Here is a 72,089-nt window from a genome sequence, read left to right on the forward strand (position 1 = left end):
TTGCGACAATTGAATTAACTCCAATACATGTTAGACATAATACATAAGAAAAACATGTCATTTAATCATATGAAATATTCAGAATAAAATCAGTTAAAAACTAGTTGTGCACAAACCTGATTTGAGTCACCCCTAGGCCTTGACTCAATGTTCCTTATGCTTCCTAATATAATTTTCAACTGAAACACACAATTTAAAGTGTTTCAGTACTCAATAAATTTGTTTCCAACCATAAAATCCAATATCTAAATTTTCTTGGTACTATTCTCTTCAATTCATTTCATTAGTCAACCTATAATGTTGACCTTTGATGCACTCTAGGTGAATTAGGTTTAATGTTACCAATATGTCACATTTTATAGCCCTTTAGTGTTGGTATATATTACCAAATTCATTTTCAAGCGTATTGCATTTTATTGCAATTTATCGGATTTCGGTATACTATTTTGACCTAAACGGACAATCTAGTTCCCTCAGTTTTTAAGTTTCGGTCCAAACTACAAACTTGTAGGTCTATGTCTTATTGCACTCAAGGCAAAATTTTAGGTCATTCTGAGTTGTGTAGACCAATATATGGTCAATTTACCAATGCTAGACAGAATGCACTAAAATGGTAGGCTTAGGTCATTTTTAGGTCATTTTCACTTCGGCCAGTTTTGATACCCGAACTTGTGCAAGCTATTTGGCTTGGTTCTCGCCATTCTAGGCATTGGTGTCTTCATAAGAGTTGTAGATCTATATCTAAACTATTCATGGTAAAAATTATAGGACAAGTGGACTTGTTTTGAGTGAGTTATGGCCATAACACTAACTGCTGCCCAAATGGTCAATTTTTAGGCTTTCAAGTCACTAATCCAGATTTGGTCATTTTTCAAGTCACCTTCTGGACAGAATTTAGGTAAGCTTCCTTCATAAAAGTTGGCACATTTTATGCCTAGTTTCACCTCCAATTGGTCTCATACCAATTGGAGTCACACACTTAAGGTTCTAAGGTAAAACATACACTGCCCTACTACACATTCTTCATCACTTACCAATTACATATTCTATACTTACCAAGCTAACTCTTTCATGCCAATTCTGGTTTGTACCATACCATTAACACACTTAACAATACATTTTGGTCATTTTGGACAGCTTGTAACCATTCTCAATATACACATTATAACTCAAAATTTTCCAAAGTCCATTTACACAATTTAACCACATGAACATACCCCATTTGCATATCCAATTCCAATCTATTATACACATATACATGCTGCCACCATAAACAACATAATTCAATAATCCAAACCATGAAATAACACATTTCAACGGCACTTTAAAAGTTGCCTAATTACACATCTCCTTCAAATTGCTTCCAAGCTTCCAAAACCAAGTGCACTATCACACACACACTTAGTATACATTATCCAAATTATTTTTGTACACATAAACACTTACACCAACATCTTAAACTACCATTAACAAGTAAAAACAAGTTAAAAATAGTGAGTTTCCATGGCTGCCCAAAATGAAGCAACAACATAAATCTCCAATAATTGTTTCAAACCATAATTTAAATTTCTCAATTTCAATCAATTCAATTCCTATTTCTTCCCATACAATATACCCATATCAAACATCATCTTTAAACTCATCTACATCATTTAAACACATCAAAATCCCATTAATTTATTCAATTTCTTCATAAATCAACTCACCCAAAGCTCAAAACAAGATCTAATGAAAGAAAATGGGGAAATTAAGCACTAACCTTTTTTGAGCTTGACTAAAACCTCACCAAACTTCCTTATTTTTGCTCCCAATATTCTGCCCAAGATGTGTACAGCACTTTTAATGAAGACACTTATAGGAATCATGACTTGATCATGAAGGAGAGGAAGCTTGCATGTGGGATGGCCATGGAGGACAATGGGAGAGCATGAATTCGGCAAGGTTTTAAAATGGGAAGAAGATGAAGTTTTAATGCAGATTTTATGGTCCTTATGTGACTTATATAGTCCACTTAGTGCTCCACTAACCTTATTGAATTAATTAAATAATTCAATTTCTCCATAATTGCACTAATGCCCTCTTTTTCCTTAAATTACATTTTATACTTAATTTCATTTTTCATTAAATTTTTACAATTTAATACTACTTATTTTTAATGGGTATTTAGGCCAAAAGTCCACTCTAGGTGTCAAATGACTAAAATGCCCCTCTTCGGGTTAAATTCAAACTTTTTCGGTACTACCGATTTACTCCTTGTACCGCCGATTCCTTAAATTTTCATTTTTGTTTATATTGACTTACTAAATTTTCTTTGATATTTCCAATGTCAATTACACCTTAGTAGACCTTTAATTATGTCCCAAAAATATTTTCCCAGGTTCCCCATGGTCCAGGGCTAGTCAACAGTCATCGCCGTAACTTTCCAGCGCGGTCACCCATCGCTACGGGTTCGGCTCGTTTAACTTAGTCACATTTCATTGCTATTATTTTTCCTTTATTTTTCTTGTATTTTTCTCTATTGTATTTCATCATTTCATGTTTCCTTACTAACCTTTGATTATAATTCCAGGCATCCTAACTGTCTGGATAGACACTAGTCACCGGAACAGTAGAATGCACTACCGAATATAGGGGTATTAAAATTCTGCCCCCTTAAAATAAATTTCATCCGCGAAATTTTACCCAATAGCCGTCTTACAATATTCACACGTTTATTTTCTCCTTTCTATATGATCGTATAATCTTCTTTCCTTCGAATTTGTATAAAACTTTTAACAATCTAATATAACATTTACTTTGTTTATATAACACTAATCTTTTCTTACTACCACTCTGCCTAATATTTCGATTCATATTCCCTTCTTGAATGACCATTATGGCCATATTAGAATTACTTATCTAATCATGGGTCCTTTGACCATTATAGTCAACAATCTTACTCACATTCGTAACATTTCTTTGTTATATCTGAACCAACTGTTCAAATTTTTACTTCCACAACTCTTTTTATCTATTAATATTCTATAGCTTACTTTCTTTTGTACTAAACTATAACCTTTCGATATTTTAACTTTTGAGTTTTAAATTCCTAAGTAGGATTTCCAAACTCATTTCTAACAATAAAATTTTGTCCTGGCATAACTATACCAATACAAATGTCGTTGGCAACTATTCTCATCTTGGTGTACTATCGAGTAGTACGTAGCTCTACACAATAATCTCAAGTCAGTACTATAATCTGCAGCTTATAGTATAAACATCAAGAATATTGCATAGTTACTACGATACATTCCAATAAATCAAACTTTCCTATCTTTTTTCCTTTTCAAATTCACTAATATCCGAAACTTATTCTGATTACAATATCCACTAACAATTACTAACTATAACATCTTTGCCTTCATTTAGAGCAATTCTATTACTGTAACTTACTTTTACGTCCTCTTGTCTTACATTAAGTAGGTTTGCCATTTAACTTTATAATTTATGGTGTGTTAGAAAATACTTTTTGCTGATAAACTCTTTCATAACTAATTTCACTTATTATCACATTCCTTATCTTAAAGGACTAATCACTACTGCATCAAAATTTATTCCCATGTAAAGGAATAACAATGGAACATATAGTTCTAACACTAACATAAAACTAAGTAGTGCTAGGATCAAACAAAAATAATTAATTATTTCTTTCAAAAATTAAGAACTTACTAGTAGCAACATCCAAAGTTTCTGTTCTTTCCCCTTGGCGCATAGTGGACGCTCTAACTGATGCGCTATTATGTTCAGGTTGATTCACTATGTTGTGGTTGTGAAGAGTAACAACTCTATTTCTATCTCGACCTTTATTGACTATCTGTAAACTTTGGAGAGTAGATCGAGGTGCTCTAGAACAATCTTTAACAAAGTGTCCAAGTTTTCCATAATTATAGCAGGCTCCAGAGGCCTTACGACAAATACCTCCATGTAGCTTACCACAAACATGGTAGAAACGGGCAGAATAGGAACTTCTTGTTGTTCGATGATTAGATCTTGGTGTTCTCTGCCCTGATGATCCACCTCTATCATATCCTGAGCTTAGGGTTCCTCATATTCTTTTCTCTTCCCCAAATTACTGTTCGAGCTCTGACCCATAGGTTTCTCGCTCTTATCTATTTCACACTGCCCTTTGTGAGTGTTAGGTTTGTGCTTGAGTTTGAGCTGACAGAGTATCAGTCATTTGTTGAAAGAAAGTGGCCATTTGCTTAGCCATTTGTGCAGTAATTTATACCGATAAAACTAGTACAGTCGGGCCTTCGACACTTTGTGGAGCTGGGGCCTCAACTTATACTTCTGCCATCACACACTGTTCTATTGTCTCATTCTTCTCTTCCATATCTTTTCACAGGATTTTCTATTCCTGTACAACCAACACAAGGAGATTTCTCTCCATTAATTCTGATTTATGATGTAAATGTACTATATGTATCAAACATTTGAGCAGTTATATTTACCGACAAAAAGATTTCAAATTCACAGTTCAAAATTTACTTTAAAACCATTGCTCTAATACTAGAAAACATGTCACACCCTACTCCCCCGTAAGATGTAACATGATCCCGTAGTACACCTAATGATTTACCATACTTCGCCTACCGATAACCCATTAGATATACTACAAGGGATTTTAAAATAATTTTCGTGAAACTTAAATCATCGATTAAAATCTGGTGTTATAATTTTTTTTTCAAAATTTCAGTTGAGTGCCGGCTGTATTTTGAGAAAACAGTTTTTCAATCCTACAACGGAAAATACTCCCAATATGTTTTCTCAAATACAACTCAAATAAACTTCATTTCATTTTATTATTCAAATCTCAATAATCAAATCAATTCATTTTCAAACCAACCTCAGCATAAAAGAAACATTTCATTGATTACAAGACTTAAAAATTAATATTACAAAACTATTTAGTTAAATGAAATCTCAAATTTACATTTACAATAATTTACATTTAATTACATACCAAAATATTTTACAAGAGTTTTTATAAAACTACTCAAATAATTTACCTACATATTATTATATACATACATCAAAACCTGTATACATGGGTATACCTGGAGCTGATCTGATCAAGAAACTTACTCAATTGCTCTATGCTCTTTTCACCTGCGACAGCATACAAAGCTATCGCTAAGCAGTGAACTCAGTGGTGCACAACTATAATTTAAAACATAGTACAATATATCTTAACAAAAATTACAGCAAATAATATTGAAATCTGGATACTCATCAAATTCCAAAACTCAAAATATTCATTGCCAATAATATAAATCATTTGTATAAAATGACTTTGATCACGAAATTCAATTTATCAAATCATAACTAACCATTTAAGGTAATTTCAACAATTTATTGAAAATAAAGATTGATTCCAATAAAATCAAATTTACATAAATCTCATTTGAAATCGAAACTCTTTACTATTCAATAACCATTCTTTATCTCAAAAACCATTCTTTATCTCAAAAACTATTTTTTATCTCAAAAACCATTCTTTATCTCAAAAGCCATTCTTTATCTCAAAAACTATTCTTTATCTCAAAAACCATTCTTTATCTCACTAACTATGCAAGACTAATCTGAAATGGCCATCTTCGGGGTGATTCTAACTACCCATGATCGGGGAGGTCGAATCAGATTCTAACTCCCTATGGTCGGGGAGGTCGAATCATCATGCACAATACACAACACAATAATCTATCTTCCAAAGGGCCATAACATAAAACTTAGATCTAACCTCTAATAAGAGGAGAATCTAAGCCTGTGCACGTACCATGGTAATCAAAACACAACTAACTCCATTGTCTTCTCAACAAATGAGGGAGATGGGTAATAACCTAATCAAGCATCTATAGTGAGATATAAAATAATATCACAATTCTTTTAGTGAGCATAAATCACAAAGCAATTCGATTCAATGTCAATTACAATATCCAATAATTTTTATGTTCATCACAATTCAAATCATAAATTTGCATTTTTCCAAGCAAATTGCCCATCACAATTCAAAACATGTTCTATCACAATTTTCTAAAACATAATTTATTTAATCCACAACAATGCTTAATACTTGTGGAAATACCATTTCACAAAGCTAAATTCATACATACTATAACAATTTCAATAATCATGAAATTAAATCCAATACTTGTTAGACATAATACATAAGAAAAATATGTCATTTAATCATATGAAATATTCAGAACAAAATCAGTTAAAAACTAGTTGTGCACAAACCTGATTTGAGTCACCCCTAGGCCTTGACTCAATGTTCCTTATTCTTCCCAATATCCTTTTCAACTGAAAGACACAATTTAAAGTGTTTCAGTAATCAATGAATTTGTTTCCAACCATAAAATCCAATATCTAAATTTTCCTGGTACTATTCTCTTCAATTCATTTCATTAGTCAACCTATAATGTTGACCTTTGATACACTCTAGGTGAATTAGGTTTAATGTTACCAATATGTCACATTTTATAGCCCTTTAGTGTTGGCATATGTTACCAAATTCATTTTCAAGTGTATTGCATTTTATTGCAATTTACTGGATTTCGGTATACTATTTTGACCTAGCTAGACGACCTAGTTCCCTCGGTTTTCTGGTTTTGGTCCAAACTACAAACTTGTAGGTCTATGTCTTAATGCACATGGGGCAAAATTTCAGGTCATTCTGAGTTGCGTAGACCAAGATATGGTCAATTTACCAATGCTGGATACAATGTACTAAAATGGTAGGCTTAGGTCATTTTTAGGTCATTTTCACTTCGGCCAGTTTTGATACCCGAAATTGTGCAAGCTATTTGGATTGGTTTTGGCCATTTCTGGGCTTTGGTCTCTTCATAAGAGTTGTAGATCTATGTCTAAGCTATACATGGTAAAAGGTTCAGGACAGGTGGACCTGTTTTGAGTGAGTTATGGCTATAACACTAATTGCTGCCCAAATGGTCAATTTTCAGGCTTTCAAGTCACTAATCCAGATTTGGTCATTTTTCAAGTCACTTTTTGGACAGAATTTAGGTAAGCTTCCTTCATGAAATTTGGCACATTTTGTGCCTAGTTTCACCTCAAATTGGTCTCACACAAATTGGAGTCACACACTTAAGGTTCTAAGCTGTAACACCCCGAACCTCCGAGTTATGAATAGTACCATTTTTGGTCCGTGACTAATACTATTTAAAGACACCTTAAGGACCAAAAATAAATAGAAAATTAATTGAGATAGACACAATAAAAATTCTAGTGAACAAAAAAGCTAAGGACTCATCGGGTATCATAAAAAGAAGGATTATGACCCGATGAGGGGCATTTTGGTCAATTCACCTCAAGAGTTGACTTTTGACCAAAATGTCAATTAAATTAAGTGAAATTAATGAATTGAATTATGGGTTAAAAATTGAAGAAAAATTCAAGTAAAAATATGTAAGGGAAAATTTAAGAAATGAAAACTTAAACTTTCATTTCCATTATGACAAAATTAAAATGAAAGACTTATGGGCTTTTGATAGTTAAATTTAATTATTTAATTAAAAGGAAAAATTAAGTTAAAAAAAAAGGGGAATAAAAATTTAAGTTTAATTATCCTTATGGCACAATTAAAATTTATAATTTTAATAAGCTAATTTTGGGGATAAATATATATATATATATATATATATATATATATATATATATATATATATATATATATATATATAAATAAGAAGACAAATGTCTTCTTCATTTCTTTTTTTCATAAGAGGCCACCACCCTCTCCTCTCTCTTTCTCTCTCTCTTTTTCTCTTCTTCTTCCACTTCTTCCCCTCATTGATTTCCCCTCCCAAGTTTTAATTCCCTTAAATTCCCTTCATAAATTCCATAGCCCACTAAAAGAAAACATCAAAGAGATCTTTGATTGAGAGATTAAAAGCAAGGAGAACAAGAATTGGAAGAAAAGTGAAGTTGGAAAGAAATCAATAAGAGGTAATTTTCTTTTCATTTTAGATTAGTTGTATAAGCTTTGAATGAAGTTAATTTATGATGAAATTTCATAAGAAAATGAAAGAAAACATATATGGAACCTAAACTAGGGTTTTGGCCAAATGGGAGAAAAATTAGGGTTTTGAACATTAGGGTTTAGAGACAAAAAATGTGAAGAAGTGCTAAATGATGTCTTTGACATAGTTTAAGGAAAGAAATGGCCATTTGTGACCTAATTAAGTGTGTGAGAAGTGTTTAAATCAAAGCCAAATTCGGATTGGGTATGAAGCATGACCAAAAGTCAACTTTGAGGGACCAAAAATGAAATTTTACATGTCCAATTTTTATGGGACCAATTGAGACTGAAAATAGGCACTAAATGACACAATTTTAATTTAGGAAGCATGCCCAAAAAGTGACCAAAACCTAGTGAACAAACTGACCAAACTTGAAAATTGCAGTATGAACAGTACATATGAACAGTAATCATGTTTGGGTCATAACTCGAGCTAGGCAGGTCAAAATGACCTGAAATTTTACCAGTAGTTAGATGAGATATAGACCTAAAACTTTCATGAAGAACACAAACCCAAATTATGCCATTAACCCAATCAAATTATTGAGCAAAATTGAGTTACTGAATCTGCAAAACTGCAGAATTGCCAAATGAACAGTAAACTTTGCAAGGCTATAACTCTCTCTAGAAAACTCTGATTTAGGCGATTTTTAAACCGATGGAAACCTAAGACATAGTAGAATATTTCATATGCAGAATGTTAGGCCAAATTATGAACTTAACTTAATCAAATTGCGAAACGAATTCGGGTCACTGAACTGCCAGAATCTGGGCACCTAAAATTAACCAAATGAACAGTAAACTTTGCAAGGCTATAACTCTCTCTAGAAAACTCCGATTTAGGCGATTCTTAAACCGATGGAAACCTAAGACATAGTAAAACATTTCATATGAAGAACATTGGACCAAATTATGGACTTAACTTTGTCAAATTGCTAAACGAAGTTGGATCAATAAATCTGCCAAAACAAAATCTGCAGCATGAACAGTGACGTAAACAGTAATGGTGTTTTGGGCATAACTTGAGCTACACAGCTCTGAATTAGGCGATTCAAAAAGGAAAATAAATTTAAGACCTAAATGAACAATTTTCATAAAGAACACCTCACCAAATTATGATCGAAACTAGGTAAAAATTGGGGTCAAAGATTGGGGCACCAAGCTGTCCCAAAACCAAAATATTCTAAAATTTTCAACGCTAACTTGGGATGCATTAGACATGCATATAATGAGTTCTTGGCAGCAATTGAGATTGGTGTTGAGGTATTCTATTTTTGTATTTTCAGTAGAAAAATAAGTTGGAACGGACAAGGAGAAGTAGGTAACAATAAAGGAGAGCATTGAAGGTTGGTGCACAATTAACATTTTCTTCGTTTTTAAATTTGTAAATTGCTTGGAATGTGTTAAATTGAATGAGTTTGCTTTGAACAAGTTTACTTTGACAGAAATATGGTTTTTCTCTTGCAGTTAAGAAATTTAGGTGTTGCTATATTTATTTGGATATTATGATGAATTTAAATGTGTTTATTGGTTTATAAATGTGATTGTTGAATGGAAAATTTTTGGAAACTATTTTGAAGCCACAGTTAGCATGGCAGTCCCTTTCGGAACTCTCTAGTAATGCGGCTACTTGGGGTTGGTAATTGATATTGATTATGTCTCCCATTAATAATGGTTAGTGGGGTAAGACTATACGAGTACTCATTAGCTAGCTAGCCCTTCCCTCATTAATAACGGTTAGTGAGGTTGAGATTGCTTTGTCGTGGTGTACAACACGGCATTGATCGTGAAATTTTGTGTCATGGCCTGAACTGTGTGTTGGTGTTGGCAACACTAATGCTTTATGAATTGTGATTTATGAAGTATGATTTCTCATTTGCAATGTTGTTCAAATAAATGGCTCTTATAAAATTAGAACTCTTGTGAAGTTTTCATGCTTAAGAAAAATGTGATTTATTATGCCTTGATAAATTGTGTTTTATCTTAAGTTTTAAAGTTATTAGTTGTGCATCACTGAGTGATATACTCAGCGATAGCTTCTTTATCTTTGTCATGAGAAAAAGGAAAGGAGAAGGCTGCTGAGTGAGAGACTTGGAAGCAACATTTTGGTTTTGATTGTGGGTATATATATAGTAGGTATACCTCTGTAATTTCCTTTTGATGTATTTTGTACCTATATGTATGAATGTATGGACTTGAGCAGTTTGTATTTAAAAGCACTGCATTGCTATCACATTTTGAGCTTGTAACTATTTTGTATTTCACTTTGAGACTTATGAAAATGTAACTTTTGCAATATTTATTCTATTACTATTTCCAATGAATGTTTACATGGAATTTTAACTATTCTCATGAAATTTTCCTCAATGAATTGATAAGACAAAAAGCTATGATTTATTTTAAAATCCCTTGTAGCATAACTAATGGGTTATCGGTAGGTGTAGTTCGGTAATTCATTAGGTATGCCACGGGAACATGTCATGCCTTACCAGGGATAAGGTGTGACATAAGCTAAAACATACATTGCCCTACTACACATTCTTCATCACTTACCAATTACACATTCTATACTTACCAAGCTAACTCTTTCATGCCAATTCTAGTTTGTGCCATACCATTAACACACTTAAAAATACATTTTGGTCATTTTAGACAGCTTATAACCATTCTCAACATACACATTATAACTCAAAATTTTTCAAAGTCCATTTACACAATTTAACCACATGAACGTACCCCATTTACATATCCAATTCCAATCTATTATACACATGTACATGCTGCCACCATAAACAACATAATTCAATAAACCAAACCATGAAAACAACACATTTCAACTGCACTTTAAAAGTTGTCGAATTATACATCTCCTTCAAACTGCTTCCAAGCTTCCAAAACCAAGTGCACTATCACACGTACACTTAGTATACATTATCTAAATTATTTCTATACACATGAATACTTATACCAACATCTTAAACTCATCTACATCATTTAAAAACATCAAAATCCCATTAATTTCTTGGCTGCCAAAATGAAGTGCTCACCAAATATACATTAATTTATTCAATTTCTTCATAAATCAACTCACCCATTAAATACCAACTTCGTCTACTGGTAACCCATTAAATACACTACAAGGGATTTTAAAATTTTTCTTCTTTTTACAGTGGTGAGCATAATTTACAGGTGTTAAAAACTTTTTTTTGAATTGAAGTGAAACAGCTAACACATTTGAATTATTAGTAATTTCTGTAAAAATTTTTGCAGAGTGCCATCTGTATTTTGAATAAAACAGTTCTTCAAAAACCTGTAAAAAGCACTTCAAATATATTTCTCAATCTCAACTCCAATATTTGATCAACTGAATATGTTTCTCAACTCAAATCCACAGTAATTTTTCAGTATTTTCAAAGCTGAGATAAAAGAAATATAGTACCAATTTTACAAGCCAAAATAATTCACAATTTATTTTACAACTTCAATGTACAATTTTAATATACAACTACTTAAAATCAAGAATACTATATACATACAGTGAACATACATCACAATATAAATTGAAAACTATGGTATGCTCAATATACCCGATGATCTCTCAGTGTAGTACTAGCAGCCTAGTCTGCTGTCCTGTCAGTCTGTCAACTTGCAACAGCAATGAAAAGCTATCGCTGAGTAAAATTTACTCAGTGATACATAATAACAATTTGAAATGCGATACATAAATCTTTTATTGACAATTCACAAATCAAATAGTTCACAATTCCATTTCACGATTTACAAAGTTCATATAACACAAATTTGATCAAATAACTAAATAACACAGTTTTGCCAATCAATAATATAATTTGATCAAATAACTGAATAACATAGTTTTGCCCATGAATAACACAATTTAATCAAATAACTGAATAATACAGTTTTGCCCATTAATAACACAATTTGATCAAATAATTGAATAATACAGTTTTGCCAATCAATAACACAATTTGATCAAATAACTGAATAATACCATTTTGCAAATCAATAACACAATTTAAATACTGCACAATTGCATTTCACAAATTATCAAAGCTCATTATAGAAAAATTTTGAGTCAAATAATTTAATAAACACAGTATTGCCAATTCATACACAACTTAAGCCATGACATAAAATTTCCGATCAATGTCGTGTTGTACACCACGACAAAGCAATCTACAACCCCACTAATCAAAATCAATAAGGGAGGTGGCTAGCTAGCTAATGAGTACTCATCTGATCTACAACCTGAACTGGTAAACCAGAGAGGGAGGAAAATAAATTATCTCAACCCCATAAATGGAGGAGGAACATAGTAACAGTGTCATGCCAAGTGTGAATCAAAACAATTCCAAATTACAATATTTAAATATTTCATGCAAACCACAAATCATATTTACCTCAAAATTTTCATTTTCAAAGTTGGCAACACAATCATTTCCAAATAATATTCCCAAAACCAAAGCAATAAAAAAATATTCATAACTCACTTCTCCGAATAAATTTGCTAGTAAAAGCAATGAATATAAAAGTATTGTGCACGGACACAATTTAACACTATAATGTTCAATTAAAATTTTAAGTAGAAAATGAGAAATCAAAATTACTGTGCACGAACACAATTTAAAATAATAACATACAAATAATCATAATTTATTTCAATTGAAAAATTCAAAAGAAATAAGTATTGTGCACAAACACAATTTAAAACAATAACATACAAATAATCATAATTTATTTTTCAATAATCATAATTTATTTCAATTGAAAAATTCAAAAGAAATAATTATTGTGCACAAACCTCTGATAAGTGTCTCCTGGCTTTAACTCAGTGTTTCCTTCCCTTTCCCTGAGTCTTTGCTAACTGAGAAACACAATTTGAAGTGTTTCAGTACTCATTTAAACTGTCTCTAATGATAATGCTTGATAATTAATTCACTGAATTCTATTATTTGCTTAGTCAACCTAATATGTCAACCCTCGATCCATTCTAGGTAAATTAGGTTTTAATGTTACTAATATGTCACATTTGTAGCCTTTTAGGGTTGGTACATGTTACCCAATTCATTTCCATGTATATTGTGTTTTCTTACAATTTGCTGGATTCCGGGATACTAGTTTGACCTAGCCGGATGACCTAGTTCCCTCGGTTTTCGGGTTTTGGTCAAAACTACAAACTTGTAGATATATGTCTTATTGCACGCGGGGCAAAGTTTTAGGTTATTCTGAGTTATGTAGACCAAGTTATGGTCATTTTACTATTGCTGGTCAAAGTGCATCAAAATTGGACACTTTAGGTAATTTTAGGTCATTTTAGGTTCGGCCAATTTTTGGATCCAAATTTATGCAAGCTGTTTGACTTGCTTATGGTCATTTCTGGGCTTTGATGTCTTCATAAGACTTGTAGATATATGTCTCAAAAATTCATGGTAAAAAATTCAGGTCAATTGGACCAATTTTGAGTGAGTTATGGCCTAAACACTAACTGCTGCCCAAATGGTCAATTTTCAGGCCTCAATTGCACTAATCCGGATTTGGTCATTTTTCAAGTTACCTTACAAGCAGAATTTTGGTAAGCTTTCTCCATGAAAGTTGGCACATTTTGTGCCTAGTTTCACCTCCAATTGGTCTCAAACCAATTGGAGCCACACACTTAAGGTTCTAGGCCAAAATGCACATTGCCCTATAGCAACACTCTTCATTACATACCAAATACACTTTTAACACTTACCAAGTTTCACATTCATGCCATTTTTGTTTTGTACCATAACACAAACACATTTCACAACACATTATTGGTCATTTTGGCAGCTTATAATCACACTCAATATGCACCATATAGTACAGAATCTTTCAAGCTCAAATTACAACAATTCAATCAACTAACCTAGCTCATTTACATGTCCAACCTCACACCATCATACATATACTGCCATAACAAGTACCACAATTCAACATTAATATTCCATAAACCAAACATGAAATAACATTTTTATGTTTCACCATTCAAGCTGCCGATTCATACACCTCTCTCTACTAATTTCCAAGCTTCCAAATTCAAGTACACATTTACATATAATTAGTGTACATCACCTAAATTAATTCCTACACACATAAACACTTAATCAACCCTTTAATCTACCATTTACAAGCAAGAATAAACTGCCCTTAAGGAGTTTCCATGGCTGCCAAAAATATGCATCTCCCTTCAAACATCAAACTCCAAAAATCTTTACATAATTCAACTACCCATAACACCCACACAAACTTTAATAAAGCAAGCATAAAAAATACCTACTTACCACTTTGGAAACTCTTCAAAACCTTGACTAAACTTAATCTTCTTGCTGCCTATCTACTACCCAAGTGGTGTAGAGCAATTTTAGTGAAGGGAACTAGTGGAAAAATGGCTTGGATCATAGTTGCATGGAGCTTGGCCATGGATGGCCATGGATGATTCTTCTCTCTTCCATTTTCTTTGGTTTCGGCTGGAATTTTGAGAGGTTGAAGAAGGTGAATTCTGCTATCCAAAATGAAGCGTAAGTGGTCCACTTTAGTTGTGAGTGGAGCACTAAGTGATATTTAATGATTGTTTATTCATAACTTTCCTTATTCCCACATTGAGCTCCCAATTTTTGCTATTTAAACTATGTACCACCCATTTAATTTTTTATGACATTTTCCAAGTATAATATCATTTACTTTTTAATGGAAATTTAGGTCAAAAGACAACTCGGCGTGTCAAATGACCACAATGCTCCTATTCGGGTTGCATTCTCGATTTTTCGGTAACACCGGGTTTTGTCGTTTTTTGATTTCTCACTTTTTCTTTGTACTAATTAATTAATTTTTCTTTGATATTTCTAATGGTATTTATTCTTCAATAGACATTTATTTATGTCCTAAAAATATTTTCTAGGGTTCCCCGCAGTCCAGGGCTAGTCAACGGTCCACGCCGCAACTTCTCGGTGCGGTCACCCATTGCTATGGTTCTCGGCTCGTTTAACTTGGTTATATTCCATTGCTATTATTTTTTCTTTGTTTTTCTTGTATTTTCTTTTCTTGTATTTCACTATTTTATGTCTCCTCATCTATATCTAAGTGTAGTTCTAGGCATTCTAGCTGTCCGGACAGACACCAGTCACTGGAACAGTAGAACGCACTACCAAACATAGGGGTGTTACAATTCTCTCCCCCTTAAAATAAATTTCGTCTGCGAAATTTTACCCAATAGCCATCTTACAATAGTCATACGTTTATTTTCTCCTTTCTATATGATCGTATAATCTTCTTTCCCTCAAATTTGTATAAGACTTTTAACAATCTAATACAATATTTAATTTGTTTGTATAACATCAATCTTCTCTTACTATTGTGCTGTCTAATATTTCGATTCATGTTCCTTCTTGAATGACCCTTGAGGTCATGTTAGAATGATTTATCTAGTTATTGGTCCTCTGACTATTCTAGTCAATAGTCTTCCTCACATTCGTAACATTTCTTTGTTATATCTGAACCAACTGTTAGAATTTTTACTTCCATAACTCTTTTTATCTATTAATATTTTATAACTTACATCCTTTTGTACTAAACTATAACCTTTCGATATTCTAACTTTTGAGTTTTAGATCCCTAAGTAGGACTTTCAAACTTATTTCTAATAATTAAATTATGTCCTGGCATAACTATACCAAAACAGATGCCGTTGGCAACTATTCTCATCTCGGTGTACTATCAAGTAGCAAATAGCTCTACACAATAATCTCAAGTCAGTACTGTAATATGTAGCTTATAGTATAAACATCAAGAACATTGCATAGTTACTACGATACATCCCAATAGATCAAATTTTCTGATATTTTATCCTTTTCGAATTTACTGATATTCGAATCTTATTCTGATTACAATATCCATTAACAATTACTAACAATAACATCCTTGCCCTCATCTAGAGCAATTATATTACTGTAACTTACTTTTATGTCCTTTTGCCTTACATTAAGTAGGCTCGCCAATTAGCTTTATAATTTATGGTGTGTTAGAAAATACTTTTCTCCGATAAACTCTTTCAAAACTAATTTCGCTAATTATCACAATCCTTATCTTAAATGACTAATCACTAATGCATCAAAATTTATTCCCCTGTAAAGGAATAACAACAGACCATATAATTCTAACACTAACATAAAAGTATGCAGACCTCAGGTCAAACAATACATAAACGAAGAGTGCCATCCTTCTTCTTAACAAACAATACTGGCGCTCCCCATGGTGACACACTAGGGCGGATGAAGCCCTTTTCAAGTAGTTCTTGCAATTGTACCTTCAACTCCTTCAACTCTTCTAGTGCTATTCTGTACGATGTTATGGAGATTTGATCCACACCAGGCAGAACATTAATTTCAAACTGCACCTCTCTTTCTGGAGGTAATCCTGGCAATTCATCATGAAACACATCTAGAAAGTCATATACTATAGGGATGTCCCTCACTGTTGGACTCCCCTATTGGGTGTCTACCACATGTGCCAAGTATGCTTCACAAGTCGGAGTAGGCTCAGAGCCCAATGAGGATAAAATCTCCATTTTCTCCAGTTTTGCAATCCTATCTTCTGCAACATGACATAACCTTAAGTGCCAAATATATTTTGAACTTGAGTTGGTTTTCACCATGGCATTGCATTCTTTTAGATCACTTGCATTCAATTTGTGTTTGTCATTATTATCCAAATAATAAAAACCATCATTCATATAACCCGAACCAACTTATTTATTTCCAAAATAAATATTGCAAACATCATCTGTGAACTGAAATTCATAGCCATTTCTAGTCAAACTAGATATGGAAATGATGTTCTTAAAAGCATCAGGTACATATAAAATATTATCCAAACACAAAACATGTCGAAACATGTAAAAAGATTTAAATCCTATGGCTAAAGCCTCAACAGTTGAGCCATTGCCAATCCACACTCTAATATCTTGAAAACGCAAGCTGCTGCTGTTTGCTAGTTCCTGCATATCATTAGAAATGTGAGAACTGGCACTAGTATCTAAAACCCAGGCTGTAGATGAACTATGAGTATCATCAGAATCTAAATAACAAGTTATGGACATACCTTCCGAAGGTGTATCCTTCTTGTCCTTCAGAGAAGCAAGATACTCTAGGCAATTCCTTTTCCAGTGCCCATTCTTTTGGCAGTGGAAACACTTTCCTTTGCCTCCATCAGCTTTAGTCTTCCTTTTCTATTTAGCTATTTTCTTGGAAGGACCAGGAATCTGAGGTTTCTTTTTCTTATTGCCCTTCTTCTTGTTGGACTTTTCAGCAGAGGAAGATGCAACCAAAGCTACCTCTTTTCCTTTATTACTTGGCATATTCTTTTGGGCAATAATGAGCATGTTGAGTAAACCAGCTAAGGTGCATTCCTGTTTAGTCATATGGAAATTTGTCACAAAATTCCCAAAAGACTCAGGAAGGGACTGAAGGATCAAATCCGTCAGTAGTTGGAAATCCATGTTGAAGTCAAGATGTTCCAACTGCTCAATCAGCCGAATCATCTTGTGGACTTGATCCCCAACATTTTGTCCCTCATACATCCTCATACGGAATAGCTGTCTAGATATCTCATACCTAGCATTCCTGCTGTGCTCACCATACAACTCTTGTAGGTGAAGGAGGATCTCACTTGCACTCTGCATGTTTTCATGCTGCTTCTGCAACTCATTACTCATGGAAGCAAGCATGTAACACTTAGCTCTCGTATCATGTTCCTTCCACTTGTCCAAAGTTTCATGTTCCTCTTGTGTGGCATCTGGAGGTAAGGGACCAGGAACATTTGAATCTAGAATATATCCTATATGTTCAAGGTTCAGGACAAGTTTCAAATCTTAGCCAATCAGACAGATTAGGTCCCGTCAACCTATTGTGATCAAGTATGCTTGCAAGGATATTGGTTGGTGGTGGTTGTTTTATGCTCGTTTTTATCATAAAATTAACTGCAGAAAATAACCAGATTAATTAGTAAATGTATCATGTAATTAACCAAAATGATTATGGTTTTTTAATCAAATTGGTCCTCCCACTAACATAGCGAATCCTACACTTCCAAAGTAGAAAATGGAAATCCTAGTTGGATGGATTTCTAGTGGGTGATTAAATTCTTATAATTCTATTGATCATCCTCAGGTACATCCATTATTGGAATTATAATAAACTATAAGTGAGCAACTCCTTGCCCATCACATCTCATGTGAGGTTCAATCCTTTACCTAGCCCCTAATGCTCAAAATCTCAGGTACATCCATTATTGACTTATCTTGCATTAGTTAAGTTGATCCCATTGAGCCAGTAATTATGCAAATAATTTTAATGTCCTCAGGTGCATCCAATATTGGCCACTAAACCATTTACATATTTACAACATCTCATGCTTAACAATTATTCTTAAGAAAATCTCTTAAATTAATTGCATGTAATGCAACTATTTAAAATTTCTTAAAATAATTGCCCCAATGGAGGGCCTTTGTTATAATTACTTTAATTATAGCATTTCCAACTTAATCATTTGTTTGGAAGATTTTATGGTCATTGTAATTACTATTAAGGTCTCACTTTGCACATTATCCAATTAGCATGCATATATCATATAATAGCATACATTCCCATACATCTCATGCATTCATGGATAAGCAATAAATATGGTATGATCATGGACTTTCTAAGGGATTCAATTCTGAGCCACCAAGAATTGAATCAGGGCATTCCTAGGTGCATTTCATTCATTCATTTTACAAGAGTTGCTGAAGGAGTACATAATTAACACTTGATCTTGAATTCCTCCCACTGGTCCCACCAATGCTCTTGACCTCCTTGAACTTCTTGCAATCCAATATTACATAGTAATCCTTGGCATACCAAGGCGAATTTACAAGAACTTAAATAAATGAAATTACAACCCAAAAATTATTACAAACTTAATAATACATGCCCAAAATAAATTAAAATAAATTAATTAATTTACAATCCCAAAGAAACATAAAAGAAATAAATCCAATCACATTGGTCTTTTATAGTCTATGATCATCCATCATGCATATCACTATTTAACAATTAAATAAAACATACATACTTAAATTAAATTGAATATCTCATATTCAACTTAAAAATCCAGATTTGAATATGATTCAAATAAATTTAAAAATTCAGATTTGAATCCCATTCAAACAAATTTAAAAATTCAGATTTGAATCACATTCAAATTTGAATCACATTCAAACAACTTTAAAAATTCAGATTTGAATCACATTCAAACATTTAAAAAAAAAAAAACAGATTTGAATCACATTCAAACATTTTTTAAAAAATCAGATCTGAATTTTATTCAATCAATTTTAAAAATTCAGATTTAAATATGATTCAAACAACTTTAAAAATTCATATTTGAATCACATTCAAACAACTTTTAAAATTCAGATTTGAATCACATTCAAATAATTTTTAAAATTCTGATTTGAATCATAATCTAATTTTGTGATTAAAAATTCTAATTAAACATTTTAATTAGTCATATGATGAACCTTTCATCATGCAACAATTGCAGAATTTAATAACAACCATGCGCACCATGATCTTCCCAAGCCATGCGCACCATGCTGGAGTTCATCAAGCATGCCGCCACACCTCTTGATCCAACCAGCAATGGATCAATCATCTCATGATCAAATCACACAATTAAATCATATAATCAACAATCTAAATGGCAAATATAGTGGCTCTGATACCAATTGAAAGAACGGAAGCGTGAAAAACACAAGTTTATACCATTGAATTCAAACATTTTTCACCTAGGGTCACATGCATCATGCAAGATTTATTTTTATCTATTTGATTTCAATGATAAACAACATATTAAAACTCTTTTAATATGTTTTTGGATCTGTATTTGCCATTTAATATTTTAAAATTAATCAGATTAATTTTAGAACCCTAGATTAAATCAAGAACGATTACACTAACCTCTTGATGCACTGCAGCGTGTCTACGCCTTTGAGATTCGTCTTCAGGACACCAGATGTTGTCCCTCTAGCTTGTCCACACCAAGAACACCTATGGCAGCCCTTGAATAGCTTCTAAAGCTTTTTCTATTAATTAGAAATTCAAGTTATGCATTTTAAGAGATTAGAGATGTAAACAGGACACTAGAAACAATTTCTAGTGTTCTTAATTCAAGAGATTGATGGCCAATCTCTTTGAATTGATGAGAGATGAAGAAGAATAGATGAAAAGCCTCAAAGTGGCGTGACAAAGGAGAGGAGTGGCTGCTGGTTGCTTTTCTTTTTCATAACAACACTTAAATAGCTAGGTTAACACATTAAACCCTTGCCACATGTCACCCTTTGATTAGCTCTAGGTTTAAGTGACCCAATCACATTGTGCCAAGTGTCAAACCTATATTTAATCTTGATTTTAATCATCTTACATGATTAAAAAACATTTGGCAAGCTTATGTGTAATCTCATGTGTCACCATCTCGTGGTGCCATGTGTCACACTGTGAAATGACCAAAATGCCCATGTGTCTTAATTTTGAGTTCTTAACCCAAAATAATTATTTTTCTTCTTCTAATCAATTTATATCAAATATAAATTAATTAATTAATCTCTATTAATTAATTTCTCATTAATTAAATTCATATTTAAACACTTTAAATATAAATTTAACTTATACTATACATCCAATAATCTAGATTTGGTTTCAAGTCATGCTAGGGACTTTGCAATTTAATTGCAAACCAAACCTATTTAATTAATCAATTAAACTCTTCAATTAATTAATTAAATCATATTTAAATAGGTGATAACTTGTGTATGTGTGTGACTTACTAGGCTCATCACTAATTGGCAATGAGACATGATATCAACTCTTAATATCATTAGAACTCTTTCTTACCACAAACGATTTCTCTAAATCATTTTATGAACCTCATAGACCATGGTTAACACCTAGCATAGCATGCCATGGCCACCCAATTAGTAATAAGGTTTACCTTAAATGAACCTATAATCATATGTTACTGTAACACCCTCCCAGTAGCAACTCCGTACATTCTACTGTTCTGGTGACCGGTGTCGGTCCGGACAGCTAGAACGTTCGGAAAAATATTTAAACTAAAGTGAGGAACCATAATTAACTCAAATATTAATAAGAAAAATTTAGAAAATATTTTAGAAATAAAATACAACCAAGTTAAATGAGCCGGTGCCCAAGTGATGGGTAACCCAGAGGGAAGTTGCGGTTCTCGCAACTAGGAGCCCTAGACCCGGGGAAAAATTCATAAAATAATTTTTGGGACTCCAAAGAAGGGTCATTGAGGTTCCTATGCCATTAGAATGCCAAGAAAATATTTAGAAAAATTTTTCAATCGGTACAGACAATTTTGACCCGTTAAGCCAAACGTAGGGCATTTTGGTCATTTCGCCTTCAGAGGCGATTTTTGGCCGACTTGTCCAGTTAAGTAAATAATTATTATGATCCAAAATATGAATAAATATTGCTAAAAATTAAATTAAAAATGAATAGAAAAGAAAGAAAAAGAAAATGACTTAAATCCTTAATTATGACATCACTATGATGTCATTTAATTGCCCTCCACTAATCACCATTCAACAACACAACAAAAATTATTTAAAAAGGGAAAAATGACAAATTAAGAAACCATTTTATGGTTTCTTCTTCTTCCAAAGCCGTGACCCTCTCTTCCACTCCCTCCATGAAAATTTTCTTTCACTACTTCCATTTCTCATGAATTTCCACTACTAAACCCTAGACACCTTTCGTTAAAGCTTGTTCATACCTCTTGGGAAAGTGTTTGGCAGCCTAGAAAAGGATAGAAAGTGAAGTTTAAGTTTGGAAAATTCTGCCCTACAAGAGGTTAGTGCTTACTTATGCAAATATTTCTTTATTTCCATGTTAGGGACTTGAATTTAGTATGAAATTGTAAATTAAATGGACTAAAACTCATGTGTACCATGAATTTCGGCAGCCCTAAGGAAGGAATGAATTTGATTGTTTTAATGGACTTAGAATGAATTAGAGATTATGTTTAAAGTGTATATATATATATATATATATATATATATATATATATATATATATATATATAAGGAATGAAAGAGTTAACTAAGGTGTGTGGTGTAAACCTTGAATTTGAGCTAGGGTTTGAGAGTGAAATTTAGATTTGGCTTATGAAGTGGTAAGTGAACATTATAATGGTCAATTAGTGACCATTTGAGGTAAGTTGACCATAATTTAAAGAGATTTAGAGTAATACAAACTGAATTGGTGGGCTGCCTAATGAGTGCAGTAGGGAGGCTGGGAGTCCAGCCTGTTTGGACTGCCATATCTTTGGCTGTGTAGGTTCAATTGGTGTTTGGCCAATTGGACATGCAACTAGACATATAATGGCACACAGTTTCTGAAGAAACCATTCCCAAAAGACCAAAGCAAGTGGACCAAAATTTGGCCCCAATCCGGATACCCTGCAAGCAGATTCTGCAGAATGACCAAATGAACAGTAACTGTTCATTTGGCCATAACTCACTGAAAAATGGTCCATTTGACCTGAAATTTTCACAGCAACAAGATAAGATATAGACAAACAATTTTCGTGAAGAAACCTACCCCAAATTATGACCAGAACCTGTCCAACAAGGCACTCACAGTCACTGTTTATTGTACTGTAGATTTGGTAAATTCTGCAGTTTTCCAATCCGGCCAGCTGTGGTTTTTGGACCATATCTGGATCTACAAAACTCCAAATGGAGTGATTCAAAAAAAGAAATTCAACTAGACAAAATAAGGAACAAGTTTCATGTTTACCATTTCCTCAAATTTCCACTGTAACAGTCCCTAATGGAACAGTAAATTTATGGTACAAAAACTGAAAATTCTACCCCTTAGTGCTAAGTTTGGAAATGGATTTGGTGATTAATTCCAACAAGTTTTAAATGAAAAATGTGGTACATTGGGAGTGTTAAAACCAATACACCTATTTTCTATCCAAAAGTCAATATTTTTGTTGACTAATGAAGTGAATAGTAACACCAAAACTTGAAATTCACAAATTGAAGAATTTTCAAGTATCAAATGCCCTAGTATACCTAACAAGATTGGTTTGGATAGTTTGGCATGCCAATAGGATTTAGTTAGCAGTACTGCACATGGCATTATGCCATTCTGTAATTTTATGGCTTTTAGCCATTTTGATATTGTGTTGAGACTTGGCCTCGTGCCTAATATTATTTACAGCTTGTTAACTATTCTGTTGCACATCGGGAGATACATATGTGACCGATGGTGTGACGGCACGAGGTACTTGATACCCAGTGCCAGTTTACCCGTTTATCCATCGATGCGTCCAAAGATAGGTTACTTGGGCAACCAAATGAATGAAAATGGACAAAGTTAAAGAAATAAATGAATATAACAAATACAAAAACAAATAAGACATATACATTCAATACATATTTATTTTCTGCTATTTTCTTTTATTTTATTATTGCACCACTAAGCATCATTGCTTAGCGCGTTGCTTTTGCCACGCGTAGGTACTGGAGATACTGATCGTGAGCCCAGTAGACCGCAGACTGGGTGAGTCCATCCTGCAGCTCTGCATAGTATCCGTGTCACCTCACCCTCCACAGTGCATTGGTAGGGCACTAGGTTTCATTTTGGTATTTTGTAACTAATTTTTTTTTTCTTATATGTATTTGGATTTATGTAATGTATTTTGATGTTCATGTAAATAATGAAAATTGTGTTGGTGAATGGAAAATGTGAATATCTATCTGTGAATTGTACTTGATTATCACATTAGATGAATGATTGAGAAATGAAATTGAAAATGTTGAGATTTTGATATTGGAGTTTGAGAGTGATGAGATACGAATATTGGAAGTGTTTTTCACAGGTTCCGAAGAACTGTTTTCTCCATTTTTAGCCGGTACTCTGCCGGATTTTCTTTAAAATTTTCGGAACCTCAAATAAATAATAATTTCGATAAATGGCTTAAATAAATTATATTTCATAAACTATATTCAAAACTATGACAAAAATTGATTAAGGTAAAATAGAGTGTGCCGATACACCGTGTGATATTGCTTACTTGGATATTCTATACACGGGTAAGGGGTGTCACATTTAGTGGTATCAGAGCACGGTTTAGGCGTTTCTGGGCCTAGATTGAGTCCATACCATGCATTGCATTTGTAAGAGTCGAGGTGACACTAATGCAGATCTGTTTGTTTCTCTTATTTTGAATAGGATATGGACCCTACATCTCAGAGGGCAGTTGAGGAGGAAGTGGAGAGTCATGCTCCACCTGCAGTAGCGGAGACTGGGGGTATGGGAGAACCTGCTCCGCCAGCTCAAGCAGAACCTACTCAGCCTCCATAGGCCATGTTCCAGCAAATGGCTGAATTTTTCAAACAAATGGCCGGGGTAATGCCAACACCACCACCACCTCCACAACCAAAATCACATTTAGAAAAATTGAGAAAGTTTGGAGCAGTGGACTTCTTTGGCAAGAGAGAAGATGATTCTGTTGCAGCTGAAAATTGATTGAACAGAACAGGCAGAGTTTTAAAACAACTCCACTGCACTCCAGAGCAAAACTTGGAAGCTACCATATCTCTGTTACAAGACGATGCATATGAATGGTGGGATACTGTGTCCAGTGAAGTACAGCCATAAATAGTAATATGGGACTTCTTCCTCTCCGATTTTAAGAAAAAATATGTGGGTAGTGTATACCTGGAAGAGAGAAGAAAATAGTTCATTAACCTGAGGCAGAGGCAGCTGTCAGTGGCCGAGTATGAGAAGGAATTCGTTAGATTGAGCCGCTATGGAAGGGAGATAGTCCCTAATGAAGCTGAAAGGTGCAAGAGATTTGAAGAGGGACTAAATGACAACATAAAGATCATGATCACTGCCTTGGGAATCACAGACTTTACAAAGTTAGTGGAAGCTGCAATAAAGGTTGAAAAAGTAAGAATCAGTGAGCAGACTAGAAGGGAAAGACAGCAGAAGAGGAGCCCAGGTCAGTCTAGTTCAGCTCCTGCATCTGGGAAGAGTTCAGGTCAACCACAAGGTCAGGTTCAGTCTCAGGGGCCCAGGCCACAGTTTACCCCTAGGAGAGGTCAGTCCACACCATCAGTGGGCAGCTCTCCAGGGATGGGGTTCAGGGGACCAGCCCCAGCATCTTCTGTCACACCCTACTCCCCTGTAAGATGTAACATGATCCGTAGTACACCTAATGAATTACCGTACTTCGCCTACCAATAACTCATTAGATATACTACAAGGGATTTTAAAACAATTTTCGTGAAATTTAAATCATCGATTAAAATCTGGTGTTATAAATTTTTTTTCAAAATTTCGGAAAAGTGCTGGCTGTATTTTGAGAAAACAATTCTTCAATCCTGCAAAAGAAAATGCTTCCAATATGTTTTCTCAAATACAACTTCAATAACTTCATTTCAATTCACAATTCAATTCTCAATAAACAATCAATTCATTTTCAAACTAATCTCATCATAAAGAAACATTTCATTGATTACAAAACTCAAAATTTATAATACAAAACTATTCAAGTAAATGAAATCTCAAATTTATATTTACAATAATTTACATTTAATTACATACCAAAATGTTTTACAAGAGTTTTTATACAACTGCTCAAATAATTTACATACATATTATTACATGCATACATCAAAACCTATGTACATGGGTATACCTATAATATACCTGGAGCTGATCTGAAAGTGTCTTCAAAGAAACTTACTCACTGCTCTATGCTCTTTTTACCTGCGACAGCATACAAAGCTATCGCTGAGTGGTGAACTCAGTGGTGCACAACTATAATTTAAAACATAGTACAATATACATTGAGAAAATTTACAGTAAATAATTTGGAAATCTGAATACTCATCAAATTTCAAAACTCAAAATATTCATTTCCAATAATGTAAATCATTTGTATAAAATGACTTTGATCACTACATTCAATTTATCAAATCATGACTAACCATTTAAGGTAGTTCCAACAAAATCAATTATACATAAATCATAATTCTTTACTGTTCAAAAGCATTCTGTATCTCAAAAATTATGTTGTATCTCAAAAACCATGCTGTATCTCAAAAACCATGCTGTATCTCAAAAATTATTCTTTATCTCAAAAGCCATTCTTTATCTCACTAACTATGCGAGACTAATTCGAAAGGGTCATCTTCGGGGTGATTCTAACTCCCTATGGTCGGGGAGGTCGAATCATCGTGCAAAGTACCATCACAATAATGAATGTAACATCCTCCCGGTAGCAACTCCGTACATTCTACTGTTCCGGTGACCGGTGTCGGTTCGGACAGCTAGAACGTCCGGAAAAATATTTAAACTAAAGTCAGGAACCATAATTAACTCAAATATTAATAAGAAAAATTTAGTAAAAATTTTAGAAATAAAATACAACCAAGTCAAATGAGCCGGTGCCCAAGCGATGGGTAACCGGAGGGAAGTTGCGGTTCTCGCAACTAGGAACCCTAGACCCGAGTAAAAATTCATAAAATAATTTTTGGGACTCCAGAGAAGGGTCATTGAGGTTCCTATGGCATTAGAATGCCAAGAAAATATTTAGAAAAATTTTTCAATCGGTACAGACAATTTTGACCCGTTAAGCCAAACGGAGGGCATTTTGGTCATTTCGCCTTCAGAGGTGATTTTTGGCCAACTTGTCCAGTTAAGTAAATAATTATAATGATCTAAAATATGAATAAATATTGCTAAAAATTAAATTGAAAATGAGTAGAGAAAAGAAGGAAAGAAAATTAAGGAAAATGATTAATTATGACATATGATGATGTCATTTAAAAGCCCCCTCCAATTACCATTTGACAAACCAATAAAAAGAGATAAAAATGAATTAAAATGAGATAAAAAAACAAAGGAAAGCAGCAGTTTCCTTCTTCATACGGGCTGGAATAAGAGAGAAAGAGAGAGAAAAGGAAAAGAAAGAAAGAAAGGAAGAAGGAGAAGGAGATGAATAGTAGCAGAAAAAGGGGTTCAGCAGGGCAGCATGTTTCTCTTCCGTCCAGGTGAGTTTGGCTAAAAATCTATGGCTGATTTTTGGATATGTTTGAGCTATGTATGTGTGGAAGTTATGGTTAAAATTTGGTGATTTTTCAACGGTTGGATTTGGAGAAATATATTGTTGAACACAGGCTGTCTGTAGGTTGAATTCTGAATTTTGGCTACTGAAATTTGAGAAAAATAAATAGTTAGGATGCTTATAAAATTATGAAATTTGGTACAAATGATATTTGGGATGTTGAGGCTGCTGGGTTAAAATTTGGTGAATTTTAGACTTGTGGTTTATGAGATATAAATTGTTTTGCATGAGCTGTCTCAGTAAGACTGATTTCTGCAACAATTCAGATTTTGAAGGGTTGAATGAATGTTTTGATATCTCATGATATAGAGATTATTTGATGCTAAAAGTTTCACTGATATTGTATAGGGATGTCTAGAATATATGGTTAAAATTTGGGATTTATCTAACGGTTAGATCATTATATATAAATTTGAATGCACAAGCTGCCAGATTGGGTATTAATGGGTGGTTGTGGATTTAAGATTTATGATAGGAGTTTAGTCCAATTTAAGGGGAAATGCTGTTGAATTTTTATTGGATATTTAATTTAGGAAAGTGAAGTTATAATTGATTATGATTATTATGATTATAGGGGAAATCTTGAAGAATAACAAGCTCAAGGTTGGTTTCAAAAAGGTTAGTGCCTACTTATATATATACTTCTTTGATTCCATGTTAGAAGCTTGAAATAAGTGAGAAATTGTAAATTAAATGAATAAAAGTTAAGTGTATGCATCCCTTGAATTTTGGCAGCCCTAAGGAAGGAACAAGATTGAGTGTTTTGATGGACTTGGAGTGCACTAGAGATTATGTTTAAAGTGTATAAACATAAGGATAATGAAGTAGTTGGTTAATTAAGGTAAATTGTGTAAATTTTGAATTTAAGCTAGGGTTTTGGGAGTGAGAATTTGATTTGGCTTATGGAATGATTAGTGGACATTCTAATGGTCAATTAGTGACCATTTAAGGCAAGTAAATCATAATTTGAAGTGAGCTAATGCATGGTAAACTGAAATGGGAAGGCTGCCAAGAGACAGCAGAAATGAGGCTGTGAGTGCAGCATGTTTGGACTGCCATATCTTTGGCTGTGTAGGTCCAATTAGTGTTTGGCCAATTGGACATGAAACTAGGCTTATAATGGCACATTTTTGCTGAAGAAACCATGCCCAAAATTCCAAAGTAAGAGGACCAAAACTTGGCCCCAATCCGGGTACCCTGCAAACAGCCCCTGCAGAAATGACCAAATGAACAGTAACTGTTCATTTAGCCATAACTCACTGTAGATATGGTCAATTGACCTGAAATTTTTACAGCAACAAGATAAGATATAGACAAACAACTTTCAAGAAGGACACCAATCTAAATTATGACCAGAACATAATCAAATCATTGAGCAAAGTGAAGTTTATTGTACTGAGATTTCCAGAATTTTCATTTGAGCAGCAATGTTTGGAGGACTATAACTCTCTCTAGAAAACTCGGATTTAGGCGATTCTTGAACCGATGGAAACCTAAGGCATAGTAGAACATTTCATATGAAGAAAGTTACACCAAATTATGAACTTAACTTGATCAAATTACTGACCAAAGTTGGACCAAAAATCTGCCAGACCCAAAATCTCAGCATGAACAGTGCACGTAAACAGTAAACTTATTTTGGCCATAACTTGAGATACAAAACTCCAAATGAAGTGATTCAAAAAAGGAAATTCAACTAGACAGAATAAGGAACAACTTTCATGTTTACCATTTCCTCAAATTCCCACTGTAAAAATAACAAATGGAACAGTAAAGATGAAGCACCAAATCTGAAAATTTTGTTCAATTAGCATTAAGCTTAGAAATGGGATTGGCAACCAATACCAACAAGTTTTAAATACAAAATGTGGTATGTTGGGAGTATTAAAACCAATGTACCTATTATTTATGCAAAAGTCAACATTTTAGTTGACTAATAAAATGAATAGTGATATGAAAACTTGAAATTCAAAAATTGTGAAACTTAAAAATGCAAAATGCCCTAGTAGGCCTAATGTGATTGGTTTGGATAGTTTGGCATGCCAATAGGGTATTGTTTTAGCAGTACTGCGAAAGGAAAGGCTTTATGCCTGTATTCATGGCTTTATGCCCGTATCCATGGCTTTTATGCCCGTATTCATGGCTTTTATGCCGATTATGTGATATCATGGCTTTTTAGCCATACTGACTGCATACGTGGTTGACGTTCTGCGTCCCATAGTATGACGGCCCGAGGCACCGCGGTGTCCAGTGCCAACGACTCGTTATCCAGTCCAGTCATCCAGTATAGGTTACTTGGGCATGGAAAAGTATAACTGTGATTGAACTGATTATTAAAGAAAATACGAAAATTAAGTATCAGGAACGATTACAAAAATACAAAGAAGCTCAAGATCATGAAGAAAATAATTAACGAAATGCATGAAGAAGTTAATATCATAAAACATGATTAGCCCTCAACTAAACAATAAGTTAGTAATTATTCATTTCTTATGAACACAATAGCAAGGAAATTATTATTTTTATTTGCATATTATATTTTCTTGTATTATTTGCACCACTAAGCTTTATGCTTAGCGTCGCTTTGCAACGTGTAGTGCGATCAAGATTTGGACAGAGGGCCCAGTAGACCACAGATTCGGTAACGCAGTTCACAGTTCTGCATAGTGTCCGTGTCACCTCACCATCCACAGTGCATTGGTAGGACACTAGGTTTCATTTTGACATTTTGTAACTAATTTCTATTTTCTCATATGTATTTGAACTTATGGAATGTATTTTGAGTTTCATGTAAATAATGAAAAATCGTATTAATGAATGTAAAAGTGAATGTTTATCTGTGATTTATACATGATATCACATGAGATGAATGATTGAGAAATGAATGGTGAAAAATGTTGAGATTTTGATATTGAAGTTTGAGAGTGATGAGATGATTGAATATGATCATAGGAAGTGTTTTTCACAGGTTCCGAAGAACTGTTTTCTCCATTTTTAGCCGGTACTTTGCCGGATTTTCTATAAAATTCTCGGAACCTCAAATAAATTACAATTTCAATAAATGAATTATATTTCACAAGTTATTTTGAAAACTATGATAAAAACGAAATTCAACTAGACAAAATAAGGAACAACTTTCATGTTTACTATTTCCTCAAATTTCCAATGTAACAGTCCCTAATGGAACAGTAAATTTATGATACAAAAACTGAAAATTCTGCCCCTTAGTGCTAAGTTTGGAAATGGACTTGGTGATTAATTCCAACAAGTTTTAAAGGCAAAATGTGGTACATTGGGAGTGTTAAAACCAATACACCTATTTTCTATCCAAAAGTCAACATTTTTGTTGACTAATGAAGTGAATAGTAACACCAAAACTTGAAATTCACAAATTGAAGAATTTTAAAGTATCAAATGCCCTAGTATACCTAATAAGATTGGTTTGGATAGTTTGGCATGCCAATAGGGTTCAGTTAACAGTACTGCACATGGCATTATGCCATTCTGTGATTTTATGGCTTTTAGCCATTTTGATATTATGTTGAGACTTGGCCTCGTGCCTAATATTATTCTGACTTGTTAGCCATTACTGCACACCGGGAGATACATATGTGACCGATGGTGTAACGGCCCGAGGTACTTGATACCCAGTGCCAGTTTACCCGTTTATCCAGTCCAGTCATCCAGTATAGGTTACTTGGGCAACGAAATGAATGAAAATGGACAAAGTTAAAGAAATAAATGAATATAACAAATACAAAAACAAATAAGACATATACATTCAATACATATTTATTTTCTGCTATTTTCTTTTATTTTATTATTGCACCACTAAGCATCATTGCTTAGCGCGTTGCTTTTGCCACGCGTAGGTTCTGGAGATACTGATCGTGAGCCCAGTAGACCGCAAACTGGGTGAGTCCATCCTGCAGCTCTGCATAGTATCCGTGTCACCTCACCCTCCACAGTGCATTGGTAGGGCACTAGGTTTCATTTTGGTATTTTGTAACTAATTTTTTTTATTTTTTTTTTATTTTCTTATATGTATTTGGATTTATGTAATGTATTTTGATGTTCATGTAAATAATAAAAATTGTGTTGGTGAATGGAAAATGTGAATATCTATCTGTGAATTGTACTTGATTATCACATTAGATGAATGATTGAGAAATGAAATTGAAAATGTTGAGATTTTGATATTGGAGTTTGAGAGTGATGAGATACGAATATTAGAAGTGTTTTTCACAGGTTCCGAAGAACTGTTTTCTCCATTTTTAGCCGGTACTCTGCCGGATTTTCTTTAAAATTTTCGGAACCTCAAATAAATAATAATTTCGATAAATGGCTTAAATAAATTATATTTCATAAACTATATTCAAAACTATGACAAAAATTGATTAAGGTAAAATAGAGTGTGCCGATACACCATGTGACATTGCTTACTCGGATATTCTGTACACGGGTAAGGGGTGTCACCGTTACCATGCACTAGAATCTCTCTGTTACAAAATCCCAACTCAAGCTGGAGTCATGGTTTATGTCAACCTCCATTTGCTATGAATATTATGTTCTCTTTTAATTCTAGTTCTTGATTAAAAAGATTTTCTCATCAGAAACTCTTTTTTGAATAAATTTATCTGTCCTGGCCAGGAACTTGAAACATTAAGAACAATTAAATGAACATAGGATTTTATCTCTATTTACTTAGAGGAACAGATTCCATCTTGATCAACACCTACCTCCATATATAACTAGTAGGAGCCAACACACGCCCATATACCCATACACAGTACAAGTATGAAAGCAGTATCAAACTCAAACTACCTATATACAAGATAACTGTGCTATCTCAGGTCCAAAGATTATATGCACTGATATGATTTATGACAAAATATTGACAAGAGTAAACTCCATGTGCTTGTCATAAGTGTCACTGGTTCGACCTACTTACCATTTATAAGTGCCTATCATGTTTGTTATATGGCATGAGACTTACCATTCCATCTTATTTATATCTCATATAAATAACTTGGGAACAAACATGAATACAATCTTTCTGGATAAGTCATGACCTTATTATGAAGTATCCTCGGTTGTGAACCTATTTATGATACTTTGTGCTAGAAATATTGTCACTCATATTCTTAATAACTTAAGAATAATATTTCTAACAAAATATCAATGGACCTTTTCTATTACACATAAATATATTATGTAAACAGAAAAGTGGAAATGCTTTTTATTAATAAAAATATGTACAAGATACATACTAAATGAAATGCTCTAGGGCATACTACTAACATAAGCTTGCCAAATGTCTTTTAATCATGTAAAATGATTAAAATTAAGATTAAATGCAGGTTTGACACTTGCCACAATGTGATTGGGTCAATTAAACCTAGAGCCAATCAGAAGTTGACATGTGGTAAGAGTTTTAAGTGGTGACCTAACTATATAAGTGTAAGGATGAAAGAACAAAACACAACCAGCTGCTGCCTCCCTTTGTGCTGCCACCCTTGAGGCTGCCATTCTCTGTTCTTCTTCATCTCTCATCAATTCCATGAGATTAGCAAACAATCTCTTGAATTAAAAATACTAGAAATTGTTTCCAGTGTCCTATTTACATCTTTAATCTCTTAAAACACAAAACTTGATTTTCTAATTAATGGAAAAAGCTTTAGAAGCTGTTTAAGGGCTGCCATAAGTGATCTTGGTGTGGACAAGCTAGAGGGATAACATCTGGTGTCCTAAAGACGCAACCCAAAGGTACAAATATGCTGTAGTGCATCAAGAGGTTAGTGTATTTGTTCTTAATTTAATCTAGGGTTCTAAAATTAATCTGATTAATTCTAAAATCTTAAATGGTAAATACATATCCAAAAACATATTAAAAGAGTTTTAATATCTTGTTTATCATTGAAATCAAATAGATAAAAATGAATCTTGCATGATGCATGTGACCCAAGGTAAAAAGAATTTAAATTCAATGATATAAACTTGTGTTTTTCATGCTTTCGCTCCTTCAGCCTCTACCTCAGCCTCTTCCTCTGCTAACCGGTTTTCAACTTTTGGTAGCAGAACTCTGAATAGATCCTTCAGTAGTAGTAGGAGCTGGCTCAAATCTACGGGCACTGGTGCAGTCTTTAGCGAGATGGCCCGTACGTCCACAATTAAAGCAAGCTCCTGTTACCCAATAACATTGTCCCCCATGAGTCTTGCCACATGTCTCAAAGGGGCGGGAAGGATATGAACCCCTGGTCGACTGCTGACCAAATCTAGGTGGTCTTTTTCCATAGAATTTGCCCCTTCCAAACCTTCTACCTCTACCTCTGCTTGGTCCCCTAAATTTTTTCTTATTTCCATATGTACCACTATGACTTTGCTCCACTGATTTTTCCCCTTTATCTTTCTCTGATTTCTCAGTCTTCTATTATTTCTCTTTCGCTGGTGTCACTTCTAATTCAATCCTTTCTAGCTCAAGTGCCTGAGAGATGAGTTCAGAGAAGTTACTGTGTCTGAATTATTAGTAGTATACTTTAGAGCATATCATTTAGTATGTATCTTGTACATATTTTTATGAATAAAAGGCATTTCCACTTTTTTGTTTACATAATATATTTATGTGTAATTGAAAAGGTCCATTGATATTTTTCTTAGAAATTCTATTCTTAAGTTGTTAAGAATATGAGTAACAGTATTTCTAGTACAAAGTATCATAAATAGGTTCACAATCAAGGATACTTCACAATAAGGACATGAATTATCCAGAAAGATTGTATTCATATTTGTTCCCAAAGTTATTTATATGAGATATAAATAAGATGGAATGGTGAGTCTCATGCCATATGACAAACATGATAGGCACTTCACTCGGCTAATTGAGCAGCTGGAACATCTTGACTTCAACATGGATTTCCAATTACAGACGGATTTGATCCTTCAGTCCCTTCCAGAGTCTTTTGGGAATTTTGTGAGAAATTTCCATATGACTAAACAGGAATGCACCTTGGCTAGTTTACTCAACATGCTGGTTATTACCCAAAAGAATATGTTGGGCAATAAAGGAAAAGAGGTAGCTTTGATTGCATCTTCTTCTACTGGAAAGTCCAATAAGAAGAAGGGCAATAAGAAAAAGAAATCTCATATTCCTGGTCCCTCCAAGAAAATAGCTAAATAGAAAGGGAAGACTAAAGCTGACGGAGGTAAAGGAAAGTGTTTCCACTGCCAGAAGGATAGGCACTGGAAAAGGAACTGCTTAGAGTTTCTTGCTTCTCCGAAGGACAAGAAGGATAGACCTTTGAAAGGTATGTCTATATCTTGTTTTTTAGATTTTGATGATACTCATAGTTCATCTACAACTTGGGTTTTAGATACTGGTGCCAGTTCTCACATTTCTTATGATATGTAGGAACTAACAAATAGTAGCAACTTACGTTCTCATGATGTTAGAGTCTGGATTGGCAATGGCTCAACTTTTGAAGCTTTAGCCATAAGATCTAAATCTTTTTACATGTTTGGATATGTTCTGTGTTTAGATAATATTTTATATGTACCTGATGCTTTTAAGAACATCATTTCTATACCTAGTTTGACTAGAAATGGCTATGAATTTCAGTTCATAGATGATGTTTGCAGTATTTATTTTGGAAATAAATGTGTTGGTTCATATTATATGAATGATGGTCTTTATTATTTAGATAATAATGACAAACACAAAATGAATGCAAGTGATCTAAATGAATGCAATGCCATGGTGAAAACCAACTGAAGTTCAAAATATATTTGGCACTTAAGGTTATGTCATGTTGCAGAATATAGGATTGCAAAATTGGAGAAAATGGGGATTTTATCATCTTTGGGCTCTGAGCCTACTCCAACTTGTGAATCTTGCCTTCAAGGCAAAATGACTAGATCATCCTTTGTTGGGCAAGGGCTAAGGGCTAAAAAAATTTTGGAGCTAATACATAGTGATGTATGTGGTCCATTTAAGAAAATGGCTAGAGGCAGTTTTTGTAACACCCCTATTTGTATAGCCTGGTATATTTCACTGTTCCGGTGACCGGTGTCGGTCAGGACAATTAAGGAGATTAGAACCACACTTAAGACAACTAGAGAAACCATAAACACAAATAATTAGTAATATTCAATTAGTTAAGTATAAATAAGAAAAACAGAACATAAGAAGTTGAACGAGCTGACAGTCACAGCGATGGGTGACCTTCTCGGGAATGACTGCGAAGTCATTTTAAACTCAAATTTCAAACCGTACAAAGTGACGCTGCGGTCCTTAGGACCCTTATGAACACAGTGGAAAAGAGAAAATCACAAAAAAGAACTGTTAAGTCAGTCAAATAATTAGGTCAGGGAACCGAAAGAAATAGGGAATTATTTGCAAACCGAGATGAACCGGCGAGGGGCAATTTGGTCAATTGACCCCGAGAGCTGACTCCTGACCTAACTGTCAAATAAAATCGGAGAAAAGAAAATTTTAGAATCGTGAATTAAATTAAAGAACTAATAGAAAAATAAATAAAAAAAAGAAAAAGAAGATGGAAAAGTCAAAGGTGATGACATCATGCATGATGTCATAAAGAAATTAATTAAATTATTTAGTAATTAGAATTTTTGGTCTTCTAAAAGGGATGAAGATTAAAGAAAAGAAAATAAAATAAAAATTTAGAAAGCCCTTCCTCTTCCCACGTTGCCGCCCCACCTTCTCCATGAGCCCTCCATGGGAACTTCACCATTAAAGCTTGCTTTAAGCTTTTATACACCCATTTGATCTTACCTTACCCCAAATTCACCTATAAAAACTTGTTTTAGTTACTTGAAAAGGAGATTGATCATCAAAGAAGTTTGAAGAATCAAGAAGTTGGAAAGCTCCATTTGAGGTAAGCTCTCTTCCTTAATTTTGATTTAATTATAAGTATAGAAGTAAGATGAAAGTGGTTAGAAATACATGAAAACATGCAAAATCATGTCTATCTAGAACCCTAGGAATTTTGGCCTGCAGCAAATTAATGTTGAAATGGGTAATTTTGATGCAAATAATGAAGTGGTTAAGTGTAAGTGAGGGTATGAGTACTAAAAATGCATTTAGAATTCAACAAGTGAGTAAGATATGAAAGTTAGGGTTTGAGACCTAGGGTTTTGAGGCAAATTTTGGAGAAATGCATAAATGATATCTTTGTCCAATTGTTAACTGAAAAATGGTCAATAATAACCAAAAGAGATGTGTGGAAATTGTGAGAATGGAAGTTAAATTCGTAGGGCAAATGGTCATGCTGCTGGCAGCATGACCAAGCCAACTTTGAAGGACCAAAACGGAAATTTTACAAGTCCAATTGATATGCCACCAATTGGGGATGAAAATAGACATAAAATAGCACAATTTTCATTGAGGAACCATGGCCAAAAACTGACCAAAACTTAGTGAACCAATTGACCAAATTGAAATGAGAGCAGGCTGCCACTGCACAAATTGACCAAATGAACAGTAATTGTTCATTTGGTCATAACTTGAGCTAGAAAGGTCAAAATGATCTGAAATTTTACCAGTAATTAGATAAGATATAGATCTAAAACATTTATGAAGAATACGAACCCAAATTATGCCATTAACCTAATCAAATGATTGAGAAAAATTGAGTTACTGAACTTGCAAAATTGCAGGATTGCCATTTGAACAGTAAGGTTTCAATGGCTATAACTCTCCCTAGAAAACTCCGATTTAGGCGATTCTTGAACCAATGGAAACCTAATACATAGTAGAACATTTCTTATGAAGGAAATTAGACCAAATTATGGACTTAACTTGATCAAATTATTGAATGAAGTTGGATCAAAAATCTGCCATAACCTAAATTGCAGCATGAACAGTGCACGTGAACAGTAATTGTATTTTGGCTATAACTTGAGCTACAAAACTCCAATTGGGGTGATCCAAAAATGAGAATACACTTAAGACAATAAGGAACATTTTTTATGAAGGAAGTTTTGCCAAATTCCAACAGTAAAAGGACCAATGGAACAGTGCAATTTGGAGCACCAAAACAAAAAATTTGACAATTTGCCCAAAAGGATTTAAGCTTTGAGAAAATGACCTCAACCAACAAATTTAATGACCAAAATGTGGTATGTGGGTGAAGTTGGAGTTCCCATACCTATTAAGACTTAGAAAGTCAACTATTTGACTTGAATAGTATAGTGAATAGTAACCCAAAATACAAAAATTTCGAGAACGTCGAATTTAACACCTTAGAACTAGGAAAATGTGAAGCTAAATTTATTTTGGATTTGTGTTAAGTTCTAGTACTGAAACATTGTAAAATTGTGTGTTTCAGTTGAAAAGAATATCGAGAAGGAACCCGAGGAACCGAGTCGATGCTAAGGGACGACTCGCTTGAGGTTTGTGCACAACATCTCCATGCTTTAAATTTCATTGATAAAGTGAACGAAATATGTATTTTACTTGTGCTTTGGAATTGTTGAAAGTTTAATTGTGACATTATTTATGATGTTTTGATTTAAACTATGAAAGTTATTGTGTATATTTGAAATGACAATGTTTAGCAAATTGTTAAGATAAGTTTTGAAACCACAGTGTCATGACCATATATTTGAACACCTCACTAGCACGACTAGTGGGGGTAATTAGTTTCGAATTTTGATTCCTTCTCTGGAGAAGTGTTGAGGTGTGCCAGTAGAAGAGGATGTGAATGGATATCCATATATTTGAGCTAGCTAGCCTTGTTATGTGATTTCTCTTTAGCCTCTGGCTATTGAGATTCTATTTGTTTCGAATGGCATAATTTAACTGTGGGTTTTATGAAATGTGTTCTGATACTTCGAAATGAACGTGGTTTGAATTAAAATCTCATAATTTATGTTTTGTGTTTGATGCTCATGTTTAGTCAAATTTTTGAATAAACTTGATTTTATTTTTGCATAAAGATTATTTTAGTATGTTGTGCACCACTGAGTCCTAGTACTCCGTGATAGCTTTTATTCTTGTCATGAATCTGAGAGACTAGAGGAGCAGATCGAAATGCTAAAGATTGAGGATCATTCAGCCTAAAGTCTTCGGGTATAATTTATACCATAATTGTAAATATTTCTTTTGACGTATATATTGCACATAAATGTATGGACATGTAAAAAATGGGTCTTGAGCAGTTGTATAAAATTTGTATAAAGCTGTAATATATATTGTAGTTTGAAATTCTCTTAATGTAAATTTTGTAATGATCTATTCAAATTGTTTTGTTTCTAATGAAAGATGAATGGAACTATTTTATTTAATTTGAATGAAATGGATTGTTAGTATTTTGATGATCATTGGATACCGGATTTGAACTTGAAAGTTGATAAATGTGTTGAGAAATTGTTTGAGATTGAGTTTGAAATTGAAGCAGTGGTTGAGAAAATTTTTAGAAGTGCTTTTTACAGGTATTTGAAGAACTATTTTCTCAAAATACATAGGGTACTCTGTCGAAATTTTATTTGAAGAACTATTTTCTCAAAATACATAGGGAACTCTGTCGAAATTTTTATAAAATTTGCGGAAAAATAAAATGGGCTAAAATTTCCAACTAGCTTTCAACTTAATTACATGTTTAAAAGACTTATTAGAAATGCTCACCACTTATCAAAAATAAGAAAATTGTTTTAAAATCCCTTGTAGGGTACTTAATGAGTTATCGGTAGGTGAAGTTCGGTAGTTCATTAGGTATTCTATTGGATCATGTTATGCCTTACAGAGGGGTAAGGTGTGACATGATTTAGTGGTATCAGAGCAAATTTTTGAAGTATGTTTTAACATATAAATTTGTGTCTTTCTTTGTTAAGTACAACTGCTCAATTTCCATAATTGTTACATACAGTGCATTACATCATGAATATGAACTAACGGAGGGAAATCTCCATGTATTACTTGTTCAGGAGATACCCTACTCTAGACTGATATGGAAGAAGGGGATCGCTCAGTTGAGCAGTCTGTTGAAGCTGAGGCACAAGGGGAAGCCCCAGCTTTACCGAATGTTAGTGGGTCAGCAGCACCAGCCCCACAAATGCCGCAGATTCCTGCCTTTGACGCTCGCATGAGATGGCTGCGATGTTTCAACAAATGGCTGGGGGTATGCCTGCTCAAGCTCCACCCCAGACACCTGTGACACAACCACTGCATCCAGCCAGACAATATGATAAATTACTGAAGTATGGGGTTGCAGAATTAAAGGGTACAGTGGACCCTTTAGAGGCAGAGCAATGGCTTGAAAGAAGGGACAAAGTATTTAAGAAGCTACATTGTCAAGATGAATTGAAGTTTGAGTATTCTGTGTGGCTACTGTAAGGGGATGCGTATGATTGGTGGAAGACCATCCCCCACAGCTTGGCTGAACCACTAGTGTTGACCTGGGATGACTTCTTCAGAGAATTCAGACAGAAATACATCCCAGATGCATATGTTGACCAGAAACTGCAAGAATTTTTGAGTCTGAAACAAGGAAACCGATCGGTGGCAGAGTATGAGAGGGAGTCTCCCACCTGAGTCACTATGCGGGGAGTCTCCTTACTACCAGCAAGGCAAGGTGCAAGAGATTTGAGACGGGTTTGAAGCCCAGCATAAGGATGCAAGTTGTGGGATTCCGACACAGCAACTTTTCAGAGCTCATGTCTCAAGCACTTGAGTTGGAAAGAATAGAATCAGAAGCAACCCCAGTGAAAGAAAAATCAGAGAAAGCTGAGAAATTAGAGAAAGACAAGGGGGAAAAGTCTGTAGAGCCGAGTTCTAGTGGGACTTCTGGGAAATAGAAGAAATTTAGCAAACCCAGCAGGGGTCGAGGTGGAAGATTTGGTAGGGGCCGATTCTCTGGACAGAGACCCCCTAGGTCTGGTTAGCAGTCGAGTAGGGGTTCACATTCTGCCCACCACTGTGAGACTTGTGGCAAGATTCATGGGGGGGAGTGCTACTGGGCCACTGGAGCCTGCTTTAACTGCGGTGGCAAGGGCCATATAGCTAAAGATTGTACTAGTGCTCTGAGATATAGTCCAGCTCCTACTCGCCGAGGATCTATTGCAGTCCCGCTCTCGAGAGGTTCACGATCGTTAGCGAGAGGAATAGGTAGATGTAGAGGCACTACTTCAGCGATCGAGTACGATTGGTCAGTCAGGACAAGGAAGTGCTTCAATCAGAATTTATACAATGAGACAGCGAGAAGAGGCTGAGACTTCTGACGTGGTAGCTGGTATATTCTCTATCTCTGATCAAGAAGTATTTGTATTGTTTGATCCGGGTTCAACTCATTCATATGTTAGTGCTAGCATAGTCGGTTCACTTGCTGTTCCATGTGTGCAAATGCGTTATGAAGTGCTAGTAACTAGTCCGTTAGGACAAGAGGTCCGAGTCAATAGAATCTATAGAGACTGTCCTTTGGTGATCCAAGGACATGTTTTCCTGTCAGACTTGATTGAAATGCCCTTCAGAGAGTATGATATCATCTTGGGCATGGATTGGTTAGCCAGGCATCACGCTATGATTGACTATAGACTGAAGACAGTCACTTTTGGCCTCCCTTTGTACAGTGATGTGGTAATACATGGGCAGAGGCATTTACTGCCATCAAACATCATTTCGGCTGCACTAGCCAGAAGGATGATTAGAAAGGGGTGTGAAGCATACTTGGCACATGTGATAGACACCCAAGTGGGGAGTCCAGCACTAAGGGACATCCCTACTGTATGTGATTTTCCGGATGTATTTCCTGATGAATTGCCAGGATTACCTCCAGAAAGAGAGGTGCAGTTTGAGATTAATGATATGCCTGGTGTGGACCCAATCTCCATAACGCCATATAGAATGGCACCTGCAGAATTAAAAGCGTTGAAAGTACAATTGCAAGAGTTGCTTCACAAGGGCTTTATCCGCCCTAGTGTGTCACCGTGGGGAGTGCCAGTATTGTTTGTAAAGAAGAAGGATGGCACTCTCCGGTTATGCATTGATTATCGGCAGTTGAATAAGGTGACAATAAAGAATAGATATCCATTGCCCCGCATTGATGACTTGTTTGATCAGTTGAGGGGTGCAGCTGTGTTCTCCAAAATTGACCTGAGATCAGGTTATTATCAGCTAAAAGTACAAGAGCAGAGTATTCCTAAAACTACCTTCAGAACCCGCTATGGCCATTATGAGTTCTTAGTTATGCCATTCGAGTTAACAAATGCTCCGGCTGCTTTTATGGATCTGATGAACACTATCTTCAGACCATACCTCGACCAGTTTGTTGTGGTATTTATAGACGATTTATTGGTCTATTCGAGGAATGCAGAAGAGCATGATAGACATCTGCGGATTGTACTGCAGACTTTGAGAGAGAAATAACTACATGCCAAATTGTCGAAGTGTGAATTTTGGCTGAAGGAGATATCTTTCTTGGGGCATGTAGTATCAAAAGAGGGCATCAGGGTAGATCCAAGTAAGATCGAAGCTGTCCTTAATTGGAAGCCACCCAGAAATGTCACAGAGATTCGCAGTTTTATGGGGTTAGCTGGATACTACCATCGATTTGTGAAGGGATTCTTCATGTTGGCATCTCCATTGACCAAGCTGCTTAGAAAAGATGTGAAATTTCAGTGGACAGACAAATGCCAGCAGAGTTTTGATGAATTGAAGAGATGTTTGACTGAAGCTCCAGTCCTGACTTTACCTACTCCGGGTAAACAATATACAGTATATAGTGATGCTTCTCACAATGGGTTAGGTTGTGTATTGATGCAAGATCGAAATGTCATTGCCTATGCATCACGCCAGCTAAAACCGCATGAGAGGAATTATCCGACACATGACTTGGAACTTGCAGCTATAGTATTTGCTCTTAAGGTCTGGAGACATTATTTGTATGGGGAGAAGTGCTACATCTATACAGATCATAAGAGTTTGAAGTATTTGGGCACCCAGAAAGAGCTGAATTTGAGACAAAGGAGATGGTTAGAGTTGATAAAAGACTATGATTGTCTGATAGACTATCAGCCAGGGAAAGCTAATGTTGTGGCTGACGCCTTAAGTTGCAAGACTATGGCAAGTCTACGAGTTACTCCTTTATCTTTGGTACATGAGTTAAGATCATTGCATGCCAGCTTAGAGATTAATGATGATGGGTAGACAGCAGTTGCATGGCATGTACAGCCAGTGTTGATTGATCAGATTAGAATGGCTGCTCAAAATGATTAGAAGTATCAGAAGTTGATGGAAGAAGTCCGACAGGGCAAGAAACCAGAATTCTCAATCAGAGATGATGGTCTACTGCTACACCAGGGCAGAATATGTGTTCCCAATGATGTTGAATTGGGGAAGATCATTTTGAAAGAAGCACATGAGTCTCCTTTTGCCATGCACCCTGGTGGCACAAAAATGTATAGGGGGCTAAAGGAGCATTACTGGTGGATGGATATGAAACGAGATGTGGCAGAGTTTGTATCCAAATGCCTAACTTGTCAACAAGTAAAGGCAGAGCATCAAGTACCCACTGGGTTGTTACATCCACTACTAGTGCCCGAATGGAAATGGGAAAGAATAACGATGGATTTTGTGATAGGACTTCCGAGGACATAGAAGAGTCATGATACAGTATGGGTCATTGTAGACAGACTAACTAAGTCTGCTCATTTTTTGCCAGTCCGGATGGATTATAGTTTGGAAAGATTGGCCAAGGTATACATCGATGAGATTGTGAGACTGCATGGAGTGCCAGTATCCATCGTGTCAGACAGAGATCCTAGGTTCACTTCTAGATTCTAAGGTAGTCTTCAGAGAGCCCTAGGAACTAGATTGAACTTCAGTACTGCATTGCACCCATAGACAGATGGCCAGTCTGAAAGGGTAATTCAGATATTGGAGGACATGCTACGGGCTTGTGTGATTGAGTTTGAGGTAGTTGGGATACACACTTGCCTTTGATTGAGTTTGCTTACAACAACAACTACCAATCAAGCATTGGGATGCCTCCATATGAAGCTTTGTATGGCAGGAAATGTAGAACCCCGTTATGTTGGGATGACGTGGGTGAAAGAAAGATGATTGGACCCGAAATCGTTCAGCAAACTGAAGAGAAAATCAGGGTGATTAGAGGTCGACTTAAGACTACATCAGACCGTCAGAAGTCCTACATTGATTTGAAAAGAAGGGATATTCAGTATGCGATGGGTGAGAAAGTTTTCCTCAATATTTCTCCTTGGAAGAGAATTATGAGATTCGACAGAAAGGGGAAACTGAGTCCTCGTTTCATTGGGCCATATGAGGTTCTAGAAAGAGTGGGTCCTTTGGCATATCGGTTGGCACTACCTCCAGAGTTGGAAAAGATACATAACGTCTTCCATGTGTCTATGTTAAGGAGGTATCGATCAGACCCATCTCATGTACTACTAGTAGAGGAAATTAAAATGAATCCAGACCTCACATATGAAGAAGGACCCATAGGGATTCTGGCTTATGAGGTGAAGCAGCTACGAAAAAAGCAAATACCGTTGGTAAAAGTGCTGTGGAACCATCATTCGGGCCAGGAGGCTACTCGGGAACGAGAAGAGGACATGAGGAGACAACACCCATAGCTGTTCAGAGATTGATACCAGGAAAAATTTCAAGACGAAATTTATTTGAGGGGGGGAGAATTGTAAAACCCCTATTTGTATAGCCTGGTATATTTCACTGTTCCGGTGACCGGTATCGGTCCGGACAATTAAGGAGATTAGAACCACACTTAAGACAACTAGAGAAACCATAAACACAAATAATTAGTAATATTCAATTAGTTAGGTATAAATAAGAAAAACAGAACATAAGAAGGTAAACGAGCCGAGAGTCACAGCGATGGGTGACCTTCTCGGGAATGACTGCGAAGTCATTTTAAACTCAAATTTCGAACCGTAAAAAGTGACACTGCGGTCCTTAGGACCCTTATGGACACAGTGGAAAAGAGAAAATCACGAAAAAGAACTGTTAAGTCAGTCAAATAATTAGGTCAGGGAACCTAAAGAAATAGGGAATTATTTGCAAACCGGGATGAACCGGTGAGGGGCAATTTGGTCAATTGACCCCGAGAGCTGACTCCTGACCTAACTGTCAAATAAAATAGGAGAAAAGAAAATTTCAGAATCGAGAATTAAATTAAAGAAGTAATAGAAAAATAAATTAAAAAAAAAGAAAAAGAAGATGGAAAAGTCAAAGGTGATGACATCATGCATGATGTCATAAAGAAATTAATTAAATTATTTAGTAATTAGGATTTTTGGTCTTCTAAAAGGGATAAATATTAAAGAAAAGAAAAGAAAAAAAAAATTTAGAAAGCCCTTCCTCTTCCCAAGTTGCTGCCCCACCTTCTCCATGAGCCCTCCATGGGAACTTCACCATTAAAGCTTGCTTCAAGCTTTTATACACCCATTTGATCTTACCTTACCCCAAATTCACCTAGAAAAACTTGTTTTAGTTACTTGAAAAGGAGATTGATCATCAAAGAAGTTTGAAGAATCAAGAAGTTGGAAAGCTCTATTTGAGGTAAGCTCTCTTCCTTAATTTTGATTGAATTATAAGTATAGAAGCAAGATGAAAGTGCTTAGAAATACATGAAAACATGCAAAATCATGTCTATCTAAAACCCTAGGAATTTTGGCCAGCAGCAAATTAATGTTGAAATGGGTAATTTTGATACAAATAATGAAGTGGTTAAGTGTAAGTGAGGGTATGAGTACTAAAAATGCATTTAGAATTCAACAAGTGAGTAAGATATGAAAGTTAGGGTTTGAGACCTAGGGTTTTGAGGCCAATTTTGGAGAAATACATAAATGATATCTTTGACCAATTGTGAACTGAAAAATGGTCAATAATGACCAAAAGAGATGTGTGGAAATTGTTAGAATGGAAGTTAAATTCGTAGGGCAAATGGTCATGCTGTTGGCAGCATGACCAAGCCAACTTTGAAGGACCAAAACAGAAATTTTACAAGTCCAATTGATATGCCACCAATTGGGGATGAAAATAGACATAAAATAGCACAATTTTCATTAAGGAACCATGGCCAAAAACTGACCAAAACTTAGTGAACCAATTGACCAAAGTGAAATGAGAGCAGGCTACCACTGTACAAACTGACCAAATGAATAGTAATTGTTCATTTGGTCATAACTCGAGCTAGGAAGGTCCAAATGACCTGAAATTTTACCAATAATTAGATAAGATATAGATCTAAAACTTTCATGAAGAACACCAACCCAAATTATGCCATTAACCTAATCAAATGATTGAGAAAATTTGAGTTACTGAACCTGCAAAACTGTAGGATTGCCATTTGAACAGTAAGGTTTCAATGGCTATAACTCTCTTTAAAAAACTCTGATTTAGGCAATTCTTGAACCGATGGAAACCTAAGACATAGTAGAACATTTCGTATGAAGGAAATTAGACCAAATTACGTACTTAACTTGATCAAATTATTGAATGAAGTTGGATCAAAAATCTGCCAGAACCTAAATTGCAGCATGAGCGATTACGTGATAATTGTATTTTGGCTATAACTTGAGCTACAAAACTCCAATTGGGGTGATCCAAAAATGAGAATACACTTAAGACAATAAGGAACATTTTCTATGAAGGAAGTTTTGCCAAATTACAACAGTAAAAGGCCCAATGGAACAGTGCAACTTGGAGCACCAAAACTGAAAATTTGACAATTTGGCCAAAAGGATTTAAGCTTTGAGAAAATGACCAAAACCAACAAATTTAATGACCAAAATGTGGTATGTGGGTGAAGTTGGAGTTCCCATACCTATTAAGCCTTAGAAAGTCAACTATTTGACTTGAATAGTGTAGTGAATAGTAACCCGAAACACAAAAATTTCGAGAACGTCGAATTTAACACGTTAGAACTAGGTAAATGTGAAACTAAATTTATTTTGGATTTGTGTTAAGTTCTAGTACTGAAACATAGTAAAATTGTGTGTTTCAGTAGAAAAGAATATCGAGAAGGAACTCGAGGAACTGAGTCGAGGCTAAGGGACAACTCGCTTGAGGTTTGTGCACAACATCTCCATGCTTTAAAATTCATTGATAAAGTGAACGAAATATGTATTTTACTTGTGCTTTGGAATTGTGACATTATTTATGATGTTTTGCTTTAAACTGTGAAAGTTATTGTGTATATTTGAAATGACAATGTTTAGCAAATTGTTAAGATAAGTTTTGAAACCACAGTGTCATGACCATATATTTGAACACCTCACTAGCACGACTAGTGGGGGTAATTAGTTTCAAATTTTGATTCCTTCTCTGGAGAAGTGTTGAGGTGTGCCAGTAGAAGAGGATGTGAATGGATATCCATATATTTGAGCTAGCTAGCCTTGTGATGTGATTTCTCTTTAGCCTCTGGCTATTGAGATTCTATTTGTTTGGAATGGCATGATTTAACTGTGGGTTTTATGAAATGTGTTTTGATACTTCGAAATGAACGTGGTTTGCATTAAAATCTCATAATTTATGTTTTGTGTTTGATGCTCATGTTTAGTCAAATTTTTGAATAAACGTGATTTTATTTTTGCATAAAGATTATTTTAGTATGTTGTGCACCACTGAGCCCTAGTACTCAGCGATAGCTTTTATTCTTTGTCAGATCTGAGAGACTAGAGGAGCAGCAGTCGAAATGCTAAAGATTGAGGATCATTCAGCCTAAAGTCTTCGGGTATAATTTATACCCTAATTGTAAATATTTCTTTTGATGTATGTATTGCACATAAATGTATGGACATGTAAAAATGGGTCTTGAGCAGTTGTATAAAATTTGTATAAAGCTGCAATATATATTGTAGTTTGAAATTCTCTTAATGTAAATTTTGTAATGATCTATTCAAATTGTTTTGTTTCTAATGAAATATGAATGGAACTATTTTATTTAATTTGAATGAAGTGGATTGTTAGTATTTTGATGATCATTGGATACCGGATTTGAACTTGAAAGTTGATAAATGTGTTGAGAAACTGTTTGAGATTGAGTTTGAAATTGAAGCAGTGGTTGAGAAAATTTTTAGAAGTGCTTTTTACAGGTATTTGAAGAACTGTTTTCTCAAAATACAGAGGGAACTCTGTCGAAATTTTTACAAAATTTGCGAAAAAATAAAATGGGCTAAAATTTCCAACTAGCTTTCAACTTAATTACATGTTTAAAAGACTTATTAGAAATGCTCACCACTTATCAAAAATAAGAAAATTATTTTAAAATACCTTGTAGGGTACTTAATGAGTTATCGGTAGGTGAAGTTCGGTAGTTCATTAGGTATTCTACAGGATCATGTTATGCCTTACAGAGGGGTGAGGTGTGACAGTTTTCATTACTTTACTGATAATAAATCATGGTTTGGGTATTTGTATTTGATGAAATACAAACATGAATCCTTTGAAAAGTTCAAAGAATTTAAATCTGAAGTAGAAAATCAAACAGGAAAGAGAATTAAAGCTCTTCGATCAGATCATGGAGGAGAATATTTGAGTACTGAATTTGATGAATACTTGAGAGAGCATGGCATTGTTTCCTAGCTGACTCCCCTAGGAATGGTGTATCTGAAAGGAGAAATCGTACTCTATTGGATATGGTACGTAGTATGATGAGCTATACTGATATGCCAATCTATTTTTGGGGATTTGCATTAGAATCAGCTTTGTATATTCTGAATAGGATTCCATCAAAATCAGTTTCTTCCACACCTTAAGAGATATGGCATGGAAGAAAACCAAGTCTTAAACATGTTAAGATTTGGGGTTGTCTAGCTTATATCAAAAAGCTGAACACCGATAAATTGAAAACCAGATCAGAAAAGGGTCGATTTGTTGGATATCCAAAAGATAGTTTTGGATATTATTTTTATTTGCCTACTTCACAAAAGATTGTGATAAGTAGAGATGCCACATTTCTTGAACAACAGTTTGATCAAGAAGGAGGCAAAGGAAGGCAAATAGAGTTAGAATTAGAGAATTCTGACCAACCAATAGATCAGATGGATATAGATCCATCTAGTCAACCTACACCCATTGATGAAACATCTACAGTTGTTCGTCGAAGAACAACCAGAGTATCTCACCCACCAGTGAGATATGGTTTCCTTCATGAAGAAGAACAAGAGTTGTCTACTCATGAAGAAGTAGATCATGGAGAGGATCCATTTATCTATGAAGAAGCTATATCAGATATAGACTCTTCAAAATGGATTGATACTATGAAATCCAAGATTTATTCCATGTATAAGAATCAAGTTTGGGATCTTGTTGACTCACATGAAGGTATTGTACCTATAAGGAACAAATGGGTTTTAAAGAAGAAAATTGGTTCTGATGGAAGGGTAGAGAGTTATAAGGCAAGGCTAGTAGCGAAAGGGTTTCGCCAAAGGCAAGGAATCGACTATGAAGAGACTTTCTCGCTTGTTACCATGCGTAAATCAATTAGGATACTATTAGCAATAGCTGCATACTATGATTATGAAATTTGGCAGATGGATGTCAAAACAACTTTTCTTAATGGATACATTGAAGAAAACATTTATGGGTTGAAGCAAGCTTCGAGGAGTTGGAACATCTGTTTTGATGAAGTCATTAAATCATTTGGTTTTATCAAAAATGAGGATGAGTCATCTGTATATAAGAAGGTTAGTGACAGTGCTATCACTCTCCTTGTCTTATATGTAGATGACATACTGTTGATGGGTAATGACACAGGTATGTTAACAACTGTAAAGGTATGGTTGTCAAATACAATCTCCATGAAAGACTTAGGGGAGGCAACCTATATTCTTGGGATTCGCATCTATAGAGATAGAGCGAAAAGAATAATTGGTTGATCCCAAAGTCTATACTTGGAAAAGGTGTTAAAAAGGTTTAACATGCTTGATTCCAAGAGAGGATTGTTACCAGTTAGACATGGTATCAATTTTTCTAAAAAAATGTCTCCAAAGACACCTAAAGAAAGAGATAAAATAGCCAGGATTCCATATGCTTTAGCTATTGGAAGTTTAATGGATGCAATGTTGTGTACTAGGCTGGATATCACATATGCTATTAGTTTGACTAGCAAGTATCAATCAAATCCAGGTTTAGAACACTGGATAGCTATGAAGAATATTCTTAAGTACTTGAGAAGAACTAAGGATTTATTCTTGATATATGGAGGTGGAGACTTGCAATTGGATGGTTATACTGATTCTGATTTTCAATCAGATATCAATGATTGAAAGTCTACCTCTAGGTATGTGTTCATTTGTAATGGAGTGCAGTCAGTTGGAAGAGTTCCAAATAGAGTATGACTACAGATTCCACAACCGAGGCTGAGTATATTGCTGCATCAGATGCTGCAAAGGGAGCTGTTTGGATAAAGATTTTTGTGACAGAACTTGAAGTAGATCCTTCCATTGAGTCAGCAGTTCCACTACACTGTGACAACAATGGAGTAGTCATACAGGCTAAGGAACCCTTGTCTCACCAGAAATCCAAACACATAGAAAAGCGTTACCACATTATCAGAGAAATAGTTGGACGAGGCAATGTAGCCATGTAGAAAATAGCATCAGCTGAAAGTCTAGCTGATCCATTCACTAAGCCTATGTCACAGACTTAGCTAGACCAACATCTTGAGAAGATGGGTCTAAGATATTGTAATGAATGGCTCTAGTGCTAGTGGAAGATTGCTAGTAGTATGCTCTAGAGCATATCATTTAGTTTGTATATTATACATCTTTTATTAATAAAAGGCATTTCCACTTTTATATTTACATAATATATTTACACGTAATAGAAAAGTTCCATTAATATTTTCTTAGAAATTCTATTCTTAAGTTGTTAAGAATATGAGTGACAGTATTTCTAGTACAAAGTATCATAAATAGGTTCATAATCGAGGATATTTCACAATAAGGACATGACTTATCCAGAAAGATTGTATTCATGTTTGTTCCTAAGTTATTTATATGAGATATAAATAAGATGGAATTGTGAGTCTCATGCCATATGACTAACATGATAGGCACTTATACATGATAAGTAGGCTGAACCAGTGACACTTATGACAAGCACATGGAGTTTAATCTTGTCAATGTATTATCATAAATCATATCAGTGCATATAATTTTTAGACTTGAGATAGCACAGTTATCTTGTATATAGGTGGTTTGAGTTTGATACTGCTTTCATACTTGTACTGTATATGGGCATATAGGCATTATTGGCTCCTACTAGTTATATATGGAGGTAGGTGTTGATCAAGATGGAATCTGTTCCACTAAGTAAATAGAGATAAAATCCTATGTTCATTTAATTGCTCTTGATGTTTCAAGTTCCTGGCCAGGACAGATAGATTTAATCAGAAAAGAGTTTCTGATGAGAAAATCATTTTAATCAAGAACTGGATTTAAGAGAGAACATAATATTTACTGCAAATGGGGTTTGACATAAACCATGACTCCAGCTCGAGTTGGAATTTAGTAACAGAGAGATTCTAGTGCATGGTAACATATGATTATAGGTTCATTTAAGGTAAACCTTATTACTAATTGGGTGGCCATGGCATACTATGCTAGGTGTTAACTATGGTCTATGAGATACAAAAAATGGTTTAGAGAAATCATTTATGGTAAGAAAGAGTTCTGATGATATTAAGAGTTGATATCATATCTCATTGCTAATTAGTGATGAGCCTAGTAAGTCAAACACATACACAAGTAATCACCAAATTAAATATGATTTAATTAATTAATTAAAGAGTTTAATTGATTAATTAAATAGGTTTGGTTTGCAATTAGATTGCAAAGTCCCTAGCATGACTTGAAAATAAATCTAGATTATTAGATGAATAGTATAAGTTAAATTTATATTTAAAGTGTTTAAATATGAATTAATTAATGAGAAATTAATTAATAATGATTAATTAATTAATTTATATTTGATATAAATTGATTAGATGAAGAGAAATAATTATTTTGGGTTGAGAACTCTAAATTAAGACACAAGGGCATTTTGGTCATTTCACAGAGTGACAAGTGGCACTATGAGATGGTGACATATGGCACTACACATAAGCTTGCCAAATATCTTTTAATCATGTAAGATGATTAAAATTAAGATTAAAAATAAGTTTGGCACTAGGCACAATGTGATTGGGTCAATTAAACCTAGAGTCAATCAAAAGGTGACATGTGGGAAGGGTTTTAAGTGGTGACCTAGCTATATAAGTATTGTTATGAAATGAAAAAAATATAACAAGCTGCTACCTCTTCTTCGTGCCGCCACCTTGAAAGGCTTGGCCCTTCTCTTCTTCTTCATCTCTCATCTATTCCAAGAGATTAGCAAACAATCTCTTGAATTAAAAATACTAGAAATTGTTTCTAGTGTCCTATTTATATCTTTAATCTCTTAAAAGGTAGAACTTGATTTTCTAATTAATAGAAAAAGCTTTAGAAGCTGTTCAAAAGTTGTCATAGGTGAACTTGGTGTGGACAAGCTATAGGGACAACATTTGGTGTCCTAAAGACACATCCTAAAGGTACAAATACACTGCAGTGTATCAAGAGGTTAGTTTATTTATTTTTAATTTAATCTACGGTTCTAAAATTAATCTGATTAATTTTAAAATCTTAAATGGCAAATATAAATCCAAAAACATATTAAAAGAGTTTTAATATGTTGTTTATCATTGAAATCAAATAGATAAAAATAAATCTTGCATGATGCATGTGACCCTAGGTGAAAATTTTTGAATTCAATGGTATAAACTTGTGTTTTTCATGCTTCTACTCCTTCAATTGGTATCAGAACCACTATATTTGGCATTTAGATTGTTGATTATATGATTTAATTATGTGGAGTAATCATGAGATGATAGATTCATTGCTGGTTGGTTAAAAGTGTGGCGGCATGCTTGATCTCACCATCAATGGTGCGCCATCTTTGGACTTCATGAGTGGCGCAAAGTTTGGTTTTAAATTCTGCAATTGCTGTAAGATCTAAGGCCTATCCTATGACTAATTAAAGTGTTTAACTAGTAGTTTTAATCACACAATTAAATTTTGATTCAAATCAGAATTTTAAAAATTGTTTGAATATGATTCAAATCTACATTTTAAAAGTTATTTGAATGTGATTCAAATCTGAATTTTTAAATTTGTTTGAATCATATTCAAATCTGAATTTTTAAAGTTGTTTGAATACTATTTAAATTTTATTTTTAAAAATTGTTTGAATGTGATTCAAATTTGAATTTTTAAGATTGGTTGAATGTGATTCAAATTTAAATTTTTAAATTTGTTTGAATATGATTAAAATCTGGATTTTTAAATTTGTTTGAATGTGATTCAAATCTAAATTTTTAAATTTGTTTGAATCATATTCAAATCTGGATTTTTAAGTTGAATATGAGATATTCAATTTTATTTAAGTATGTATGTTTTATTTAATTGTTAAATAGTGATATGCATAATGGATGATCATGGACTATAAAAGACTAATGTGATTGGATTTCTTTTTTTTATGTTTCTTTGGGTTGTTATTTAATTAATTTATTTTAATTTATTTTGGGCATGTATTATTAAGGTTGCTATAATTTTTGGGTTGTAATTTCATTTATTTAGTTTTTGTAAATTCACCTTGGTATGCCAAGGATTACTATATAATTGGATTGCAAGAAGAACAAGGAGGTCAAGAGCATTGGTAGGGCCAATGGGAGGAATTCAATATTAAGTGTTGATTATGCACTCCTTCAGTAACTCTTGTAATATGAATGAATGAAATGCACCTAGGAATACCCTAATTCAATTCTTGGTGTGTAACACCCCTAATTGTATAGCCTAGTATATTTCACTGTTCCGGTGATCGGAGTCAGTCTGGACAATTAAGGAGATTAGAACCACACTTAAGATAACTATAGAAGCCATAAATACAAATAATTAATAATTGCCAATTAGTTAAGTATAAATAAGAAAAACAGAACATAAGAAGTTAAACGAACCGAGAGTCACAACGCTGGGTGACCTTCTCGGGAACGACTCCGAAGTCGATTTAAACTTAAAATTCGAACCGTAAAATGTGACGCTGTGGTCCTTAGGACTATTACGAACATAGTGGAAAAGAGAAAATCACGAAAAAGAATCGTTAAGCCAGTCAAATAATTAGGTCAGGGAGCCGGAAGAAATATTGAATTATTTGCAAACCGGGTTGAACCGACGAGGGGCAATTTGGTCAATTGACCCCTAGAGCTGACTCCTAACCTAACTGTCAAATAAAATCGGAGAAAAGAAAATTTCGGAATCAGGAATTAAATTAAAAAACTAATAGAAAAAAATAAATAAAAAAAAATGAAAAAGTGAAGGGAGATGACATCATGCATGATGCCAAAAATATAATAATTAATATATTTAATTAATTAAATATTTTGGTCTTCCATAAGAAAAAAAAAAAGAGAAAAGAAAGAAAAAAAAAAAGATTATCTTCTTCATTGCCGTCCAACTCTCTCTTTCATCTCTCCTTCACTTCATCCTCCATGAAAGCTCATCTTTGAGCTTGAAAAATCAAAAATCTCACCATAGAAAATTATTCTACCATGGTTAAAGCTTGTTTTGGCAACTATAAGAGGTGATTGAAGAATAAAGAAAGAAAAAAGGAAGAGGTTTGAAGGGAAAGAAAATTCTACACTAAGGTTAGTAAACTAAATTTGATTTTCTAGTTGAATTAGTTGTGTTTATAGCTTAATTAACTTAGAAATATGCTTAAAATGAAATAAAAACATTGTGGAGGACCAAACTAAAATTTCGGCCAGCATGGTAGGGAGTGTGATTTGCATGGTTTGATTGATTTGGATGGGTATATGAACCTCAATTAGTTAAATGATTATGGTTAAAGGCATTGAATTGGTTAAATACAACAATTAGTGTGAACTAGGGTTTGGACATTTAGGGTTTAGAGACAAAAATGTGAGAAATTGGTAAATGATGTCTTTGACCTAGTTTGAAGTGAAAAATGGTCATTTGTGACCAAATGAAGTGTGTCAGAAGTAGTTGAACCAAAAGCAAATTCGGATTCAATGCGGTCATGTTGCTGGCAGCAGGACCAAGGTCCCTTTGAGGGAACAAAACTGAAAATTTACAAGTCCAATTGGTATGAGACAAATTAAGAATGAAAATAGACACAAAATGAAACATTTTTCATTTAGGAACCATGCCCAAAAAGTGACCAAAACCTAGTGAACAAATTGGCCAAATCCGGAAAATCTCAGTCTGCCCTGTACAAAATGACCAAATGAACAGTGTTTGTTCATTTGGCCATAACTGGAGCTAGGTAGGTCTAAATAACCTGAAATTCTACCAGTGGATGTTGAGGTATAGACCTAAAACTTTCATGAAGAACACAAACCCAAATTATGCCATTAACCAAGTCATTTGGCCACCCCAAGTTGGCAACCTAAAACTGCCATAACCAAAATTTGCCCAGAAGTCTGGGTTAAGTCCAATCCAGCAACCATGGTTCAAATGGATCTAAATTGAGCTAAAAAACACCAATTGGAGTGATTCAAAACGAGAATAAAGTTAAGACAATAGGGAACATTTTCTATGAAGGAAGTTCTGCCAAATTCTAACAGAAAAATGACCAATGGAATAGTGCAACTTAAGACACCAAAACTAAAAATTTGCAAATTTGCCTAAAAGACTTAGAATTTGAGTAAACAACTAAGCCCAACAAATTTGGTGACCAAAATGTGGTATGTGGGTAAAGTTCGAATTCCCATACCTATTAAGCCTTAGAAAGTCAACAAATTGACTTGAATAGTATAGTGAATAGTAACCCCGAAATACAAATTTTAAAGAACGTCAAGTTTAGCATATATAAGCTAAATAAAAGTGAATTTGAATTTAATTTTGGATTTATGCTAAGTTATGGTACTAAAATACTGTGAAACTGTGTGTTTCAGCTGAAAAAGGCTCGGAAAGTCTAAAAGACAGAGTTAAGGCCTAGAGGCGACTCACGTCAGGTCTGTGCATAATAATTCTTGTTTAAATATTTTATTCTTGAAAATTTGACTTCTGTGTTAATTATGTATTGTGTTGCCATTTTATGATCTCAAATATGACTTTGGGAATTGATCAGATTTCTCACAAATTATTTGATTAAATTGTTTTGAATTGATTTTTTTATTTACACTTAGCATGTTATTCCTCCTCCATTTATGGGGTGAGATCGATTATTTTTCCTCCCTCTCTAGTTTACTAGTTGAGGTTGTAAATCAGATGAGTACTCAATAGCTAGCTAGCCACCTCCCTCATTAATTTCAATTAGTGGGGTTGTAGATTGCTTTGTTATGGTATACAACGCGGCATTGAACTAATTTTGTGTCATGGCTTAAGTTGTGTATGAATTGGTAACACTGTATTTATTAAATTATTTGACCCAAAAATTTTGCTATAATGAGTTTTGATAATTGGTGAAATGTAATTATGCAATATTTAAATTATGTTTTGTCAATGAATGATTTATGTATTGTATTTTAAATTTTTATTGTGCACCATTGAGTATTTTTATACTCAGCGATAGCTTATTTTGCTGTCGCAGATAAGTGCAAGGAGAAAGCAGCAGAGTGAGCTGCTATTGAATTGAGAACCACACTGATCTTTTTGTAGGGGTATTGTTTTATACCCTTGTAGCTATTTTGTAGTAAATATTGTAATGTTTTATGTATCAATGTAAAGTTGAGCAGTTGTATAATAAATTGTAATAATATTATTTTTGGATTTTCTTTTTGTAAATTAATATTTATATTTGTGAATTTCATACTAAATGCACTGTGGATGGAGTTATGAAATGTTTTAAGTTGGTAAATTTTTGGTTGAATTGTGGAATGAATTGAATTGTGTTGACCTGAGATTATTGGAGGTTGGGAGTTGTGGAAAATATATTAGAAGTGTTTTTCTCAGGTATTTGAAGAATTGTTTTCTCAAAATACAAATGGCACTCTGCCGAAATTTTTATAAAATTTGCAAAAAAATAAAAATGGACAAAAATTTTTACTAGTATTTAAACTTTGAATAAATGATTTTAATTCCTACCAAAATACTCACCACTTCAAAAATGTAAGAAAATAGTTTTAAAATCCCTTGTAGGGTACTTAATGAGTTATTGGTCGGTGCAGTTCGGTAATTCATTAGGTATTCTACGGGATCATGTTATGCCTTACAGAGGGGTAAGGTGTGACATGGTGGCTAAGAATTGAATCCCTTAGAAAGTCCATGATCATACCATATTTACTGTTTATCCGTGGATGCATGAGATGTATGTGAATGTATGCAAGTATATGATATATGCATGCTAATTGGATAATGTACAAAGTGAGACCTTAATACTAATTAGGATGACCATAAAATCTTCCAAGCAAATGATTAAGTTGAAAATGCTAAAATTAAAGCAATTATAACATGGGCCCTCCATTGAGGCAATTATTTTAAGAAATTTTAAATACTTGCATAAGATGCAATTAATTTAAGAGATTTTCTTAAGAATAATTGTTAAGCATGAGATGTTGTAAATATGTAAATGGTTTGGTGGCCAATATTGGATGTACCTGAGGATATTAAAATTATTTGCATAATTACTGGCTCAATGGGATCAACTTAACTAATGCAACATAAGTCAATAATGGATGTACCTGAGATTTTGAGCATTAGGGGCTCGGTAAAGGACTGAACCTAATATGAGATGTGATGGGCAAGGAGTTGCTTACTTATAGTTTATTGTAATTCCAATCATAGATGTACCTAAGGATGATCAATAGAATTATAAGAATTCAATCACCCGCTAGAAATCCATCCAACTAGGATTTCCGTTTTCTACTTTGGAAGTGTAGGATTCGTTAAGTTAGTGGGAGGACCAATTTGATTAAAAGACCAAAATCATTTTGGTTAATTACATGATACATTTACCAATTAATTTAGTTATTTTCTGCAGTTAATTTTCTGATAATAATGAGCACAAAACAACCACCACCATCCAATATCCTTACAAGTATACTTGATCGCAATAGGTTGACAGGACCTAATCTGTCTGATTGGCTAAGAAATTTGAGACTTGTTGTGAACCTTGAACATATAGGATATGTTATAGACACAAATGTTCCTGGCCCCTTACCTCCAGAGGCCACTCAAGAGCAACATGAAACTTTGGACAAGTGGAAGGAGCATGATATGAGAGCTAAGTGTTATACGCTTGCTTCCATGAGTAATGAGTTACAGAAGCAGCATGAGAACATGCAGAGTGCGAGTAAGATCCTCCTTCACCTACAAGACTTATATGGTGAGTACAGCAGGGATGCTAGGTATGAGATATCTAGGCAGCTATTCCGCATGAGGATGTCTGAGGTACAGAATGTTGGGGATCATGTCCACAGAATGATTCGGCTGATTGAGCATCTAGAACATCTTGACTTCAACATGGATTTCCAACTGCAGATGGATTTTATCCTTCAGTCCATTCCTGAGTCTTTTGAGAATTTTGTGATAAATTTCCATATGACTAAACAGGAATGCACCTTGGCTAGTTTACTCAACATGCTGGTTATTATCCAAAACAATATACCGGGCAAAAAAGGAAAAGAGGTAGCTTTGATTGCATCTTCTTCTGCTAGAAAGTCCAACAAGAAGAAGGGCAATAAGAAAAATAAATCTCAGACTCCTAGTCCTTCCAAGAAAATAGCTAAACAGAAAGGGAAGAGTAAAGCTGATGGAGGAAAAAGAAAGTGTTTCCACTGCCAGAAGGATGGGCACTATAAGAGGAACTGCCCAGAGTATTTTGCTTCTCTGAAGGACAAGAAGGATAGACCTTCGAAAGGTATGTCCATAACTTGTTATTTAGAATCTTATGATACTCATAGTTCATCTACAGCTTGGGTTTTAGATACTGGTGCCAGTTCTCACATTTCTTATGATATGCAAGAGCTAGCAAATAGTAGCAGCTTGCGTTCTCAAGATGTTAGAGTCCGGATTGGCAATGGATCAACTGTTGAAGCTTTAGCCATAGGATCTAAGTATTTTTACATGTCAGGACATGTTTTTTGTTTGGATAATATTTTATATGTACCTGATGCTTTTAAGAACATCATTTCTATATGTAGTTTGACTAGAAATGGCTATGAATTTCAATTCACAGATGATGTTTGCAATTTTTATTTTGGAAATAAATATGTTGGTTCAGGTTAGATGAATGATGGTCTTTGTTATTTGGATAATAATGACAAACACAAAATGAATGCAAGTGATCTAAATGAATGCATTGCCATGGTGAAAATCAACTCAAGTTCAAAATATATTTGGCACTTAAGGTTATGTCATATTACAAAAGATAGGATTGCAAAACTGAAGAAAATGGGGATTCTTTCCTCATTGGGCTCTGAGCCTACACCAACTTGTGAATCTTGCCTTCAGGGCAAAATGACTAGATCACCCTTTGTTAGACAAGGGCTAAGGGCTAAAAATATTTTGGAGCTAATACATAGTGATGTATGTGGTCCATTTAAGGAAATGGCTAGAGGCGATTTTCATTACTTTATTACCTTTACTGATGATAAATCAAGGTTTGGGTATTTGTATTTGATGAAATTAAAACATGAATCCTTTGAAAAGTTCAAAAAATTTAAATCTGAAGTAGAAAATCAAACAAGAAAGAGTATTAAAGCTCTTCGATCAAATCGCGAAGGAGAATATTTGAGTACTGAATTTAATGAATACTTAAGAGAGCACGGCATTGTTTCCCAGCTAACTCGTCCAAGAACACCACAGCTGAATGGTGTATCTAAAAGGATAAATAGTACCCTATTGGATATGGTACGTAGTATGATGAGCTATACTGATATGCCAATCTCCTTTTGGGGATTTGCATTAGAATCAGCTTTGTATATTTTGAATAAGATTCCATTAAAATCAGTTTCATCCACACCTTATGAGATATGGCATGGAAGAAAACCAAGTCTTAAGCATGTTAAGATTTGGGGTTGTCCAGCTTATATCAAAAAGCTGAACACTGATAACTTGGAAACCAGATCAGAAAAGGATCGATTTGTTGAATATCCAAAAGATAGTTTTGGATATTATTTTTATTTGCCTACTTCACAAAAGGTTGTGATAAGTAGAGATGCCACATTTCTTGAACAACAGTTTGTTCAAGAAGGAGGCAAAGGAAGGCAAATGGAGTTAGAATTGGAGAATTCTGACCAACCAACAGATCAGACGGATATAGATCCATCTAGTCAACCTACACCCATTGATGAAACATCTACAGTTGTTCCTCGTAGAACAACCAGGGTATCTCACCCACCAGTGAGATATGATTTCCTTCATGAAGAAGAACAAGAGTTGTCTACTCATGAAGAAGTAGATCATAGAGATGATCTACTTACCTATGAAGAAGCTATATCAGATATAGACTCCTCAAAATGGATTGATGCTATAAAATCCGAAATTGATTCTATGTATAAGAATCAAGTTTGGGATCTTGTTGACCCACTTGAAGGTATTGTACCTATAGGGAACAAATGGGTTTTCAAGAAAAAAATTGGTTCTGATGGAAAGGTAGAGACCTATAAGGCAAGGCTAGTAACAAAAGTGTTTCGCCAAAGGCAAGGAATCGACTATGAGGAGACTTTCTCACCTATTGCCATGCTTAAATCATTTAGGATTTTATTAGCAATAGCTGCATAATATGATTATGAGATTTGGCAGATGGATGTCAAAACAGCTTTTCTCAATGGATACATTGAAGAAACATTTTCATGGAACAACCTAGGGGGTTTGAATCCCAAGATGGTTCCAAGGTATGCAAGCTAAAGTGATCCATTTATAGGTTGAAGTAAGCTTCGAGGAGTTGGAACATCCGTTTTGATGAAGCCATTAAGTTATTTAGTTTTATAAAAAAATGAGGATGAGCCATGTGTATATAAGAAGGTTAGTGACAGTGCTATCACTTTCCTTGTCATATATGTGGATGACATACTGTTGATGGGTAATGACACAGGTATGTTGACAATTGTAAAGGTATGGTTATCGTATACATTCTCCATCAAAGGCTTAGGGGAGGCAGCCTATATTCTTGGGATTCACATCTATAGAGATAGAGAGAAAAGAATAATTGATTTATCCCAAAGTCTATACTTGAAAAAGGTGTTAAAGAGGTTTAACATGCTTGATTCCAAGTGAGGATTGTTACCAGTGAGACATGGTAAAATAGCCATGTCTCCAAGAGATGTCTCCAAAGAGATGTCTCCAAAGACACCTGAAGAAAGAGATAAAATAGCCAAGATTCAACATGCTTCAGCTATTGGAAGTTTAATGTATGCAATGTTGTGTACTAGGTCGGATATCGCGTATGCTATTAGTTTGACTAGTAGGTATCAATCCAATCCAGGTTTGGAACACTGGATAGCTATCAAGAATATGCTTAAGTACTTGAGAAGAACTAAGGGTTTATTCTTGATATATGGAGGTGGAGACTTGCAATTGGATGGTTATACTGATTCTGATTTTCAATTAGACATCGATGACAGAAAGTCTACCTCTGAATATGTGTTCATTTGCAATGGTGGTGCAGTCAGTCGGAAGAGTTCCAAATAGAGTATGACTGCAGATTCCACTACCAAGGAAGAGTATATTGTTGCATCAGATGCTGCAAAGGAAGCTGTTTGGATAAAGAAGTTCGTGATAGAACTTGCAGTAGTTCCTTCCATTAAGTTAGCAGTTCCACTACACTGTGACAATAATGGAGCAGTCGTACAGGCTAAGGAACCCCGGTCTCACCAGAAATCCAAACATATAGAAAGGCACTACCACATTATCAGGGAAATAGTTGGACGAGGTGATGTAGCAATACAGAAAATAGCATCAGCTGAAAATCCAGCTGATCCATTCACTAAGCTATGTCACAGACTCAGCTAGACTGACATCTTGAGAATATGGGTCTGAGATATTGTAATGAAGGGCTCTAGTGCTAGTGGGCGATTGTTAGTAGTATACCTTAGAGCTTATCATTTAGTATGTATTTTGCACATGTTTTTATTAATAAAAGGCATTTTCACTTTTCCGTTTACATAATATATTTATGTGTAATAGAAAAGGTCCATTGATATTTTGTTAGAAATTCTATTCTTAAGTTCTTAAGAATTTGAGTAATAGTATTTCTAGTACATAGTATCATAAATAGGTTCACAATCGAGGATACTTCACATTAAGGACATGACTTATCCAGAAAGATTGCATTCATGTTTGTTCCCAAGTTATTTATATGGGATAAAAATAAGATGGAATGGTGAGTCTCATGCCATATGACAAACATGATAGGCACTTATACATAATAAGTAGGTCGAACCAGTGACACTTATGACAAGCAAATGGAGTTTACTCTTGTCAATGTATTGTTAGAAATCATATCAGTGCATATAATCTTTAGACCTGAGATAGCACAATTATCTTGTATATAGGTGGTTTGAGTTTGATACTACTTTCATACTTGTATTGTCTATGGGTATATGGGTATGTGTTGGCTCCTACTAGTTATATATGGAGGCAGGTGTTGATCAAGATGGAATCTGTTCCTCTAAGTAAAAAGGGATAAAATTCTATATTAATTTAATTGTTCTTGATGTTTCAAGTTCTTTGCCTTGACAGATAGATTTAATCAGAAAAGAGTTTCTGATGAGAAAATTTTTAATCAAGAACTGGAACTAAAAGAGAACATAATATTCATAGCAAATAGGGTTTGACATAAACTATGACTCCAGCTTGAGTTGGGATTTTGTAAAAGAGTGACTCTAGTGCATGGTAACATATGATTATAGGTTCATTTAAGGTAAACCTTATCACTAATTGGGCGGCCATGGCATGCTATGATAGGTGTTAACCATGGTCTTTGAGGTGCATAAAATAGTTTTGAGAAATCATTTATGGTAAGAAAGAGTTCTGATGATATTAAGAGTTGATATCATATCTCATTGCCAATTAGCGATGAGCCTAGTAAGTCACACACATACACAAGTAATCACCAAATTAAATATGATTTAATTAATTAATTAAAGAGTTTAATTGATTAATTAAATAGGTTTCATTTGCAATTAGATTACAAAGTCCCTAGTATGACTTGAAACTGAACCTAGATTATTGGATGTATAGTATAAGTTAAATTTATATTTAAAGTGTTTAAATATGAATCTAATTAATGAGAAATTAATTAATAGAGATTAATTAATTAATTTATGTTTGATATAAATTGATTAGAAGAAAAGAAATAATTATTTTGGGTTGAGAACTCAAAATTAAGGCACAGGGGCTTTTTAGTCATTTCACAGGGTGACATGTTGCACTATGAGATGGTGACACATGGCACTACACATAAGCTTACTAAATGTCTTTTAATCATGTAAGATGATTTAAATTAAGATTAAATATAGGTTTTACACTTGGCACAATGTGATTGGGTCAATTAAACCTAGAGCCAATCAGAAGGTGACATGTGGCAAGAGTTTTAAGTGGTGACTTAGCTATATAAGTGTTGTTATGAAAAGAAAAAAATATAACAAGTTACTGCCTCTTCTTTGTGCCGCCACATTGAAAGGCATGTCCCTTCTCTTCTTCTTCATCTCTCATCTATTCCAAGAGATTAGCAAACAATCTCTTGAATTAAAAATACTAGAAATTGTTTCTAGTGTCCTGTTTACATCTTTAATCTCTTAAAAGGCAAAACTTGATTTTCTAATTAATAGAAAAGCTTCAGAAGCTATTCAAGGGCTACGATAGTTGAATTTGGTGTGGACAAGCTAGAGAGATAATATTTGGTGTCCTAAAGACGCATCCAAAAGGTGCAAATACGTTGCAGTGCATTAAGAGATTAATGTATTTGTTCTTGATTTAATCTAGGGTTCTAAAATTAATCTAATTAATTCTAAAATCTTAAATGGCAAATACTAATCCAAAAACATATTAAAAGAGTTTTAATATGTTGTTTATCATTGAAATCAAATAGATAAAAAATAAATCTTGCATGATGCATGTGACCCTAGGTGAAAAATTTTCAATTTAATGGTATAAACTTGTGTTTTTCATGCTTCCACTCCTTAATCAATCCCACTACTTGCATCCTCAGACTGGGCTTCAAACCGATCTCAAATCTCTTGCACCTTTCTTTGCTGGTAGATAAGAGGCTCCCAGCATAGTGGCTTAAGCGGGAGAACTCCCTGTCATACTCTGCCACTGATTTGTTGCCTTGTTTCAGACTCAGAAATTCTTGCAATTTCTGATCCACTAATGCATCTGGGACATATTTCTGTCTAAACTCTCTGATGAAGTCATCCCAGGTCAATATGGGCAGTTCTGCCAAGCTGTTGGGGATGGTCTTCCACCCGTCATATGCATCCCCTTATAGTAGCGACACCGAATACTCAAATTTTAGTTCATCTGGGTAGTGCAGCTTCTTAAACACTCGATCCATTCTCTCCAGCCACTGCTCTTCCTCTAGAGGGTCTACTGTATCCTTGAATTCTATCGCTCCATATTTCAACAGCTTATCATATTGTCTGATTGGAGCTTGAGGTTGCACCACAAAAGTCTGGGGTGGAGCTTGAGCAGGCATGCCCCTAGCCATCTGTTGAAACATAGCAGCCATCTGCTGGGCGAATTGTGCAGGAAACTACAGCATTTGTGGGGCTGGTGCCATCGACCCACTAACATTTTTTAGAGTTGGGGCTTCCCCTTGGGCCTCAGCCTTTACCGACTGCTCAATAGAGCGATCCCCTTCTTTCATTTCAGTCTGGAGTTAGGATATCTCCTGAACAAATAACACAAGGAGATTTCCCTTCGTTAGTCCATGTTTATGATGTAATGCACTGTATGTAACAAATAAGGACATTGAGCAATTTTACTTATCAAAGATAAGACACAAATTCACAATTCAAAACATGTTTCAAAAATTTCGCTCTGATACCACTAAAACATGTCACACCTTACCCCATTGTAAGGCATAACATGAATACCTAATGAATTACCAAACTTCATCTACCGATAATTTATTAAGTACCATACAAGGGATTTTAAAACCATTTTCTTACTTTTTGAAAGTGGTGAGCATTTTCTTACATTTAATAGAAGTTTAAAAACTAGTTCAAAATTTTTGTCCATTTTATTTTTACGCAAATTTTGAAAAAATTTTGGCAGAGTGCCGTCTGTGTTTTAAGAAAATAGTTCTTCAAAAACCTGTAAAAACACTTCCTACAATTCTTTTCATCAAAATCCATCACTACTACAACACAATCAACACAAATTTTCCCAAACTCCAAAATTCAAATCAATATTTCATTAAAGTAAAACCAATTTGCATTCATCAACCAAACTTTACATTAGCAATTCCCAAAATAATATTGTTACAAACTCTATACAACTGCTCAAGACCAATTTATACATGTACATATGGTAACATATGTAACACCCCTATGTTCAGTAGTGCGTTCTACTGCTCCAGTGACCAGTGTTGTCCGGACAGCTAGAATGCCTAGAACTACACTTCGATATGAGTGAGGAGACGTAAAATAATGAAATACACAAAGGAAAAATAATAGCAATGAAATGTAGTCAAGTTAAACGAGCTGAGAACCCTAGCGATGGGTGACCGCACCGGGAAGTCATGGCGTGGACCGATGACTACCCTTGACCGCGAGGAACCCTAGAAATTATTTTTAGGACTTTAATAGCCACCTATTGAAGTATAAATACCATTAGAAATATCAAAGAAAAATTAATTAATTCGTACAAAGAAAAGTGAGAAATCGATAAAACGGACAAAATCCGGTGTTACCGAAAAATCGGGAATGCAACCTGAACAAGGGCATTGTGGTCATTTCACACCCTGAGTTGTCTTTTGACCTAAATGTCCATTAAAAATACATGATATTACACTTGGAAAATGTCAGGAAAAATTAAATTGGTGGTAAAAAGTTTAAATAGCAAAAATGGGAAGCTTAATGTGAGAATTTGGAAAATTAAGAATAAACAATCATTAATTCTCACTTAGTGCTCCACTCACCTCACCTAAGTGTACCACTACACATCTTTGGGCAGAAATAAATCACCTTCTTCAACCTTCCAAACCAGAACTAGCCGAATCATTTTCTTCTCTCAAGTTCCTCCATGGCCATCCATGGCCAAGCTCCATGCAACCATGATTTAGCCATATTTTTCACTAGCTTCCTTCACAAAAAGTATTCTACACCACTTGGGCAGTAGAAAGGCAGCAAGAAGATCATGTTTAGTCAAGGTTTTGAAGAGTTTCCAAAGTAGTAAGTTTGTGTTTTTGGTTATTGCTTCATTAAAGTTTGTGAGGAGGTTATGGGTACTTGAATTGTGAAAAGAATTTTGGAGTTTGATGTTCTAAGGGAGATGTTTATTTTTGGAAGGCATGGAAACTCCTTGAGGAACAGTTTATTCTTGCTTGTAAATGGTAGATTAAAGGGTTGATTAAGTGTTTATGTATGTAGGAATTTATTTGGGTGATGTATATTAAGTATATGTAAATGTGTACTTGAATTTGGAAGCTTGGAAATTAATGGAGTGTGATGTATGAATCGACAGCTTGATTTAGTGAACCATAAAAATGTTACTTCATGTTTAGTTTATGGAATATTAATGTTAAATTATGGTAGTTGTTATGGCAGCTTGGGTATATGTATGATGGTGTGAGGTTGGACATGTAAATGAGCTAGGTTAGGTGATTGAATTGTTGTAATTTGAGCTTGAAAAATTCTGTACTATATGGTGCATATTAAATGTGATTGTAAGCTGCCGAAATGACCAACAATATGTTGTGAAATGTGTTTAGTTTATGGTACAAACCAGAATTGGCATGAATGTGTAGTTTGGTAAGTGTTAAAAGTGTCCTTGATGAGTAATGAATAAAATGCAATAGGGCAGTTTATATTATGGGCCTAGAACCTTAAGTGTGTGGCTCTAATTGGTATGAAATCAATTGGACGTAAAACTAGGCACAAAATGTGCCAACTTTCATGAAGGAAGCTTACCAAAATTATGCTTGTAAGGTAACTTGAAAAATGACCAAATCCGGATTAGTGCAATTAAGGCCTGAAAATTTACCATTTGGGCAGCAGTTAGTGTTTTTGCCGTAACTCACTCAAAACAAGTCCAATTGACCTGAAATTTTGACCATGAATAGTTAAGACCTATATCTACAAGTATTATGAAGACACAAAAGCCCAGAAATTACTATAAGCAAGTCAAACAGCTTGCACAAGTTCGGGTCCAAAAACTGGCCGAACCTAAAATGACCTAAAGTGACCAATTGTGATGCATTTTGACCACCAATAGTAAAATGACCACAACTTGGTCTACATAACTCAGAATGACCTGAAATTTTGCATCGCGTGCAATAAGACATAGATCTACAAGTTTGTATTTTTGACCAAAAACTGAAAACTGAGGAAACTAGGTCGTCCGGCTAGGTCAAACTAGTACCCCAGAATCCAACAAATTGCAAGAAAACACAATATACATGGAAATGAATTGGGTAACATGTACCAACCCTAAAAGACTATTGAATGTGACATATTGGTAACATTAAAACCTAATTTATCTAAAATGCATCGAGGGTCGACATATTAGGTTGACTAAGCAAATAATAGAATTCAGTGAATTAATTATCAAACATTATCGTTAGAGACAGTTTAAATGAGTACTGAAACACTTCAAATTGTGTTTCTCAGTTAGCAAAGACTCAGGGAAGGAGAAGGAAACACTAAGTCAGAGCCAAGAGACAGTTATCAGAGGTTTGTGCACAACTAGTTTTTAACTGATTTTGTTTTGAATATTTTATATGTTTAAATGACATATTTTTCTTATTTATTATGTTTAACAAGCATTGGATTTAATTCAATGATTATTGAAATTGTTATAGTATGTATGATTTTAGCTTTGTGAAATGGTATTTCCACAAGTATTAAGAATTGTTATGGATTGAATAAATTATATTTTGGAAATTTGTGATATAACATGTTTTGAATTGTGATGGTAATTTTCATGGAAAAATGCAAATTTATGATTTAAATTGTGATGAGCATAAAAATTATTGGATATTGGAATTGAATTTGAATCGAATTATATTGTGATTTATGCTCACTAAAAGGATTGTGATATTGTTTCATATCTCACTATAGATGCTTGACTAGGTTATTACCCGTCTCTCTCATTTGTTGAGAAGACAATGGAGTTAGTTGTGTTTTGATTACCATGGTACGTGCATAGGCTTAGATTTTCCTCTGATTTGAGGTTAGATCTAAGATTTTTATCGTTATGGCCCTTGCAGAAGATTCATTATTGTGATGTGTACTGTGCATGATGATTCAACCTCCCCGACCATAGGGAGTTAGAATCTGATTCTACCTCCCCGACCATAGGGAGTTAGATCACTTCGAATATGGCCCTTTCAGATTAGTCTTGCATAGTTAGTGAGATAAAGAATGATTTTTGAGATAAAGAATGATTTTTGAGATACAGCATGATTTTTGAGATACAGCATGGTTTTTGAGATACAGCGTGATTTTTGAGATACAGCATGATTTTTGATATACAACATGGTTTTTGAGACACATAATGTTTTTGAATAGTAAAGAGTTGTGATCTCAGTTATGATTTATGTATAGTTGATTTTGTTAGAACTACCTTAAATGGTTAGTCATGATTTGATAAATTGAATTTCGTGATCAAAGTCATTTCATACAAATGATTTACATTATTGGGAATGAATATTTTGAGTTTTGGAATTTGATGAGTATTCAGATTTCAAAATTATTTGCTGTAAATTTTGTCAATGTATATTGTACTATGTTTTAAATTATATGTGACACCCCTTACCCGTGTACAGTATACCCGAGTAAGTAGTGCCACACGGTGTACTGGCACTCTCTAATATACCTTACTTAATTTGTGTCATGCTTTTGAAGTTAATTTATGAAATATGATTTGTTTTTAACCATTTATCAAAAGTATTATTCATTTGAGGTTCCGAAGATTTTAAGGAAAATCCGTGAGTCTGCAAGCTAAAAATGGAGAAAACAGTTCTTCGGAACCTGTTAAAAACACTTCCAATATACAATTTCATTCATACTCAACTCCAACATTATCAACAAAACTCAATATCAATATCTCAATAATTTGTCAATTTCATGTCTCAACAACCTTTTCATTTCTCAAAACATCCCTTTCTCAGGGTTCTCATATATAAACAACCATTAAATACTCAAATTAATACCATACATGACCATAAATCTTTATTATTTACATGAACCTCAAAATACATTATATAAATCCCAAATACATATGAGAAAATAAAAAGTTAATTACAAAATGACAAAATGACATCTAGTGTCCTACCAATGCACTGCAGGTGACGAGGTGACACGGACACTGTGCGGATCTGCAGGATGGACTCACCCAGTCTGTGGTCTACTGGGCTCACGATCGGGATCTCCAGTACCTACGCGTGGCAAAAGCAACGCGCTAAGCAATAATGCTTAGTGGTGCAATAATATAATAGAAGAAAATAGCAAGAAAATAAATGTGTATAGAATGTGCATGCTTTCTTTGTTTGGTATTGATATATTCATTGTTTCATTAACGTTGATCACTTTTATTCATTTGGTTGCCCCAAGTAACCTACACTAGACGACTGGACTGGATAACGGGTAAACTGGCACTGGGTACCTAGTACCTCGGGCCGTCACACCATCGGTCACATATGCATCTCCCGGTGTGCAACAGAACAGCTAACAAGCTGTAAATAATCTCAGGCACAAGGCCAAGTCTCAATGCAAAGTCAGAATGGCTAAAAGCCATGAAATCACAGAATGGCATTTTTGCCATGTGCAGTACTGCTAACTGAACCCTATTGGCATGCCAAACTATCCAAACCAATCTTGTTAGGTATACTAGGGCATTTGAAACTCTTAAATTTGTCAATTTGTGAATTTCAACTTTTTTGGTGTCACTATTCATCATTGGTCAACAAAAATGTTGACTTTTAGAATAAAAAGGTGTACATTAACTTTGGCACTCCCAACATACCACATTTGGTGTTTAAAACTTGTTGGCATTAAGTGTTTTTACCATTTCTAAGCATTAAACCAAAGGAGCAGATTTTTCAGATTTTGTACCATAACTTCACTGTTCCATTGGACACTGTTACTGTTGGAATTTGAAGAAATGTAAAACATGAAAGTTGTTCCTTATTTTGTCTAGTTGAATTTCCTTTTTTGAATCACTCCATTTGGAGTTTTGTAGCTCCAGATATGGCTCAAAAACCCAAGCTGTCCGGATTGCCAATTCTGCAGATTTACCATATCTACAGTGCATGAACAGTAACTTGAGTCACTTGGTTGGATGGGTTCTGGCCATAATTTGAGGTAGGTTCCTTCATGAAAGTTGTTTGTCTATGTCTTAACTTGTTGCTGTAAAAATTTCAGGCCAATTGACCAAATCTACAGTGAGTTATGGCCAAATGAACAGTTACTGTTTATTTGGTCAAATTCTGCAGAATTCAGCTTCAGGGTTCCGGATTGTGGCTGAGTTTTGACCCTTTTGCTTTGGTCTTTTGGGCATGGTTTCTTCAGCAAAAATGTGCCATTATAAGCCTAGTTTCATGTCCAATTGGCCAAACATCAATTGGACTAGCACAGCCCAAGTTATGGCAGTGCAAAGGGACTGAAATTTCAGTCCCTATGCTGCTGTCCATAGGGCAGCCTGCAACCTCACCTTGCCATAGTGTTTTTCAGTCCCATTTATGGTCAACACATCTAAAATGGTCACTAATTGACCATTACAATGTGCCCTAACAATTTCCTAAGCCCATTCACACTTTCACCTTTCCAAACCCTAAGGTTCAAATCAATTTATCCATAAACCTTGATTAACATACTTAGTTTAATCTTCATGCATATTAATACCTTAACCATGATTTCCAACCATTCTAAGTTTATTAAACAATCAATCTCATACTCTCATAGGGCTGCTGAAAATTTAAAGTACCATAACACATGTAATTTACTTCAATTCCTTAAAATTTCTTAGCTCAAATGATGTTCTAATTAAGATTAAAAGAAGAAGAATGAAATTTGTAGCACTAACCTTGATTGGGCAGAATTTCCAAAGCCCTAAACTTCACTTTCTTCCCTCTTGTTGGCTGCCAAAAACTTCCCCAAGTGATATGGTCAAGGTTTAATGAAAGGGGTTAGGGTTTAGTGGTGGAAACAAAGGAGAAAGGAAGTTTTGGTTGAAAATCAATGGAGGTTTGGCTATGGGAATTGAGAGTTACGGGTGAACTTTGTAAAGGTGATGGCTGCTGGAATTTTAGGAGCTTTTGTTGTGTTTTATACATATTTTATTAGTTAATTTAAGTGTTGACTAAATGTGATTGGTGGGTAATCTTGAATGACATCACTTTGATGTCATAAATTGGCATTTGTTGCATTTTTCTTTCCTTTCCTCCACTACTCATTTTCAATTTAATTTCTAGCAATATTTCTTCATATTTTATGTCATATTAATTATTTACTCAACTGGACAAGTCGGCCAAAAATCACCTCAGAAGGCGAAATGACCAAAATGCCCTCCGTTCGGCTTAACGGGTCAAAATCGTCTGTACCGATTAAAAAAATATTTCTAGGTATTTTCTTGGCATTCTAATGCCATAGGAACCTCAATAACCCTTCTCTGGAGTCCCAAAAATTATTTTATAATTTTTCCCCCGGGTCTAGGGCTCCTCGTTGCGAGAACCGCAACTTCCCTCCGGTGACCCATCGCTTGGGCACCGGCTCGTTTGACTCAGTTGTATTTTATTTCTAAAATTTTTACTAAATTTTTGTTATTAATATTTAAGTTAATTAGGGTTCCTGACTTTAGTTTAAATATTTTTTCGGACGTTCTAGCTGTCCGGACCGACACCGGTCTCCGGAACAGTAGAATGTACGGAGTGGTTACCGGGAGGGTGTTACATTATAGTTGTGCACCACTGAGTTCACTACTCAGCGATAGCTTTTCATTGCTGTCGTAGGTAGACAGACGGACAGGGCAGCAGACTAGGCTGCTAGTACTACACTGAGAGATCATCGGGTATATTGAGTATACCATATTTTGCATTTTATATTGTAATGTATGTTCACTGTATGTATATAGTGTTCTTGGTTTTGAGCAGTTGTAAATTAAAATTGTACATTGAAGTTGTAAAATAAATTGTAAATTATTTTGGTTTGTAAATATTGTGATATATTTCTTTTATCTCAGCCTTTGAAAATACTGAAAAATTATTGTGGATTTTGAGTTGACTAAATGTTGAAGTTTGAGATTGAGAAATATATTTGAAGTGCTTTTTACAGGTTTTTGAAGAACTGCTTTATTCAAAATACAAATGGCACTCTGTCAAAATTTTTACTGAAATTATTATTTCTTCTAATGTGTTAGCTGTTTCACTTCAGTTCAAAAAAGTTTTTAACACCTATAAATAGTGCTCACCACTGTAAGAAAAGTTTTAAAATTCCTTGTAGTGTATTTAATGAGTTATTAGTAGACAAAGTTGGTAATTCATTAGGTATACTACGGGATCATGTTATACCCGTAGAGGGGTAGGGTGTGACAACATATGCAAATATAAACATTACAAACAGGGTATAAAATTATACCC

This window comes from Hevea brasiliensis, chromosome 7, assembly GCF_030052815.1.
Source record: "Hevea brasiliensis isolate MT/VB/25A 57/8 chromosome 7, ASM3005281v1, whole genome shotgun sequence".
Lineage (NCBI taxonomy): Eukaryota > Viridiplantae > Streptophyta > Magnoliopsida > Malpighiales > Euphorbiaceae > Hevea > Hevea brasiliensis.